This window comes from Somniosus microcephalus, unplaced genomic scaffold (assembly GCF_052327205.1).
Source record: "Somniosus microcephalus isolate GS21.2 unplaced genomic scaffold, FLI_Smic_1.0 unresolved_chr5, whole genome shotgun sequence".
Classification (NCBI taxonomy): Eukaryota; Metazoa; Chordata; class Chondrichthyes; order Squaliformes; family Somniosidae; genus Somniosus; species Somniosus microcephalus.
Genome location: NW_028225183.1, coordinates 11,553,422 through 11,625,510, shown reverse-complemented (window position 1 = coordinate 11,625,510; position 72,089 = coordinate 11,553,422). Strand labels below are relative to the sequence as shown.

The following is a 72,089-nucleotide window of genomic DNA, read 5'->3' as shown; positions in this document are numbered from 1 at the left end:
AAAAAAGATTTTTGCATTAACTATCCTTTCAGTTTCTATTTGTAAAAGATCGTTGTACTCCCTGTCATGTGACCGACTAATCTGTTTTCAGGAACTCTCGTTACCCTACTTATATACTTTGCAATTTGTGCCTGCAATCTGCGGATTCTTCCATGTGTTCTGCTGTGTTCTGCACTTGATATTTGTCATAAGTTTCCTGTTTCTGTTTAGTTTAACATCTATTCCCTTTGTCAGCCAGGCACTCTTGCTGCTGAAGCCCCATTTTTCATCCTTATCGGCACATGTTTTGTTTCTACCAAAGAAAACAAACCCAGCTTCTCCAGTCGCTCCACATAACTGAGGTTCACCATCTCTGGAATCAATATGGTAAATCTTACACTTCTCTGCCATAAGGGAACTATCGCAGCATCTCTAGTCTTTCTACATACCTGGATTCCCTCATCACTTGTACCATTCTGGTAAATTTCCTTGGCACTCTTTACAAGGCCCTGACATCCTTCCTAAAGTGTGGTGCCCAGAATGGGACACAATGTTCCAGCTGAGTGTGGAAAGATATAGCAAAGCTCTTTCCTTTTGTACTTTCTGCTTCTACTTTAAATGCCACAGATCTTAAAGTGTGTTTAAACCTAACGACCAAGGTCTCTTTCTTATGTGCACTCTGTTCCTGAATGACCTGTAATATTTTATAATTTTTTAAATATTTTCTCTTCTCATTCGTCTTCCCAAAGATCATCACTTTACAGTTTTCTGCTTTAAATGTCACCAGACATGTGTCTGCCCATTTCACCAGCCTGGCTCAGACCTCCTGAAGTCGACTACTATCCTCGTCACTGATTACTACAATTTCAAGTTAACTACATTTCCAACCGTGCTCTAAGCAGACTTGCTGTTCAGATAAAAGAAATTTAAAACACATGGGTTTCATTTTCCAGCAAAGGGGCATTAAAGTTGTAGTTTCAATGACGTTTACACAATTTATTTTTATATCTCTGAAACAAACGGCATTGATTTCAAGGCACAGTTACATTTGCAGCACAATCCTAGGCTAAGTGGTTGTTTGTATGCTCCTTTTCTCACATTGTGTGTGTGAGCACGCCCCTAATTTATAGTTTAGGAGATGCTAGGTGGAATCTAGTATATTAGTATCTCATGTATTTTAAGAGATTGAATCCAATTATATATTAATAAATGAATGTCTGAGAATCAATCTGATATTGCAGCTCTAATTCTAACTGTCTAAAGGAAATTGGGTAAATGCTTGAACAGAAAGAACTTACTGGTCTATGTGGAAAAAACCGATGAAAGGTCTTAATTGGATTAGTCTTTGAAAGAGCCGCCACAGGCAGGTTGGACCCAGGGGCCTCCTTCTCTGCTCTAAGGTTCCATAATTTTATGATTCTAACTGTTGTGATATTCAAATAATGAATTAATTGTACGGCTTAACACTTATCAGAGAGATTTCCACAATGCAGTTTAATTCAATATTTTTAGCCTCAGTCTTTCTTGGTTCTGATGCCCTGCTCTTACTGTCAGGTGTAAATTCCTCATTGTAAGAGGGGAAGCGATTCTGAGCTGAAACCACAGGTTTCCATTGTAAGCATTTTCTGTCTATGGTAACTTCAGCCTGAACTTTTTTCACATTCTTTGCTTATCGCTATATGAATTATCTTCGTTGTTCCATGCAGATTGCACCTGAACAACCACAGCTTTCCTCATCTCTCCTCATAGCTGAAGTCCCTTCCCCGGTATATTACTGGCGAATCTCCGCTTAACCGTCTCTGCTCCAAGGAGAGCAATTGCATCTTCTCTAGTCTCTCCACGTAACTGGTGTCACTCATTCCCAGTATATTAAAGGAACTCAGCCCTTAACCTTCTCTGCTCTAAGGAGAAAAAAATCATTGTTTCTCCAGATTCTCCACATATCTGAAGTTGTTCAGCCCTGGAACCAATCTGGCGACTCTCTGCTTAAACCTCAATGCTCTAAAGACAACAATGCCAGCATCTCTATTCTCTCAGCATAACCGAATTCACTAAGAGTAGAACTATCCGTAAAGATGCCTCTGCTACATTCCAGAATTCTCCAGGTCACAATGTTCAAACTCCTCTGAGGCTCCTCCCTCTCCGAGATCTGATACTGTGTCTTTCCCCAATATCTCTCCTATCCCCACATATGCTTTTCCGCTTTTAATGTCCTGTGAAACGCACCACTTTGGCCTTGAACTTATTCTGAGTAAACAGCTGACCATCTAATAAATGAAAATACGGAGTTTCAGTCTGCTACAGCACCACACATGATGCTGGTTTATCCACGAAATAATTAATTGTTTGGTTGAAAGTGTATAGGAAAAATTGCCACAATGTATTTCCTTCAATGTGGCTAAACACATTCTTGGTTCTGATGCACTATTCTTACTAACAGGGTTAAATTACCCTCTGTCCGAGGTGAAGTGATTCTGAGCTGAAACCATACGCTCCAGTTTAAAGTATTTGCTGTCACTGTGAACTTCAGCCTGAACTTCAATAGAATGAAATGGAATTTACAAAACAGAAGCAGGCCATTAACCCCAACAGGTCTATGCCGTTGTTTACACTCTGGATCAGCCTTCTCCCACGCAAATGCATCTGACACTATCAGAATATCCTCCAACTCCTTTCTCCTTCATGTTACCAGCTAGTTTCAACTTAAATGCTTCTACGTTATCAGCCTCAACTGCTCCACGTGAAAGCGTGTTCCATTTTCTGACCACTCTCTTGGTAAAGAAGTGCCTCCTCAATTTCTGATTGGATAAGTTGAACTAAATGATCGTCTCTCCGATTAGAAACGCTCTGTTAATTATGTTACTGTACTGGATTTCGAGAATAGTGCATTTAATCAGGAGAATAGTGGAGTATATTGGTCTCCTGATCGCTCAGTTAGTGCCTGCAGTGCACAGCTAAACAGTACATCAAAGGAAGACCGAATGATCAACATCCGCTCCTTGCTGAGGTACTGGCACTACCGTTCAGCTCAGTGCTCCGAGGCCACTGAAGGAACCCTCGGTCAATGATCATGAAATAGCTCTTTGATGTCTGTTGCATGCTAGTAAGTGAGGATGCGCAATATGAGGGCGCCGTTCAGTCGGACTCAGAACCAAGCCATTTCGGCTGTACTGTTTGGATTGAATGCAATTGAAACCGGCACAATACCCAAAAGGAAAAGAGGGGAAATAAATCGGGGTTAAACACTGGTATTATCTCTCATAGCCTGCAGCAGGGCAACAGCCCTCATGTCAAGCAAACCACTCAGTATCTGCACTCAAACATGAACAGATAATGCGTTGGGCTATTGGAGAGCGGCATTCGAAAATCAGCATCTTCAGGAGATTTGGAGAGAGAAACTGGATGAGAACATTTGTAACACAGTCAGTGTACATTTTAGTAAATATATTTATAGCTAGTCCGTTGGTTCTGAGAAACTGTTCTTTCTGTTAGCAGCTAAGTTCCTCTTTGTTTAAGTGAAGCTCCTTCGAATTTAAACCGCTCGCATCCTTTATGAAACTGCTGTTACTGTTCTCTTCAATACTGGCCATTTTCAGTGTTTTGCCTACTTTTCTGTCAGTTTCCAAGTTTGAATTGCAATTTCAGTCGCTTTGTGATATTTCTGAGCCTGTGTGCACTGTCTGTACCACTAAACCACTCTGGTAAGGAATTCAGGCAGCGTTCAGATCTAGGACATTACTTTAACTCCACTTCCTCATTCAGTAAACTAGGTTTGGCAATGTCAGAGAAACCCGCCATTTAAATAGGCGGGGACTAATGACCATCAAAGAACACGTCATGTTCAATCTCAAATCCCACCATTAATGCCTCCAGCCATTCCAAAATGGAGCACCGCCGCTTGCATTGCCTTTCTGTTTCATGGTATGACAGCAGGTGGTTACCAGCAAAGATTTTCAGTGTTTGCACACACACTCCACTCTGCTGCTTTACTTTTGTTACAGTAATGGATTTATTTAGTCAAAAATTGATCTTTTCTGAATTTGACCATATTTTCACGAGTTCTTTTGTCACTCCGCGCAAGGGCACATCTTAAACTTGCCGTGGATTATTGCATTTATTTGCAAACGGACATGCCGAAAGAACTCATTTAACTAATTAATAGATGCTTAGACCACTGAAGGACGCCATTTGGCCCATCATGCCTGTACAGGCAATTCTAAAGAGCTGCTCAACGTAGTCCCACACCCGAGCATTTTAGTCACAAACCTGTTAATGATTAGTTTTCAATACATGTACAGTTACCTTTTGAACCTCCTGTGGAATCTGAATCCAGCTCACAGTCAATTGTGCATTCCAAATCTTAACAACCCTTTGTGTAAAATAAGTCTCCTCGTTTCGCTTCTCGTGTTTTTGCCAATTCTTTTAAATTGTTCACATCCGGTTACCACTGACTTGAGCTGAGATGCCTTCAAAAGGAAATTGGACGGTTACATTAGAGAAAAAGCAATAGAAAATAGGCTGACAAGCTGATATGAAATAGACGGAATGGGACCAGACTCATGTGGCGTGTAATCACCAGACCAAATCGATGGACCGAATGTCATATTTCAGTGCTGTATATTCTATGTAATTCTCTGTAGCGTATTACTCTATCAAAACTCCTCATGATTTATAATACCACTATTACAGATCCCCTTAACATTCTCTTCTCTCCCCAGAATCGAAGTCCGTGACCCATAGTATCATCCTGGTATCTTTACCATTCCAAAGGCCTTGGCATCCTTCCTAAAGTGTAATGTCTGAATTGGGACACAAGACTCCAGCTGAGGCCCACCCAGAGATTTGCAAATGGTTACCATGACTTTCTGAGATGAAACCACAGGCATGCATTATAGCATTTGCTTTCAATGTTAACTGCAGCCTGAGATATTTTTAGATACTTTTTAATCAGTTTTGATTTCTCTTCCTTCTTCCATCCAGATGACAGCTGCATCATGATATATGAGACTCTGCTAAAAAAAATTGAAACAGCCCCGGTGCCTAGTGAATTCAAACACCATTCGGTATTAATAAGTTAGATTGCATTTGCTCCTTCAGTGTGTTCGAGTTTTCCATATCACTGATATATAGATCTCCACAGTGGTTGGAGACTAATGTCCTTCAATAATGATAGTGCTGCAGATGCTCGTTGTTCTCAGCATTTAAACCTTAATCTTCAACTAAGACCTTTCGACAATTGTGTATGTGAACCGCCAGGGCTCTGCTCATGCATCCTCTGTGCAATTTGATATTGAAGCTCATATTGCCTATCCTCCTTATTCCTTTCAAAATGCACCACTTCATACTTTTCTGCATTAAATATCAAACATCTAACAATCCCCCTTTCCACAAATATCTACCCACCTTTATTTAATGGTTCGTTTCTATTTCCCTTTAATCATGGATTCCATGAAGGAAAGCCAGGTCCTATTTTATTGCTGCATTACACACTCTCACAACTTCTGCCTTTGTTATTTTGGTTAATATTTCAGTCCTCCATTTACCGCCTCACCAACCAGTAGAACAATATACCTGAATAAAACCCAGCATAATGTTGATCTCCTCCATCAGATCTTCTCTTAACATTCTTCACTGAATGTAAATTCCTTTTCCTCTCCCTATATTTGTAGTGAATTGTATTCAATTTTATTAATAACTAAACGCCTCAGAATCAGTCTGTTGCTGCATCTCTAATTGAAACTTTCTAAAGGGAACCGGACAAATACTTGAAAATGAAAAAATACAGGGCTATGAAGAAAAAGCAGATGGGAGAGACTAATTTTATAGCACCTTCTATAAGCCAGCAAATGCACGATGGCTGAATAACCTCCTCCTGTACTGACCAAATCAGTAGCTTTATGAATGTAATTGTGGTGGAATTTGAGATTTGAATTAATTTTTCCATTTCAATGTATCAGAAAGACTGCCGCAATGTATTTTCATTCAATATGTTTGAAGAGATTCTTGGTTCTGATGCACTTTTGTTACTGTCAAGGGTTAACTTCCTGTTTACCCACGGTGAAGTGTTGTTGCGCTAAAACCACGTGTTTCCTTTATAAACATATTCTGTCACTATCTACAAGAACAACAACAGCAACTTATATTTATATAGCGCCTATAACATTATAAAATGTCCCAAGGCACGTCACAGCAGTGTTATAAAAAATCAACATTTTCACGGAGCCATACAAGGTGGTATTAGGGCAGGTGAGCAAAAGCTTGTCTGGGAGAGGTAGGTTTTAAGGAGAGTCTTAAAGGAGAATTTATTCAGTTATGGAGGGTGAATTCATAACAATGGAGCAGGATATTAAAATTGGTGCCAGTTAATTTTGAAAGAAATTATGAAGTACTTAAACACAAAATGTAGAGCAATTCTCTAACTTTCTGTATTTAGTGTCTGCCTACATTATTTGTTCATCTTCTGGATTAGGAGATGAATAAAACGGGCCAGAATTTCACAAACTCAATCACACTGTGAAAGGTCAATGGAACAATGCACGGCAGTGAGTCTGTATATTCAACATTAAAATGTGTTGGCGTTTGAATAACTAACACATATCTTCTCTTATTAGTGATTACTGGGGTTCGGCGGATCGTTTCTCAAGGTGAGTGTCTACCTTTTTCTCTAAAATAACGAAATTGAGCAACTAATGTTCAAACTGCTGAATAAATGTGTATGTAAATTGAATTGACAGCTCTACCCAATCGTGTTGTGAAAGAGATAGCGGTAATACAGGTCTGCATCACAGCAGCTGTCAATTCGAAGCTATGGTAACAGATACTGCTGTTTTCTGAAATTTCTGTCAGAGATACAAGGAAAACTAAAATAAATTTAGGAGAAAGATCTAGATTCAATGTAAGTAAAGTAAATTGTGATGGAGAAGCTAATGATATAAAAATAGACAAATTTCCAGGAATCGATGGATGCCACACGAGGTGTTTGAAATAAGTAGGAGAGGACATTGCTGATGTTATTCCGGATCTTCCAAAACACTTTCTATTGCGGAATTGGCCCATTCGATTGAAAACTTGCCAGGGTCACTACATTATTTAAAGGGGAAGGAACGTTAAACTAGGAAATATTAAACTCCTTGGTCTGCCGTCAGTTGTGGCAATGCACTACAATCTATTATTAGGGACAGAGTGACTGGACATTTGAAAAGACATGAACTGAGCAGAGAGATCCAGCATGGATTTGCAAATGGTAAGTCACGTCTAACGAAATTAGTTGCTCTTCTTGAGGAGGAACCTGACGTGGTCGATAAATGATTGTCTATGCATGTTAATTTTCTGGACTTTCAGAAGGCATTGGAATGGCTTGTGCATGCAACAGAAGGAAACTTATTGACTTGCATGGGAAATGGTTATTTTGTTGGAGACATTTGTAGGGATAATGGCATTGCACTCAAATTGGCAGCATATGACTAATGGTGTCCCCCGGGGCTCTGTACTGAGGTCTTGGCTTTTCATTATAATTATAACTGACTTGGATGCAGGAATGCGGAGCCGTACATCTAAGTATGCTGGCGAAACGAAGTTACTTGGCACAGTAAATAATGCACACGTGAGCACAAAGTTGTAAAGGAACATTAATAGATTGTGGGGAGAGTGAAAACTCCAGCAGATTGAATTTAAAGTGAACAAGTGTGAGCTCCTCCACTTTGGACGCAAAAAAGTAGATCCGTTTATTTTCTCATTGGTGACAAGTTAGGAAAAGTGAATGAGTGGAGTGATTTACAGGTCAAAGTAGAGAAATGTCTAAAATCTCGTGTGCATTTCGGAATATGATTAAAAGTTTTAATTGATTGTTCGCCTTGATTAAAAAAGAGCTGGAATACAAAGCGATGGAAGTTAAGTTGCAGCCGTACAGGGCTCTGGTTAGACCTTGTCTGGAGAAACTGTATTCCGTTCTGTGCATCGCACCTCAGGAAGGTTATATTGGCCTTGGAGGGGGAGCAGCACAGATTCAGCAGAATGATACAGAAGCTAAAAGGGTTAAATTATGATGACAGGCTCCATAGACGAGGCAGAAATTCCATTGAGCATAGAAGATTCAGAGGTGACATAATTGAGTTGTTTAAGCTGATTCAAGTATTTTATCTGGCAGGCAGAAAGGATGTTTGCTCTGACAGGAGAATCCAGGGCAATAAAGCATAACCTTAAAATTAGAGCAAGCCCCTTCAAGGTTTATATCCAGAAGCACTTCCTTACACAAAGGCTAGTGGAAAGCTTGAACTCCTCCCCAAAAATCAGTTGGGACTCGGTCAATTAAAAATTGCAAAACTGAGATTGATCTATTTTTGTTAAGCATGGGTGTTAAGATTTCAGGAACCAAGATGGCTAGATGGAGTTAGGACACTGGTCATGCAGGATCGAATTGAATGCAGGAACATGCTCGTGGGGCTGAATGGCCTATTGCTATTCGTTTCATTCTATGTCTTTATGCTGCTTTCTGATACAAAAGTGCGCACATCATTCCAGGTGGAAAAGATATCCTGTTAAGGTGCTTATTGGATGACACTGAACTCAAACAACCAGAGATTTCCCTCAACTCGCTTAACATCGCAGTTAACATTCGCAACATTCTGCTGCTATCTCCAGAATTTATAGTGCCTCTGAACTCAGTGGCGTCACTAAACTTGGAATCCTGGGTCTTTATCCATTCCTGTAACGTACAGATCAATGCAGTTTAAACATGAGGCCGCACGGCAGAATTCTGGGGACACCACTTGTCATATCCTGCCATTTGGATTTCATGCCCATTATCCCTCCTCTCTATGTCCTGAATTGTAATCAATTCCCTAGCAAAGTCAATAGCTTGCCTTTAATTTCAACTGCTTTACTGGACAAATGCTCTACTTAATATCACGATAACTTATTTGGACCTAACCAATGGGTCCTTCTGTTGACAACCCAAATCCCAACATCTGGCATGAGTCAGATATAGGCTGGATTTAATCAATAATCAATATTCCACCAGGCCCATATCTCTTTTACTGATTCTCTCTTTTCTGTCTTTCCCTCTTTGGTACTTAACCCTGCACCTTCAACTGCCATTAACCCAACACTTCACTAATTCTCTGGCCTCCCACTCTCCTGCATTTCCAAGCTTGAATTATTCGTGAATAGGTCCATAGTGACCCTCTGTGCCTCTCCTAGCAGTCTCCTAAAAGCCCATCGCGAGTTCTGTCAATCGTTTCATACAAGCAGCAACAACAACTCCCGCTTGTACTCTGTTACTGATCCCCACGCATCGTTCCTGCTGAGGCCTAATCTAACAATCGATATATCCATTCCAGTCAAATAATCCCCCAATATACCCTTGGATTCTGCAATGAATCAACCAGCAGCTCTACCAATTTCCATCCCGAATGAAGGCTCACATTACAGATATGTATATGTATAAAGTGTGAATTCTCTGTCAATGTCAATCGATCAACGCAGCCCACAATCAACCACGTGGATGTCCAGTTCTTTGTTAGTGCCTGAGACTTGGCTCACAATGGCAACATCTTGAACCACGCTGAGTCCTCCCGACATGCCTACACATTGCACCAGCTGTCCCACCAAAACCACTGTGGTAGCTCTGTGACACTCATTATATCACATCCTAGAATCTTCTTTGCACTTCCGAAACGACCAAGGAATCTTTACATTGTTCGGTGAGGGCAGAAAGGACCCCGGTTGAACATCTCATCCAAGGATGGTATCTCACACAGTGCTGAACTCCCTCAGCATTGCACTGGGATGTCGGCCTAGATTATGAAATACACTGTTAAGAATGGGGCTCAATAGGGCAATCGCCTGACTCAGAGACGAGAGACTGAATCCCAGTGAGCAAAGGTTAACACATTTCTTTTCTTTACTGCACTGATGATCGCATGACACAAAGAGTAAAATAACAGAGCTGCCTTTCCAATCATTTTGACGAGATATCCCAGCATTTGGTTGCAACTTTAGATGCCTAACATGTGAATTAGCGTCATCTGTTGGCGGGAAAATGCAGAGCATCCATATCAATCCTTTTTTTATTTCGCTTGATGACAGAATCATACAAACAGAAAATCGTACAGCACAGAAGGGGCCATTCGGCCGGTTGTGCCTGGGCCAGCTCTTTGAGACAGCTGTCCAATGTAATCACAACGCCCATCTTTTCCCCTCAATCGTGCAAATTATTCATCTTCAAATTCGCGTTGTGAAAGTTTGGATGTAATCTACTCCCACCATCCTCTCAGGTTCTGTGTTACAGATGTTAAAGTTACTCTTAAAATATTGCTCCACCTTTCCTCTCTACTTCGTTGGCAAAGTAACTTAAATCAGTGACCTCTGTTTACTCACCCACTTGGCAGAGGTTCCCAAATTGCTCCATCAAAACCCTTCATAATGTTGAATGTCTCTCTTAAGTCAACGCTTAGCGTTTTCACTCCAGGAACATAAGAACAGCTGGAGGCCATTTAGCGCATGGAGCCTATTCCGCCGTTCATTGAGATCATTGCTGCTCTGTGACCTCACTCCATATATCTGCCTTTACCCCATATTCCTTAATATCTATGGTTAACAGGAAACGATCAATTCCAGATTTAAGATTAACTATTGACCTAGCATCAACTGCCGATTGTATATGAGAGTTCCACACTGCTACCAACCTTTATGTGTAGAAGTGTTTCTTAACTTCATTCCTGAAAGGTCTGGCTCTATTTTTAGTCTATGTACCCTCGTCCCAGACTCCCTAATCAGTTGAAATATTTTATCTATTGGAAATAAAGTAACCCTTGGAGTTCAGGTGTCATTCTAGTAAAGCTACACTGCACTCTGCCCAAAGCCTATATATCCTTCCTAAGTTGTGCTGCCCAGAACTGAGCACAGTATTTCATGTGTGTTCTAACCTGGGCTTTGTATAGCTGTATCATGACTTACAACCCCTTGTATTCGCGTCCACTTCAACTAAAGTCCAGCATTCCATTAGTACTTTTAAATAATTTTTGTACCTGTCCCTGACCTTTTAATGGCCTATGTATATGAACACTTAAGTCATAGAGTTACAGTGTTATACAGCACAGAAAGAAGCCCTGTGGCCCATCGCGTCTGTGCCGGCCATCAAGCCCTGTCTAATCTAATCCCATTTTCCAGCATTTGGTCCGTAGCCGTGTATGCTGTGTCATTTCAAGTGTTCATCAAAATGCTTCTTGAATGTTGTGAGGGTTCCTGCCTCTACCACCCTTTCAGGTAGTGAGTTCCAGATTCCAACCACCCTCTGGGTGAAAAAGTTCTTCCTCAAATCCCCTCTAAACCTCCTGCCCCCTTACCTTGAATCTATGCCCCCGTGTTATTGACCCCTTTACTAAGGGAAAAGTTCCTTTCTATCTACACTATCTATGCCCCTCATAATTTTGTACACCTCAATCAGGTCCCCCCTCAGCTTTCTCTGCTCCAAGGAAAACAACCCCAGCCTGTCCAGTCTTTCTTCATAGCTGAAGCGCTCCAGCCCAGGTAACATCCTGGTGAGTCTCCTCTGCACCCTATCCAACGCAATCACATCCCTCCTGTAGTGTGGCCACCAGAACTGCACACAGCATTCCAGCTGTGGCCTAACTACTGTTTTGTACAGCTCCATCATAACCTCCCTGCTCTTATATTCTATGCCTCGGCTAATGAAGGCAAGTATCCCATATGCCTTTTTAACCACCTTATCCACCTGTTCTGCTGCCTTCAGGGATCTATGTACATGCACACCAGGTCCATCTGATCCTCTGTCCTTCCTAGGGTCCTACCATTCATTGTGTATTCCTTTGCCTTGTTAGTCGTTCCAAAATGCATGACCTCACACTTTTCAGGGTTAAATTCCATTTGCCACTCTTATGCGAATCTGACCAACCCATCTATATCATCTTGCAGACTGAGGCTACCCTCCTCGCTATTTACCACCCCACCAATTTTCCAATTTTCGTTTCATCTGCGAACTTACTGATCATACCTTTTACATTCACATCCAAATCATTAATGTAGACCACAAACAGCAAGGGCCCCAGCACCGATCCCTGCATTACCCCACTGGGCAAATGCTTCCAGTCACAAAAACAACCTTCGACCATCACCCTCTGCCTTGTGCCACAAAGCCAGTTTTGGATCCAATGTGCCAAGGCACCCGGGATCCCATGGGCACTTGCCTTCTTGACCAGTCACCTATGCGGTACTTTATCGAAAGCCTTGCTGAAATCCATGCATACCACATCCACTGCACTACCCTCATCCACACACCTAGTCATCCCCTCGAAAAATTCAATCAAATTGGTCAGACATGATCTTCCATTGACAAAGCCATGCTGACTAACCCTGATTAATCCTTGCCTCTCCAAGTGGAGACTAATTCTGTCCCTCAGAACATTTTCCAATAATTTCAATACCACTGATGTTAGGCTCACTGGCCTGTAATTCCCTTGTTTATCCCTACTACCCTCCTTGAATAATGTTACTACGTTAGCTGTTCTCCAGTCCTCTGGCACATCCCCTGTGGCCAGAGAGCTTCTGAAAATTTGTGTCAGAGCCCCTGCAATCTCCTCCTTTGCCTCACACAGCAGCCTGGGATACATCTCGTCCGGGCCTGGGGATTTATCCACCTTTAAGCCTGCTAAAACCGCTAGTACCTCCTCCCTCTCGATGCTAATATGTTCACGTATATCACAGTCCCCCTGCCCGATTTCTATGTCTACATCGTCCTTCTCCATAGTGAACACAGATGCAAAAACTTCATTTAAACCCCACCTACATCTTCTGGCTCCACACGCAGATTGCCACTTTGGTCCCTAATGGGCCCTACATTTCCCTAGTCATCCTCTTGCCCTTAATATATATATAAAACACCTTAGGATTTTCCTTTATTTTGCTCACCAGTGTTATTTCATGGCCCCTCCTCACTCTCCTAATTTCTTTCTTAATTATCCCCTGCACTTTTTATACTCCTCTAGCGCTTCCTCTGTCTTTAGTCCTCTGTATCTGCCAAAAGCCCCCCTTTTTTCTGATACATTCTCGTATATCCCTTGACATCCAAGGTTCCCTGGGTTTGTTGGTCCCACCCTTGACCTTTACCGGAAAATGTTGCCATTGTACTCTCTCAATTTCCTTTCTGAAAGACTCCTATTGCTCCGATGTGGATTTTCCAACAAGTAGGTGATCCCAGTCCACTTTGGCCAGATCCTGTCTTATCATATTAAAATCGGCCTTCCCCCAATTTAGAACCTTTATTTCCGGTCCATCTCTGTCCTTTTCCATGACTACCTTCAATCTCACCGAGTTATGGTCTCTGTCACCAAAGTGCTCACCTATTAACACTTCTACCACTTGCCCGGCCACAATCCCTAGAATTAGGTCCAGTACCGCCCCCTCTCTTGTAGGACTTTCTACATGCTGGCTCAAAACGCTCTCCTGCATGCACTTTAAGAATTCTGCACCCTCTAAGCCTTTCACACTCTGACTATCCCAGTTAATATTGGGGAAGTTGAAATCCCCCACTATTATACGCTATTATTTGCACACTTCTCTGAGATTTGCCTATATATCTGTTCCTCTATCGCCCCCTGACTGTTTGGGGGCTTTTGGTACACTCCCAGCAAAGTGCTTGCCCCCTTTTCGTTTTTATGTTCTATCCATATGGCCTCATTAGAGGAACCTGTTAATATATCATCCCTCCTTACAGCAGTAATTGACTCCTTAATGAATATTGCGACACCCCCTCCTCTTTTAACCACCTCTGCCTCGCCTGAAGATTCTATACCCCGGAATATATAGCTGCCAGTCTTGCACCTCCCTCAGCCATGTCTCCGTGATTACAACTATATCATACTCCCATGTGTTCATCAACACCTTCAGTTCATCCACTTTATTCGCAAGACTCGTTGCCTTAAAATAAATGCCATCCAGCCTTGCCCTACTCCCTTGTGCCGTTACATATTTGGTCTGCCTTCCAAGCTGACTTGTTCTTTCCTCTATATTTGGCTGTACCTCACCCACTTTTATAGCTCCACTCTGTATCCCATTGCCCTGCCAAGTTAGTTTAAACCCCCCCCCCCCAACAGTGTTTGCAAACGTCCCCTCAAGGATATGTGTCCCTTTCTGGTTCAGGTGCAACCCGTCCGAATTGTCCAAGTCCCACATTCCCCAAGTCCCACCTTCCCCAGAAGCAGGCCCAGTGATCCAGGAAACTAAAGCCCTCCCTCCTGCACCAACTCTTTAGCCACGCATTCATCTCCTATTATCCTCCTATTCCTATACTCACTAGCACGTGGCACCGTGAGATTACAACCTTTGAGGTCCTGCTCTTTAATCTGCTACCAAGCTCCGTAAATACTTGCTGCAGGACCTCATCACTCTTCCTACCGATGTCGTTGATCCCAATGTGCACCACGACCTCTGACTGTTCACTCTCCCTCTTTAGAATGCCCTGCAGCCGTTCAGTGACCTCCATGACCCTGGCACCAGGGAGGCAACAAACCATCCTGGAGTCACGTCTACGGCCACAGAAACGCCTATCTGTCCCCCTTACGATAGAATTCCCTTCCACTATTGCTCTCCCACTCTTTTACCTCCCTTCCTGAGCAGCAGAAGCACCCCTGGTGCCAGGAAGTTGGCTGCTGCTGCCTTCCCCTGGTAAGTCACCCCCTCAACAGTATCCAAAGCGCTTTACCTGTTTGGGAGCAGGATGTCCACAGGGGTCCCCTGCACTACCTGCCTGCTTCTACTGCTCCGCCTGATGGTCACCCATTTACCTTCTGCCTGTGCAGCCCTTACCTGCGGTGTGACCAATGCACTAAACGTGTTATCCACGACCTTCTCAGCATCGCGAATGCTCCAAAACTCATCCATCCGCAGCTCCAGTTCCTCAATGTGGTCTGCTAGTAGCTGCAGCTGGATACAATTCCACCATACCTGGTCGCCAGGGACACCGGCAGCGTCCCTGAATTCCCACATAGCGCACTTGGAGCATAACACAGGGCTGGGCTGCCCTGACATGACTTACCCTTTAATTAATTTAAATTAATTCAATACCACCAATTAAAGATATACGCTAGGGCGCTTGTATGGCTGAAGTCCCCGCTACACCACAGAGAATCTAGAAAATGTAAACCGCAGAATTGAAGTTACCTTAAAGCTAAATGATATATTTAAGGGCTCTGGTTTACAAACAAACTATAAACCACAGAGTTTAATTTTAAAAAGAGAGAACTACTTGCCACCGATTCACTTACCTGCTTTCTGGTGACGTCACACTGTAAGAAAGCCCACGAAAGTGAGGTTTTATGCTCACCCACCTCGGCTCACTGGTCACTCCGCTCCCGACTCCAAGCACTGAAAGAAAGCCCGCGAAAGTGAGGTTTTGTACTCACCCCGGACCTCGGCTCACTGATCCCTCCGCTCCCGACTCCAAGCACTGAAACAAAGCCAGCGAAAGTGAGGTTTTAAAATCACCCGAGGCCTCGGCTCACTGGTCCCTCCGCTCCCGACTCCAAGCACTGAAAGTAAGCCCGAGAAAGTGACGTTTTATACTCACACCGGGCCTTGGCTCACTGGTCCCTCCGCTCCCGGCTCCAAGCACTGAAAGAAAGCCCGCGAAAGTGAGGTTTTATACTCACCCGGGGCCTCGGCTCACTGGTCCCTCCGCTCACGACTCCAAGCACTGAAAGAATGCCCGCGAAATTGACGTTATATACTCACCCGGGCCTCGGCTCTTTGGCCCTCCACTGTTTTTAGCTTTTCTCAATTTAGAAATTAATCTGATCAATCCTTTTAAAGCCCAAAATGAACGAGGGCACACTTGCCTGTATTGAAATCCATTTTTCAGTTTTGTCAATTCATTAATGCTATTATGATAGCTTTGTAATTTTATGCTGCCACCTACAGTACATACAATGCCGCCTTTTCTTGTTCTAAGTAGAACAATCCTAGAGTCTCCAAACCCTCCCCATAACTAACGTCCCTCATCTATGGTATCATCTCTTTAACCCTCATTTGTACCCACTCCAGGGCCTGTAAATCCTTCTTAAAGTGTGGTACACAGAATTGTATACAACACTCAAGAGGAGGCCTAACCAGAGATTGATAAATGTTTTGCTTTTTTGTATTCAATGCTCCTATTTACGAAGCCAATATCCCAATGCTTTCTTAACCGCCTCAGCCACTTGCCCTGCAACACTCAACGATTTATGACTAAGCACTTCCAGATCACTCTGCTCTTGCACCCCCTCTAAATAGATCTTTTTCTATTTTACGGCCTATGTACGTTGTTGCTCACAAATTGCATCGCTTCACATTGATCCACATTAAAAAGCATCTGCTATGTATCTGTCAATTTCACAAGTCTGTCTATGTGCTCCGGAGTACCACTGCTATCCTCCTCACTATATAAGAAGTTGCCAAGTTTTGTGTCATCCGCAAACTTCGAAATTTTACTCTTTATAACCAAGTCCATATCTTGAATATCGAACAACAGAAACAATGATAATTATACCAACCCGTAGGAGGCCCTACTGCATACGTTGATGCAGTCTGAAAAAAATCCATTCACATTACTCTCCGCCTCCTATCGTGGAGTCAATTCCGTATCTAAGTTACCACCGACCTTTTAATTTCCTAGGCATCTAGTGACCTAATAAGGCTATCATGCGGTAATTTATCATATCTTTCTCGTGAAAGTCGCTACACACAACATCTACTTCAGAATTTTTAACAATACTCTCTGTTACTTCATCAAATAACTCAATCTGGTTAGTCAGACACGGTTTGTCTTTAACAAATCCGTGCTGGCTGTCCCATATTAACCCATGTTTCTTCAGTTGAGATTTATTTGTTCCTTGATAATGGTCTCCAGTAGTTTTCCCACTACTAACGTAAAACTGATTGCTCTGTAGTTACCAATTTTATCCCTCTCCCCTAGCGGTGTAATATTTGCAATGCTCCAGTTCACTGCACCTCTCCCATCTCCAAGGAGCAATGAAAGAATGTGTTCACTGCTTCTGCAATCTCGAAACTTGCACCCATCAGCAACCTAGGATGTGCCCCTTTTGTGTTGTGGACCAAAACACGTTAAATCGACAAAGATTAGAAATAATGCACCACAAACTAAATAGTTCGTACTTCAAAATATTGCATCAATGGTTTTGCTGCTTTATATCAGTGCGAAGGGAATATTATGGTAAAATCCTGTCATTACCTATTGTTCAGAAAAACTTAAAAAGCAGACAGACCCAAAATATCTGAGATGATGTTCAGGGGAAATTAGCTGGTGTGTTAGTAATCTTAGAAATATGCATTGTAACATATCACATTAATTTCAGCCAATAGGCGTTGGCCCAACATTTTCAACAGACAATGGGAGAAGAGGAGAATTTTGATACCGAGCGAATTGTTATGATGTGGACTGCACTGCCTGAAAGGGCGGTGGAAGCAGATTCAATTGTAATTTTGAAAGGAATTGGATACATATTTGAAAAAGAAAGATTTGCAGGTTTATAAGGAAAGATCAGGGTTGTGGGGATTGGAATCATTTGGATAGCTCTGTGCAGAAGCTGGCACAGGCAAGATGGGTGGAATGGACTCCTTCTGTGCTGTGAGAGCCTATGATATTATAAACATATACTTACAGATTTAATATTGCACCGGGATTCACTGAGCACCGCTCAGTAGTGGGTTGATTAATGGGAATTACACTAAAAGTGTGTCACAGAAACTGTCCATTCTACCCCAGCCTCTGATATTTTCACACTCCACATTTTAATCACCTCTTCCCGCCCTGCCCCCACATCTCCCTTGGGTCTGCGTCTAGCCTCCACTTAGAGGCAGCAATCACTCCACTGGGCAGCGAGTTTACATTCTCAACGCTCGCTGTGTGAAGAAATTCCTCGCAAACTCTCAGCTAAACCGACAACCTGCTGACAGTAGATCCTGAACCAACTGATGAGATGCTTCTCGCACTGGGTAGGTTGGTAGCTCGGTGAGCCAATCATCGTCACAGAGTGATGAGTGAGGGGCCATAGTTATATATTCTATCTCTCTCTTTCTCTCTCTCAGACCTCCTTTACACTTACTTTTAATTTTGGTCGCCCCTCCCATTTCTCTACACTTTCTCTCTCTCATTGCCCATTACGTCTCAGTTTTATACACATTGTTTGAACCATTTGAGAGGAAACCCGACACCGCAGAAGACGGACCTGCATGGGACCGGCACAGGGATCTGAGATAGTTAATTTATCTAATAACTAGAGGCATGGCAGGGCAGCTCGCTCCCGTGGGCTGCACAGCCTGTGACATGTGGGATGTCCTGTACACATCGTGTATCCTGGACAACCACATGAGTAGGAGGTGTCACCAGCTGCAGAATCTCGATCTTGAGCAGTGGCTGGAGTCCATGTGGTGCATTCGCGAGGCTGAGATTTGCATGGATAGCACATTTTGGGAGGTGGTCACCCCACAGCTTAAGAGTGTGCAGGCAGAGAGGAAATGGGTGATGGCTGGTCAGAAGAGCAGGAACAGGCAGAGAGTGCAGGAGTCCCCAGTGTGCTTCTCGCTCTCCAACCAGTAGTCCGTTCTGAGCACTGGTGAGGACGGTGGTTCCACCATGGAGAGCAGCCAGAGACAAGTCCACGGCACCACGGTTCGTGCAGCTGCACAGTTGGGGAGGAAGAAGAGTTGAAGAGCAATAGTGGTGGGGGATTCGATAGCTAGGGGAGCAGATAGACGTTTCTGCGGCAGCAGCTTTGTCTCCAGGATGGCATGTTGACTCACTGGTTCCAGGATCAAGGATGACACTGAGGGCGGCAGCGCAATCTGTGGGGGGCAGGTGAACAGCCAGAGGTCCATCTCCATTTTGGTACCAATGACATTGGCAGGAAGAATAATGATGTCCTGCAGGCAGAGTTTAGAGAGCTCGGAGAGAGATTGGAAAGCAGCATCTCAAAGGTGGCATTCCCCAGATTACTCCTCGTGCCCCGTGCTAGTGAGTGCAGGAATAAGAGGATGGAACAGATGAATGCATGGCTGGAGAGATAGTGCAGGGGGAAGAGCTTTAGCTTCCGAAAGCATTGGGAACGTTTATGGGGAATGTGGAACCTGCACAAGCCGAGTGGGCTAAACATCAACAGTGCCGGGAACAATATTTCCCCGGGGAGGTTTGCTAGTTCTTATTGGGGATGCTTTAAACTAGCTTGGCTGGGGAATGGGCAGCAGCATATATGAGCAGAAAAGAGGAAGAAGGTGCTTAAAAGTGTAAGTGTTTTGGATAGTACGAGAGACGATAGTACTAGAGGAGGTATTCGAACCACATTAGATAGGAGCAGAATAAGAAAGGCTATTAAAATTCAAAAATGGGTTTAGAATGCATGTGCTTAAATACACAAACTTTGCTGAATAATGTTGGTAAGCTATAAGCAACATTAGCCTTGTGGAAATATGATGTTGTGGTAAGAACGGAAAAGTGGCTTAAAACGGTGAGGACTCTGCAATTAGTATTCAAGGGTACAAGGTGTTTAGAAAAGATAGGGAAGGAAAAAATGCTGCGGGTGGTAGAGCTATTTAAGGAAGACATTGTAGTTTTGGAAAGTGAGGGAACAAGGACAGAATCCATTTGGTTAGAGGTGAGGAGCAGAAATGGTATTCACAAGCTTTTGCGGATATTGTATAGGCCTCTAAATAGTGAGACCAAGGTAGAGAGCAAATCTACAGGGAAATCGCAAAGTTGTGCAAGAGCTATAGTGTGGTGGTATTGGGGGAATTTAATTACCCAAATATCGTTTGGGATAATGCTACAAGAAGCACTGCAGCAACTGGCCAAGGCTTCTTCAGCAGCACCTTCCAGACCACCGACCTCTTCCTCCTAGCACGACAGGGGCAGCAGGCGCATGGGTACATCACACCTCCAAATTCCCCTCCAAGTCACACACTATACTGAATTAGAAATATATAGCCGATTCTTCACCGTCGCTGGGTCAAAATCCTGGAACTCCCACCCTAAAAGCACTGTGGGAACACCTTCACCACACGGACTGCAGCGGTTATAGAAGGTGGCTCACCACCACTTTCTCAAGGGCAATAAATGCTGGCTTTGCCACCGACAACCGGATCCCATAAGTGAACAAGAAAACAGCATTACTGAGATATCGTGAGTGTAATTTTTCTCGGGCGGTAGAGCAGAACAGGAGAAAGAAAGAGAATCGGATGCCCTTTTATCCGATTGTCCTTTCCATTTGTTTATATCCGATCCCACTGGGGGTGATTTTAACCCTACTCCTTCAGCAGAAACCTGCCCGCTGGGCAGTTAAATTGTCTTGGCTCTTTCCAGCTCACAGCACATGGTGAGACTTGATGGGCAATTGTGACCTAATCAACCAAACAGGAAAGAGCTGGTTTGAAGCCGGCCTCCCGTTTTACACTCCGCCCGATTACACCCTCCATTGAATTTTGTGCAGCATAAATTCGGATCGGATGATCGTTTCACAACCTTTTCGAATTTACTTTCGTTTGACTTCGAGGAGAGTAAAATAGTACGTGGAGAAAAGCAAACAGCGGACCCCCTCCCGCCTGGCGGGATATTGGTTTATCATTAATGTGTTTCCTTGTTCTCCTCACAAACCATCAATATCTCTTAGCCGTCTGGATAAAGTTTTTGTGATAGGGGAGATGGTCAGAGTTACCTGTGAAGCAGGGTCTTCATATTCAGGGAGCAGTTTCTTCTTGTGCAAAGGAGGCCAAAATATTCCAATCAAAATGGTCACAGCCAAAACATGGGAATCCGCGGTCACCATTGACATCACGAACAGTGTGGGGACCGGATCAGAAGATTACTCCTGTGACCTAATCCACCAGCTCTTTCCTGTTTGGTGGATTAGGTCACAATTACCCATTAAGTCTCACCATGAGCTATGAGCTGGAAAGAGCCAAGACAATGTAACTGCCCAGCGGCCAGGTTTCTGCTGAATGAGTAGGGTTAAAATCTCCACAGGTGGGTTCAGATATAAACAACTGATAAGGAAAATCAGAAAAAAGGGCGTCCGAATCTCTTTCTTTCACGTGTTCTGCTCTACCGCCCGGGAAAATTAAACCCGCAATGTCTAAGTAATGCTGTTTTTTTGTTCACTTATGTGATCTGGGTGTCGGTGGCAAAGCCAGCATTTATGCCAGTGTCAGCGCGGCAGATAACCGCAGGGGGAAGTGATGCAGTGGAGGTAACGGTAGTGGGTAAGATTTATTTTCTTTCACTCTAAGAAAATCGGATAGCATTGCTTGTCCCTCAGCTAATGACAATATACGAGAATGAACTGTGTCTCCTGCAGTATAACAAAACGGGCGATAGCGATTACGCTGACCGTTTTGTGCCCCACCTGATTTTGTTATCCATTTAATTATGTGTGGAAAATTGAATCGTGACCACCTGTTTCAAGGATTCACCGAAGAATATATTTAACTGCCACATGTTCGAACTATCAAAGTGTATCACCACAATGACAGCACGGCGCCAGGGATCTAACTCCACTGAATGCAGTGTCACCTCAACAAGCTCCCCAGACTGACTGGCCTTGAAACATTGCAGGACTTTCTGTCAGACAACAGAATCTGCGTGCCGAAATGTTAAAATGATCCTGCTATGAGTGATATTTTAATCTAATTACATTGTGTGTTTGCATATCTCACTCTGCATTGCATTTAGGCAGCACTTCACAAACTCGAGACCTGAGCGATATTACGAGAACCTGGGATTTGAAAGCAACCAGTTCCTTGTTCCCCTCGTATCCCAGAATAAAATCTCCGGCCTAAAACCGGACATTGGACAGAGAACTCGAGCTGATTTAGGTTCTTTGGCTCCGCCATTTGATTCCCTACATTACAACAGCGACTACACTTCTAAAGCACTAATTTGGCAGCAAAGTGCTTTCGGACGTCCCGAGGTCATGAAAGGCACTATAGAAATGAAAGTCATTCTTTGTTTCTTGGTAATGAAATCCCGAACTACCCTCTTGTGGAATATGTGTATCCGGTGTGAAACTATGCTTCAACAACACACAATCATCATTGAGTTCCCAAACTTGCACTGCACATGAAAATCCACGGGACCATTTCTCATTGTACTTTCCATTTATTTTACCACAGATTCACTAACAACACCAGTGATATCGCTTGATCAACCGACTGGGGTGTATGTAGCAGGAGAGACCGTCACCATTACCTGCACCATGACAGGAGATTATCGCAGTAAAATGTTCTACTTTTACAAAGTTAATCAATCGCTGTATACAGCTCAAGCCGTCATAAAGGACAACTTTGGAACACTCACGGTGACCAATGAAGACCAAGGAGGGCGGTACCAGTGCCAATATGCAACCTTCGTCAATGGAAGGTGGTTAGAATCTCATCGCAGCGAGCCTGTGACGGTGAATATAGCAGGTGAGTGACAGGGAGCAGAGATTTTTTCATGTATTTTTCATCACTCTTGGTATTTTTATAAAATCATGCTTTAATCACTGCAACAAAATGAATGGTTTAATATTAGTGGAGAGGAAGATAACTGAATGGGTTTTGATCTTATTGCTCAACTCTAGATAGGATGCCTGTAACACTGAGCCCTGCATTTACCCGCTGTGAATCTATTACCGGCAAAGCTCGTTACTGGAGATAAGGGGGTGAAAACCATCACAGGCAATAGCGATTGGGCCGCCCGTTTTATGCCCCGCCTGAGTTTGTTTTCAATGTGTGTAAATTAAATCGTGACCACCTGCTTCAAGGAGCCACCAAAGAAAAAATGCTTCCCTTGATTGGCACCTCATGCACCACATTAAACATTCACTTCCTCCACCACCGGTGTACCGTGGCTGCAGTGTGTACCATCTACAAGATGCATTGCAGCAACTCGCCAAATCTTCTTCAGCAGCAGCCTCTAAACACGCGACCTCTTCCATGTGTAAGGGCAGCAGGCGAATGGGAAGACCACCAGCACCATGTTCCCCTCCAAGTCACAAACCACCCTGACTTGGACATATATCGCTGTTCCTTCATCGTTAAATCTTAGAACTCACTGCATTGCTGTGCACTTTGACTGCACCGGCCTCACTTTGGTTCAATTAGAAGGCCACCCACCACCTGCTGAAAGGGAAACTAGTGATGACAGCAGCTGCCGGCCATGCCAGCGACTACCACAACAGTAATGATAACAATAATTGTGGTCCCACCAAAACAGCTCGATTATGTGAAATGTGTGACAGTTACAGCCTCGCTGGGATTGTGCTCTAACTGCCTTCGCTTGTTGGAGGTTTCATACTTGCACTGGCGCCGGTGCCTTTCACTCTTTCTGATCGAATCTTCACCTGGGCTAAATTATCTGCACTGGGTTTATCAAAGCAACCATTGCCTTGTTCCCGTCGTGTCCCAGAGTAAAATCTCCGATCTAAACCAGACTTTGGGCAGCGAACTCGAGCTACTTTAGGTTCTTTGGCTCTGCCATCTGATTTCGTACATTACAACAGCGACTACACGTCAAAAGTTGGAAGTTGGTGGTAAAGCGCATTGGGACGGCCCGTGGTCATGAAAGGCGTTATAGAAATACAAGTCTTTCTTTGTTTCTTTGTAATGAAATCCAAACTCCCCTTTTGTGGAATCCGATGTGAAACTGCGTTTCAACACAGCGTAATCATCATTGCGTTCCCAACCATGCATTGTTTAAATCCGCAGATCCATTTCTCATTGTAATTTCTATTAATTTAACCATAGATCCGCTAACAACACCAGTGACAGCTCTTGATCAACCGAGTGGGGTGTATGTTGTATGAGAAATGGTCACCATTACCTGCAGTACGACCAGAGATTTTCAAGATAAATCCTTCTATTTTAACAAAGATAATCAACGGCTGTACTCCGAGCAAATCGTCACAAAGGACAACATTGGATCATTTCCGCTCACCAGGAAAGACCAAGGAGGGGGGTACCAGTGCCGATATAGAACCTGCGTCAATGGAAGGCGGTTAGAATCTCATTGCAGCGAGCCTGTGACGGTCATTGTAGCAGGTGAGCGACAGGAAGCAGAGGATTTTCATATTTTTTCAAGCTTTTGGTCAGTTACAAAATCATGTTTTAATCATTGTATCAACATTAATGGTTTAATATTAAGAGAGAGGAAGATAACCGGATGTGTTTTGACATTATTGCTCAACTCTAGACAAGATTCATGCAAAGCAAGGCCCTGCATTTACCCGCTGTGCATCTGTTACCGGCGAAGGGCATTATTGGAGATAAGGCAGTGAAATTGGTCACGGGCGGTAGCGCAAAACGGACGATAGCGTTTCGACCGTCCATTGTATGCCCCGCCTGATAAAGTTCTCCATTTATTTATTTGAGTAAAATCGAATATTGACGACTTGTTTCAAGGATCCGCCTAAGAAAAAATGATCCCCTATATGTTTGAACTATCAAAGTTTAGTGCCACAAGTACAGCACGGCGCCAGGGATTTAACTCCACTGAGTGTAGCATCACCTCAAGAAGCTCCCCAGACTGACTGGCCTTGACACATTACAGGTTTCTCTGTCAGAGAAAAGAATCTGCGTGCCGAGACTTTCAAAATGATCCTGTTATGCGTGGTATTTTAATCTAATTTCCGTGTGGGGGTCCATATTTCTATTTGCATTACTTTTCGGCAGCACTTCGCAAACTCGGGACCTTCAGCACCCAGAAGGACAAGGGCAGCAGGTGCATGGGAACAACATCAACTCCAAGTTCCCCTCTTACATGTATATTGGCTTTGTGCTGAAACGAGTCCACCTGAAGATATTTCTTGCATTTATGCTTCCAGGCAGTCCATATCTTGCAAATTTTGTACATATACTAGCCTTGTCTGCCCTACTACAGTGCGTTGACATTTGGCGACCACTACCTGATCTTACAGAATAAATCTTCATTTAGAATGACACGGATTAATCAGTGCCAGTCAGCATGGGTTTGTTAAGGGAAGGTCCTGTCTGACTAACTTGATTACATTTTTGAGGGGGTAACAAGGAGGGTCGATGAGGCTAATGCGTTTCATGCAGTCAATATGGATTTTAGCAATGCATTTGATAAGGTCCCGCATGGCAGTCTGGTCAAGAAAGTAAAATCCCATGGGATCCAAGGCAAAGTAGCAAGTTGGATCCAAAATTGATCAGAGGCAGGAAACAAAGGATAATGGCCCAAGGGTGTTTTTGGGATTGCAAGGCTGTTCCCACTGGGGTTCTACAGGGCTCAGTACTGGTTCCTTTGCTTTTTGTGGTATATATCAATGATTTGGCCTTGAATGTAGGAAGTATGTTTAAGAAGTTTGCAGCTGATACAAAAATTGGCCGTGTGGATGATACTGAAGTAGGAAGCTGTAGACTGCAGGAAGGTATCAATGGACTGGTCAGGTGGGCAGAACAGTGGCAAATGGAAATCAATCTGCAGAAGTGTGACATAGTGCATTTGTGGAGGGCTGACAAAGCAAGGGAATTCACTATAAACGTTAGGACACAAAAGTGCAGACGATCAGAGGGACCATGGGGTGCATGTCCACAGATCGCTGAAGGTAGCAGGACAGGCTGATACGGTGGTTAAGAAGGCAAATGGCATACTTTCCTTTATTAGCCAAGGCATAGAATATAAGAGGAGGGAGGTTATGCTTGACCTGTATAAAACACTAGTTAGGCCGCAGCTAGAATATTGCATGCAGTTCTGTTCACCACATTACGTGAAGGATGTGATTGCACTAGAGGTGGTGCAGAGGAGAGTTACGAGGATGTTGCCCTAGCTGGGGAAAGAGTAAATAGTCTGGGGTGGTTTTCTTTGCAACAGAGGAGGCTGAAGGGAGACCCAATTGAGGTGTATAAAATTGTATGGGGCCTAGATAGAATGGATAGGAAAAATATATTATCCCTTAGAAGAAGGGTCGATAACCAGCGGACATTAAGGTAAAGTAATTGATCGGAGTTTTAGAGAGGATTTGAGAAGAATGTATTTCACCCAGAGGGTGCTGGGGATCTGGAACTCACTGCCTGAAAAGATGGTCGAGGCAGAGACCCTGATCACTTTTAAAAAGTACTTGGATATGCACTTGAAGTGCCATATCCTACAAGGCAACGGACCAAGTGATGGAAAGTGAGATTAGGGTGGATAGTTCTTTGTTGGCCGGCACGGGAAAGGTGGGCCTCTCTGTGCTATAAATTTCTATGCTTCTATGATCAACTCCAAGTTAGAGTCACAGAGTCATAGAGTTATACAGCACAGAAAGAGGCCCTTCGGCACATCGCTTCCGCACCGGCCATCACACTTCTGCAGATTGATTTCCATTTGCCACTGTTCTGCCCACCTGACCAGTCCATTGATATCTTCCTGCAGTCTACAGCTTCCTACATCAGTATCATCCACAGGGCCAATTTTTGTATCAGCTGCAAACTTCTTAAACATACTTCCTACATTCAATGCCAAATCATTGATATATACCACAAAAAGCAAAGGAACCAGTACTGAGCCCTGTAGAACCCCAGTGGGAACAGCCTTGCAATCCCTTGTTAGCCCTTCACAAATGCATTTGGTCCTAGCCTTGTATGTTATGGCATTTCAAGTGCTCATCCAAATGCTTCTTGAATGTAGTGAGGGTCCCTGCCTCTACCACTCTTTCAGGCAGTGAGTTCCAGATTCCAATCACCCTCTGGGTGAAATAGTTCTTCCTCAAATCCCCTCTAAACCTCCTGCCCCTTTCCTTGAATCTATGCCCTTTTGTTATTGACCCCTCTATCAAGGGAAAGAGTTCCTTTCTATCTACCCTATCTATGCCCCTCATAATTTTGTACACCTCAATCAGGTCCCCCCTTAGCCTTCTCTGCTCCAAGGAAAACCACTCCAGCCTGTCCAGTCTTTCCTCATAGCTGAAGCGTTCCAGCCCAGGTAACATCCTTGTGAATCTCCTCTGCTCCCTCTCCAATGCAGTCACATCCTTCCTAAAGTGTGGCGACCAGAACTGCGGACAGTATTCCAGCTGTGGCCTAACCAGCGTTTTGTACAGCTCCATCATAACCTCCCGGCTCTTATATTCTATGCCTCGGCTAATGAAGGCAAGTACCGATATGCCTTTTCAACTAACTTATCCACATGTTGTGCTGCCTTCAGGGATCTACGTACATGCACACCAAGGTCCCTCTGATCCTCTGTCTTTCCTAGGGACTTACCATTCATTGTTTATTCCCTTGCCTTGTTAGTCCCTCCAAAATGCATCACCTCACTGTTCCGCCCATCTAACAAACCCATCTATATCGTCCTGCAGACTGAGGCTACCCTCCTTGCTATTTACCACCCCACCAATTTTCTTTTCATCTGCGAACTTACTGATCATACCTTTTACATTCACATCCAAATCATTAATGTAGACCACAAACAACAAGGGACCCAGCACCGATCCCTGTGGTACCCCACTGGACAGAGGCTTCCAGTCACAAAATAACCTTCGACCATCACACTCTGCCTTCTGCCACTAAGCCAGTTTTGGATCCAATTTGCCAAGGCACCCTGGATCCCATGGGCTCTTACCTTCGTGACCAGTCTGCTATGCGGGACTTTATCGAAAGCCTTACAGAAATCCATGTATACCACATCCACTGCACTACCCTCATCCACACACCTAGTCACCCCCTCGAAAAATTCAATCAAATTGGTACGACATGATCTTCCCTTGACAAAGCCATGGTTAGTATCGCTGATTAATCCTTGCCTCTCCAAGTGGAGACTAATTCTGTCCCTCAGATATTTTTCCAATAATTTCCCTACCACTGATGTTAGGCTCACTGGCCTCTAATTCCCTGGTTTATCCCTACTGCCCTTCTTGAATAATGGTACTACGTTAGCTGTTCTCCAGTCTTCTGGCACATCCCCTGTGGCCAGAGAGGTTCTGAAGATTTCTGTCAGAGCCACTGCATTCTCCTCCTTTGCCTCACACACCAGCCTGGGATACATCTCGTCCGGGCCTGGGGATATATCTACTTTTAAGCCTACTAAAACCGCTAGTACATCCTCCCTCTCGATGCTAATATGTTGAAGTATATCATAGTCCCCCTGCCCGATTTCTACATTTTAATCGTCCTCCTCCATATTGAACACAGATGCAAAAAATTCATTTGAAACCCCATCCACATCTTCTGGCTCCACACACAGATTACCACTTTGGTCCCTAATGGGCCCTCCTCTTTCCCTAGTTATCCTCTTGCCCTTAATATACTTATTAAACACCTTAGGATTTTCCTTTATTTTGCTCACCAGTGTTATTTAATGATACCTCCTCGCTCTCCTAATCTCTTTTTAATATCCCCCTGCACTTTATATACTCCTCTAGGGCTTCCTCTGTCTTTAGTCCTTTGTATCTTCCAAAGACCCCCTTTTTATCCTAATCCATTCTCGTATTTCCCTTGACATCCAATGTTCCCTGGGCTTGTTGGTCCAACCCTTGACCTTTACGGGAACATGTTGCCATTGTACTCTCTCAATTTCCTTTCTGAAAGGCTCCCATTGCTCCGATGTGGATTTTCCTACAAATAGCTGATCCTGCCTTATCTTATTAAAATCGGCCATCCCCAATTTAGAACATTTATTTCCGGTCCATCTCTGTCCTTTTCCATGACTACCTTTTATCTCACCGAATTATCGTCACTGTCACCAAAGTGCTCACCCACTAACACTTCTACCACTTCCCCGGGCACATTCCCTAGAATTAGGTCCAGTACCGCCCCCTCTCTTGTAGGACTTTCTACATACTGGCTCAAAAAGCTCTCCTGGATGCACTTTAAGAATTCTGCACCCTCTAGGTCTTTCACACACTGACTATCCCAGTTAATATTGGGGAAGTTGAAATCCCCCACTATTATTACCCTATTATTTGCACATTTCTCTGAGATTTGCCTACATATCTGTTCCTCTATCTCCCCCTGACTGTTTGGGGGCCTATAGTACTCTCCCAGCAAAGTGCTTGCCCCCTTTTTTTTTTTAAGTTCTACCCATATGGCCTCATTAGAGGAACCTGTTAATATATCATCCCTCCTTACAGCCGTAATTGACAGCATAATAAATATTGCAGCACCCCCTCCTCTTTTACCCCCCCCCTGTTTCGCCTGAAGATTCTGTACCTCGGAATATTGAGCTGCCAGTCTTGCCCCTCCCGCAACCATGTCTCTGTGAGCAACAATATCCTACTCCCATGTGTTCATCAACAACTTCAGTTCATCCACCTTATTCGCAAGACTCCTTGCATTAAAATAAATGCCATCCAGTCTTGCACTACTCCCTTGTGCCATTACATATTTGCTCTTTCCTCCTATTCCTTTCATCACTAGCACGTGGCACCGGGAGTAATCTAGAGATTACAACCTTTAAGGTCCTGCTCTTTAATCTGCTACCTAGCTCCCTAAATTCTTGCTGCAGGACCTCATCCCTCTTCCTACCCATGTCGTTGGTCCCAATGTGAACCACGACCACTGACTGTTCACCCTCCCCCTTCAGAATGCCCTGCAGCCGTTCAGTGACACCCTTGACCCTGGCACCAGGGAGGCAACAAACCATCCTGGAGTCATGTCTATGGCCACAGAAACGCCTACCTGTTCCCCTTACGATAGAATCCACTACCACTATTGCGCTCCCACACTTTTTCCTCCCTTCCTGTGCAGCAGATGCACCCCAGTGCCAGGAAGTTGGCTGCTGCTGCCTTCCCCTGGTAAGTCATCCCCCTTAACAGTATCCAAATCGGTATACCTGTTTGAGAGGGGAATGGCCACAGGGGTCCCCTGCACTACCTGCCTTCTTCTACTGCTCTGCCTGATGGTCACCCATTTCCCTTCTGCCTGTGCAGCCCTTACCTGCGGTGTGACCAACTCACCAAACGTGTTATCCACGACCCTCTCAGCATCGCGAATGCTCCAAAACTCATCCATCTGCAGCTCCAGCGCCTCAATGCGGTCTGCTAGAAGCTGCAGCTGGATACATTTCCGGCACACATGGTCGTCAGGGACACCGGCAGTGTCCCTGTATTCCCACATAGCACAGGTGGAGCATAACACGGGGCTGGGCTGTCCTGGCATGACTAACCCTTTAATTAAATTAAATTAATTCAATACAACCAATTAAATATATACTCTAGGGCGCTTGTATGGCAGAAGTCCATCCTACACTACAGAGACCCTAGAAAATATAAGCCGCAGAATTGAAGTTACCTTACAGCTAACTGATATATTTAAGGGCCCTTGTTTATAAACAGTCCCCGCTACACCACAGGGACTTTAGAGACTATAACCCACAGAATTACGGTTTAAAAAGAGAGAAATACTCACCAACCAATCACTTACCTGCTTTCTGGTGACGTCATACATCGATTTCTTTTTACTTCTTTCCTTACCCCTGAGTTCCGAGATTGGAGACTGGTACGCCTTACCTGCTCTCTGGAGGCTTTTATACTCACCACTCTCCACTCAGCCCACGATCCCGCCGACTTGCGCTCTGCACTGATGTCTTACCTGGTCTCTGGAGCCTTTTATAATCACCGCTCACCGCTCAGCCCACGATCCCGCCGACTCGCACTCTGCACTGAGGCCTTACCTGGTCTCTGGAGCCTTTTACAATCACCGCTCACCACTCAGCCCGCGATCCCGCCGACTCGCACTCTGCACTGGGGCCTTATCTGGCCTCTGGAGCCTTTTATAATCACCGCTCACCGCTCAGCCCGCGATCCCGCCGACTCTCGCTCCGCACTGAAGCCTTACCTTGCTCTGCAGTCTTTTTAACTCAACGCTCACCGCTCAGCCCGCGATTCCCGCCGACTTTCGCTCTGCACTGAGGCCTTACCTGGTCTCTGGAGCCTTTTATACTCACCGCTCACCGCTCAGCCTGCGATTGCCGCCGACTCTCGCTCCGCACTGAGGCCTTACCTGGTCTCTGGATCCTTTAATACTCACCCCTCACTGCCCATGCCCGCGATTCCCGCCGACTGTCGCTCCACATAAACACCATGGCTACTAGAACAGGTCGGAGGCTATGAATTCTACAACGAAAAAATCACCGGCTGACTCCGCAATGCCTTCCCACCATCTACATGCACAAGTCAGGAGGTTGATGGAATACTTTCCACATGCAGGGATGAGAGCAGCTGCAACTAAGTAAGGTTGACACCATCCTGGACAAAGCAGCCCTATTCATTGGCATCCATCTGCAACCTTAAAAATGTATTCACTCCACCACCGGCGCTCAGTGGCTGCAGTGTGCACCACTTACAAGATGCACTGCAGCAACTCACCAAGGATTGTTCAGCAGCACCTCCCACACCCGCGAGCTCTCCCACCGAGAAGGGGAAGGGCAGCAGGCGCATGGGAGCTCCATCACCTCCAAGTTGCCCTCCAAGTTACATACAACCCTGAAGGGGAAAGTGCGGATGGACAGTCGTTGCCGACCATGCCAGTGACTACTACAACGGTAATGATAACAATAATTGCAGGCCCACCAAAACAGCTCGATTATGTGAAATGTGTGACCGTCACAGCCTCGCTGAGGCTGGTTTCTAACAGCCTTCCCTTGGCGGAGATTTCATACTTGCACAGGTACTGGCCGCAGTGCAGGTATAATGGAGAATTTCACTCTTTCTGATCGCATCTTCACCTGGAATAACTAGCAGCACTGGGCATTTCAAAGCAACCATTTCATTGTTCCGCTCGTATCCCAGATTAAAATCTCCGGCTTAAAACTGGACTTTGGAAAGAGAACTCGAGCTGATTTAGGTACCTTGGCACTGCCATTTAATTTCCTACATCACAACAGCGACTTCACTTCAAAAGTGAAGAATTGGCGGTAAAGCGCTTTGGGATGCTACGAGGTCAAAAAGGAGCTAGAGAAATGCAAGTTTTTCCTTCTTTGTAATCAAATCCCGATCTCCCCTTTTGTGGAATCTCTGTATCCAACGTGAAACTACATTTCAACACCGCACAATCATCATTGAGTTCCCAACCTTGCACTGTACATGAAAATCCGCAGAAACATTTCTCATTGTACTTTCCATTTATTTTAACACAGATTCGCTAACAACACCAGAGATAGCTCTTGATCAACCGACTGGGGTGTATGTAGAAGGAGAGACGGTCACCATTACCTGCAGCGTGACAAGAGATAATCAGGATAAAACCTTCTACTTTAACAAAGATAATCACAGGCTGTTCTCCAATCAAATCGTTACAAAGGACAACATTAGTACATTCCCGGTTACCAGTAAAGGACAAGGAGGGCGGTACCAGTGCCAATATGGAACCTCCATCAATGGAAGGTGGTCAGAATCTCTTCGCAGTGAGTCTGTGATGGTCACTGTAGCAGGTAGGTGACAGGGATCAGATGATTCTTCATATGTTTTTTTCATAGCTCTCGGTATTTTGAATAAAATCATGCTCTAATCACTGTAACAAAATGAGTGTTTTAATGTTAGGAGAGAGGGAGGAAATCGAATGCGCTTTCTCAACTCTAGATAATATTCATGTAATATTGGACCCTGCATTCACCCGCTGTGAATCCATTAATGGCAAAGGGCGTTACTGGAGATAAGGGGCAGAAAAGCGACACTGACGGTACTGCAGATTGGGCGAAATCGAATCGGTGGCCCGTTTCACACCTGCCTTAATTCTGATTCCATTGAAGGCAATGGAAACTAAAATCTGGCGATGTGTAAAGCGGGTTGGCGTCTGTTTTAGGCTACTGTACAAGACGAATTTATTCTCAACTGCATCTGAATTTTGTGAAATCAACACCGATAAAACATGAGCTCGCAGCCTGCGGCGACACTTGGAGGGTAATTTTAACCACATCCTCCAGGAGGGAAAGAAATGGATAGGGAGCTGCCTCCCGTTTTACTCTCCGCCAATGATACCCTCCATTGTCTTGAATGGAGTGTAATGTGGTGCCAGATTACAATTGCCAGTGTAACTCAGTACTGAGGGAATGCTGTGTTATGGAGCTGAGAGAGCTGAAACTTTGCAAAGTGAATTCCTGACCTTCTGACAGGGGGACAGAAGGCTGTGTCTTGTCATCAGACAATCTATGACCCTGATTTCCAGCTTTACTCCCTAAATCTCTGCATCTACCACAGGGAAATGTTTAATGTCAAATGGCATCATTCTTACATAATTTTAACTCCACTGTGTGTATATTCACCTCAAAAGGCACCACCAGACTGGTTGGCCTTGTCAGATTAAAGATTCTCAGTCAGATAACCGAAACTGCGGAACGAGATTTTCAATATCATCCTGATATGTGAAATATTTTCATTATCTACATTTCCATATCTGTCATTGGATTGCATTTCGACTACACCTCTCAAACCCGTGACCTCCACCATCATAAAAGATTTTGACAGTAGTTGCATGGGAACAGCATCAACTCCCAGTTCCACTCAAAGCCACACACCTTCCTGACTTGGAAATATATTTCGTGTTCCTTCATCATCGCTCGGTCAAATCCCTGGAAGTCTGTAGCGAACAGCATTGTGGGAGCAAAAGTGGGTTCAAAAAGACGGCCGACCGCCATCCTCTTAATGGCAACTGGGGTTGGGCACTAAATTCCGGCCTTGCCAGCGACGCCCACATCCTAGAGCCCAAGTTATGGCTGGACTAAATTAGCAGAAATGTTAATTTCAAACCAACGCCATCCCCTTCTCCAGATATCACGGAAGGAAATTTCAGTGATAAGCCAAGGTTTTGGGACTAGACCCCCAGCTGGTTTATTTTCTGTCCAATTCTGTTTGAAACCATCAATTCCACTTTTGTAGAATCTCAGTCGCCGATGCAAACATTCCCCATTAATATGTTACAATCGTTACTGAGTTACCACTCTTTCATGGCACAAGATAATGCAGAAATCCATTTCTGTTGTTCTTTCCATTTATTTTACCACAGAACCGTTAACACCGCCAGTGATATCACTTGATCAACCGGCTGGGGTGTACTCAGAGGGAGAGATGGTCAACATTACCTGCACGGTAGACAGAGAGAATCATGGTCAAATCTACTTTTACAAAGAAAACCAACGGCTGAACACTTCTCAAATCGTCACAAAGGACAATATTGGAACATTCTTGGTTAACGGGACAAACCAAGCAGGGCGGTACCGATGCCTATATAGAATCTCTGTCAATAGCAGGTGGTTATGGTCCCAGATCAGTGACGCAGTGACGGTCACTATAGCAGGTCAGTGAAGAGGAATAACGATTGTTAATACTTCTAATCAACGGTATTGGTATTTTACTAAAAATTCGAAGCAGTTTAAATGATAATTGTTTATATATTTCACATAGAGGCTCCCTGCGCTCCGTTATTAATAGTGTCTTTGAAAAATGGGGTAAACATTCGGCATTTACTGTTGTGGAAATGGAGCATTGTTGCATTACATATTATGACATAGGATTTACCATACAGGAACAGACCATTTGGCCCAGCTGGTGTAAGCCGGTACTTAAGCTCCACACGAGCCTGCTACCACACTAATTCATCTCATCCTATCTATATATTATTCCAGTCCCTTCACCCTCATGTGTGTATCGAGTGACTCCTAGATGTATCCAAATTATTCACCTCAACCACTCCAAGTGGAAGCGATATACATACTCTCGCCACCATCTGGGATTTACTAGTGACTATCTGATATTCAAGGCCCCCAGATTGGGACTCCCACACAAGTGGAAACATTTTCACTAAGTCTAGCCTACCAAATCCTTTCATAATCTTAAAGATCTCCATCAGGTCACCTCTCAGCCTTCTGTTTTCCAGTGAAAAGTTCCACAGTCTGTTCAGCATTTACTGATAGTTTTAAACTCTGAATTTTTGGTCATCCTTGAAAATCATTTTTTGCACTTTCTCCTTTGCCTCTCTAACATTTTAATAATATGGAGACCAGAACTGTGCAGAATACTCCACATGCCTAACCATTTTCTGCAGGCTGTGGGGTATTATTGCACTATCTATGTTCCAGATTTCCAATTTCACCCCAACATGTCTGACCTGTCTGAGCGATTTGGTTAACACCACAAACCACGGAGAGCGGTAGCAATGCCAATATAGATCCTCCGTCAATAGCAAGTGGATAGAATTGACGGTCACAATAGCTGCTGAGTGAAAGGAGCAGAGATTTTGAATATGTATATTCAACTCTCTTAGTATATACAGAAACCATCCGTTTTTAAACATACCATTGCTTAATATTCACAGAGAGGGTGTCTGTGCTCAGCTCAGGTCTTTTACCATTGAACCTGAACACACAGGCTGAAGCTTTACTGTCAGCGACACCATTAATCACAGAATCGCAGGGCACAGAAGGAGGCCATTCGGTCCATCGTGCCTGTGTCTGCTCTGAAAGAGCTGTCCAATCAGTCCCTTTGCCTTAGCTTTGGAATCCTTCCCAATATGTGATGCCCCGAATTAGACACAATACTCCGGCTGGGATTTAACCATTGAGGTAGAAAGGTTTATCACAACGTCCTTACTTTTGTATTCTGTTCCTCTATTGATAGAGCATTTCAACAGACTTCTCAATCATTATCGCTACCTTCAAAGATTGTTTACATAGACAATAGGTTTCTCGCTTCCTCCATCCCAATTAATATTATACCTTGTAGGTTATATTGTCTCTCCTCATGCTTCCTACCAAAAATCTTCACTTCATATTTCTCTGTGTTAAATTTAGTCTGCAATGATTCTCCCCATTTCAAAACCCTGACTATGCCCAGCTCATGTGTTTTTTTTTATCATTCTCACATCTATCTATCTTTACGAGTTTGTGTGACATGCAAACATTGAAATTATACACTGTATACACAAGTCCAGACCATTAATACTTTGGATCCATAAAGTAAGTCTGTATTACATTGTGAATCGATTGTTAATACTTGTTCCTTTTGAAATACAGGTCTACCCAAACCAAATATATCAGTGGACTCCAGTGTTGCTGTGAATGGTGGAAATGTTATCTTTATCTGTACAATCTCCTGGGACATTCCTGGCTTTACATTTTACTTATACAGGCACGGAAAAAATAATTACTCAGGTGTCCAGCCTGCGGCTATAGGGAGCAATTCTGTCACTTTCACTATCAATAATATAGATCATGCCGAAGGAGGAAATTTCAGCTGCCTGTATGAGGGGAGTGTGGAGGGGAGACAGCTAACATCGGCTCTGAGTGACCCGGTACTTATAACTGTAAGAGGTCAGTGAGATTCACATATTCACTCTGTTCATTTCTTTTCCATTTAGGCTGAATCAGTTGTTTTATTTGTTGATTGCAGAAGAAATAAATGAATTTATCACTGAATGAATGACTAATGTATGATTAAAATAGTTAGGAATGCAATGGATCAATGAAGCAATTAGTGAATCAATCAGTCATACTTGACTATGTTGCCATTGACTTTAGAAGTATCCAATGATATGATGAGTTGCAGGATTGAAAGAATTTTTCTCATCCTGTCATTGCGATTTTCCCAGTAACACACCAGGCTGATGCTTGTCCTATAGATTTGAAGCTTCTTCCTAATGTGCTTGAGAGGGGCATATATTTAATTGCCGTTAAATGTATTTGGAAGTGAACCACCCTTGCCCAGAACCACTGTGCAAAAATCAGACATACGAGACTTTAAGGAAATTGTTTCTGCATTTAATTTGGTAGTTGTTGTTACAATTTCTCTTGGAATATTTCGCTGAAAAACAGCATAACAGTTATCCAGTTAACACAGGAAACATTGATGGAGATGTTACAGCTATTTTACAAGTTTAATATTACCGCCAGGTAAACGCTCAATTTGAGATGATCCTCACTCTCGCTATTTGCACAAAATTATCCCAAACTCAGAACCCTCTAACGAAAATGCAATTAATTTAGCAGTTACCATTAGATTCCTCCTATGCATGTTTCAATCCTATCCACAAACTACCCCATAGTATCCACAATGTAATGGTAAATAATGCACGGCTCTGCCTTCCCTTGTAATGATCAGTTTATTCCCATTACAGACAGAGAGGGACGGGCAAACTCACACGTAACTCACTCTCACACACACATCCCCACTCAAAGACACTCACACACAACATACACACACCCTCACTCATACACACACACTTACACACACACTCAAACCCACACGCAACCATACACTCACACACACACTCACACACACACACACACACACACACACACAAAATACACACACATTCACTCACACACATTCAGATTCACACAAACCCACACACATTCTAAAACAGACACTCAGAAACACTCAGATACTCACACACACTCAGGCAAACTCTCACTCACATACTCACACACACAAGCACACACAATACAATCATAAACAGACATCATGCATACACACAAATTTTCACGCACACATACACACACACACAAACATACACAAAAACACACACACACACACACTCATACACACATACACACACTCACACACAATAACACTCACTCACAAACACACACTCACAAAAAGACACACACGCAAAAATATATACACACACACACACACACACAAACTCACTCACACACACATAAACTCACATACAAACACTGAGACATAAACGCACACAACATTCCGCTCTTTCCATATTGTATTCCGCCTGAGATTCCTGTTCATTAGATGTAGGAATCAACTTAAATAAACTAGCATTTTTGGGAATATAACTTTCCTCATCCCATGATTACTCTTCTGCCTAATGCATGCCAGTGATGTTGTTCTGCTGGAAATATCCTCCAACCTGGTTCAAAAGTCTTTCACCCTGGACATGGTCATAAAGTTGATTTTAACAATTGATTAAATCAACCAAGTAATGAAGTAATCAATCTTAATCGGCAGCAGCTATTGCCGGTACAAATAGGCAGAATCCAGTAATTTAGATACCTACAGGGACTTCAACAACAACAACTTGTATTGATATGGTGCCTTTAACTAGTAACACGTACCAAGGCGCTTCAGAAGAACATTTAGCCACATAAGGAGAACGTCGGCAGATGGCCAACAGCCTGGTCAAATAGGTAGGTTTTAATCAGCGTCTGAAATTGAGGAAAGAGTGGTAGAGAGTCAGAGAGGATTACTGAGGGAATTCCAAAGCTTAGGGCACAGGCTGCTGAAGGCACGGCCCCCAATGGTGCAGCGAATAAAATCAAAGATGCAAATGACGTCAGAATTGGAGGCGGGCCCAGATTTCGGATGGTTGGAGGGAAGAAGGAGCAGGTTACAGAGATAGGGTGATGCGAGGTCCATGGAGGGATTTGAAGACGAGAATGAGAATTGTAGGTCTGGAGGAGTTTACATGGATAAGGAGGGGGCGAGGGCCTTGGAGCGATTTAAACTGGAGAGTGAGAATATTACGGCTGGAGGGGGTTACAGAGGTGGGAAGGGGGCAATGTCCATGCAGAGATTTCAAGATGAGAATGTGAATTTTAGGGCTGGAGGAGGTTACAGAGAGAGAGAGAGAGGGGCGAGGTCCATGGAGGGATTTCAAGACGAGAATGAGAATTGTAGGGCTGGAGGAGGAAACAGAGATATGGAGGGCGAGAGGTCCATGGAGTGATTTGAAGAGTACGATGAGAATTGTAGGGCTGGTGGAGGTTGCAGAGATAGGAAGGGGGTAAGAGCCATGGAATGATTTGAAACCAGGAATGTGCGTTTGCAAATTAGGGCTTTGTCGGAACGGGAGCAAATGGGAATCAGTGAGCACAGGGGTGAGTTAGGATATGGGTAGCGGAGTTTTGGTTGAGCTCAAGTTGAGGTAGGGTGAATAACACAGAGAAACGTAGGGCGATTACATTCATCCCAGTGTGATTCTGTCCCTGATCATTAATGCTGAATGAGAATATCATGATTGTTCCGTACTTGCCAATCAAAGGTTAGAAAGGATTACAGAGTGACCCTGTAGTTGTGTTTGCAGTGGAAACGGGAGAATTTCCCATTATCATTCTCTCTTTCTATAATCTTCTAGGATCTTCCTTAACATCTTATTCAATCCCAATTCGTTTGTGCCTCGCCGCATTTATCCTGTGTTGGACTCTGATTATACTGAGAATAGAGTGCAAACCGATAAATGCAAAGAAACATCGTGACGGAACGTGTAAAGGATTGCTGATTCCCCGCAATATTTCGTTCCAGATTAAAGTCAGAAAGGAAGAGATTTTGCTTTTCACACCGTGCTGTAAATAAGTATTAACTTTAACATTATTAAATGTCCACACTACTACTAAAGTTTGTTGCAATGTGGAAACTGAAGGGCCTTATAATAATCCTCTTCGACAAAAATGTGCAGTTTATTTACTCACTCTTTGACAGTGCAAGAAAAGTGGTGATAAAGACAACAAGGTGGTGACGGTTGGCGGGAACTTAACAAAAAGTGGTGGAGTTGTAAATAACTAGCAAAATAAATGCTTTCAGATTGGTCATTTGCATTTTCCTTTAAATTGTCTACACCGATTATATCTATATCAAAATATCCTTCAGTTTATTGATATTTACCAGTTTTAATAGCAAGCTATGAGAGAACTTTGAGAGCTTACACTTCAGCCCCATTGCCACCAATCAGAATGTTCTATGCTTCCTGTTACATCTATTTGCAAAATTATGCTAAACTCATTTCAACCCTGTTAAATGTTTGGAACACCAGTTATTCACAATGCACTGTTTAAAAGGTAATAACATCTTCGTCACGCAAACAGACTCAACACAGACACATTCATTGTTATGGTGATGATCATCCCTTTCTCCTAATACAGAGATTTGACAACATTTTGCAATAAACTATTATCGATGGAGTCAATCCATTATTATCCAATCAAATACTAACTGACTCTGGTAAGGGTAGCAAGGAGTAGAAAGTGTATCTGAGAGTGGAACCAGTAGATGTAGTGTAATTATATTCCAAGAAGGCATTCCATAAGGTGCCTCTTAAAAGGTTACTGTACAAGATAAGACCTCATGAGGTTGGGGTAATATATTAGCATGCATCAAGGATTGGCTAAACAGTAGGAAACAGCGAGTCGGGATAAATGGGTCATTATCAGTTTGTCAAACTCTACCATGTTGAGTGCCACAGGGATCAGTGCTGGGGCATCAGCTGTAAACAATCTATAATAATGACTTGGAAGAAGGGACGAGTGTAATTTAGCCAAATTTGCCGATGATCCAGTGATAGGTGGGAAAGCAAGCTGTGAAGAGGACACAAATAACCTGCAAAGGGCTATAGATAGGTTCAGTGATTGGGCCAATATTTGGCAGATGAAGTATAATGTGGGAAAATGTGAGGTTATACACTTTTTCAAGAAAAATTAAAAAAACATTATTCAAATGGAGAGAGTCTACAAAATGCTATGTTACAGAGGGATCTGGTGTTCTTGTACATGAAACACAAAAAGTTACCATGCAGGTACAGCAATAATTAGGAAGGCTAATGGAATGTTGGCCTTTATTGCAAGGGGGTGGAGTATAAAAGGAGGGATGTCTAGCTACAACTGTACAGGGCGTTGCTGAGAGCACACCTGGAGTACTGCGTACAATTTTGGTCTCCTTATTTAAGGAGGGAAAAAATTGCACTGGAGGCAGTTCAGAGAAGGATCACTAGGTTGTGCCTGTCCTCATTGGAGTTTAGAAGAATGAGAGGTGATCTTATTGAAAGGTAGATGATTCTGAGGGGGCTTGACAGGGTAGATGCAGAGAGGATGTTTTCCATCGTGGGGCAATCTAGAACTAGGGGCCATAGTTTCAGAATAAGATGTCACCTAATTAAAATGGAGATGAGGAGCAATTTCTTCTCTCAGAGGGTCGTGAATCTTTGGAATTCTCTACCCCAGAGAGCTGTGGAGGCTGGGTCATTGAATATGTTTAAGCTGGAGATAGACATATTTTTCAATGATAAGGGAGACAGGGGTTATGGGGAGCGGGCTAGGAATTGGAGTTGAAGTCAAGACCAGATCAGCTATGATCTTAATGAATTGTGGAGCAGGCTCAAGGGGACAAATGGCCGACTCGTGCTCCTATTTCTTATGTTATTATGTTCTAAGCGGATGCCCAGAAATCATTATTGCCGTAAGTTGTACAGGAAATGCACGCACAGACAAAAGTGTTTTAATAATGGTAGTAAATGTTTATTGGCGTTGCCCTTAATCACTTGTTGAACATAAGTTGTTTAGCAAATTTATGAAAAACGTCGGGAGAGGCAATTTAGAATTTATGACAGAGCGCCAACTCATGGCTAGCAACTCTAATTTTCTCATGACAGCTGATATCGCAAAGTTGAATTGGAAATGTTGGCATGTTAATTTGCCGCAGCAAATGTTTACACAAATGACCAAGCGAAAATCATGTGAACTGCAAATACGTTCTGTGAACCGGAGGTTTGCGCCTGAATAACATGTAATTATATGGTCGATTCGTCTCATGACGATATCAATGACAGTCCATCACTTGGTTGAGCAGCCTTGATGATACCCATTTCCTTTATCTTCTGGTAGATGATGTTACTGAAGTAATACATTCTGTCGAAAGAGGCGGCGAAGAGACTGCTGTGTAAACAGATGATATGTAAGATGCCATATACAAGTGACATTATTTCCGGAGCAGAGTTTGACAGTACACCGAATCGGAAACACTTGATTTTGAATTCAATCGTGTGTACAAGAAATGTCCATATCTCTTTCTATCAATGGTTTTTGTGGTGTGTGTGTGTGATAGATAGACAAAGCGAATCATTCTCTCTTATGATGCACATCCATAATGATAACATAAGCTTTTAAACCATTAACTTTTGGAATTAATCAAATGCAGTTTAATTGTTGTCGTCTACCTGTCTTATGGATGTGATATTGCTTCTCGAGTTTGGAGACGTTTGCCCTGTCCCTAGAGTTCGTGGAACCGAGCCTGTATTTAAGATTTATTTGAGTATCACTTCTTTCAAATTGTAACTCATCTTCACTTGTAAATTTTACAAGAGAAATTTGAGTTGGCCAAAGCTAATCGGTGAATTATATGATAGTTGTTCTTGCATACACAGAGTGACTGTTACATAGAGAGATAAATAAATAGAGAGAGACAGCTCGCTGTGTGCTTTAGCTATAAAAGTTTGTGAAATGAATCTGTGCTAAATTCACGAAGGATGTAATATGTATTATTTATTAGTGATATGAATATAAGCTCTCTTCATCTGCAGTGAACGCTTAACAGTTCTGACATTTGTTCAACTATTTCAGCAATAAAATAGCAACTGGAGATGTCGCTAAGTCAAACTACACAGACACGCTAAACCTTAAACTAACTGACCAATGGCAATGCAATAACCAGTTCAAACAATTGTCTGCACCAGTTTGTGCAGACCCATATTTAAAGAGATTACAGCAGATGTAGAGGTGTTGAGGTACGGATATTAGCAAAATATATTCATAACATAAGTTAAAAGCAATTGGAGCAGGAGTAGGCTACTCGGCCCTTCGAGCCTGCTCGACCATTTAATAAGATCATCGCTGATCAAAATACATTTGTTCCCCAACAGTAACTTCTGATCTCGAGAAGTTATATTGGTACCACAATCCAACAACTCTTATGGCAATCAACTAAAGCCCAGTTGTGAACGCTAGCACCCACACAATCAGAAGCAGATCCTGAATTAGGTGATTATCTCACGCCATTAGCAGCCAATGAAAGATGCTCTATCTGCAACGGTAAAGCGTCACCTTTAGTTCAGAAGCTCAGTGACCTCCTTCCTGGGAAGGAATTCTGCCAGGTAACGCATAAGGGATTCACTCGTTCTGTGAATTTTAACATTCCTTTACACTCCAGACATAGTCCTGGCAGATCTTTTACCGAAACAAATGGAGGAAGAAATATCAAACTCAGCCTCTTTGATAAAAGGCTTTCTTAAAAATCAGTTTCTCACGCAGTGAAATTGATGAACCCACAAAGGAATGCTCGGGTTTGGTGCAACGGCACTTGATTCTGCGTGAAGGTTATAACTGCATTTCTTTAACTATACGCTTCTAACCACACAACTTTCCTTTCGGGAAATGTGAGCCCCCAGACACAGTTTCACATTGATCCGCATGGCTGCGGAGAGGGAAAGAGGTTTAAGCAGCAGAGCTGTACAGCTTCTCTTCCACATCTTCATTCACATATTCCAAATGAACATCATTTCGGAAACATTTCTAACTGTGTGGAAGCATTTCATCAGAGGCTGGAAGGTTTCATTTAAGTTATATCGCATTGAGGAGAGTTGGAAGGCAGCAATTCGAATTTTTTAGTTTATTATTTTGCTGCTTCCCACGTTCAGTCCATATATTTTTGCAGTTTGTCCTGTCTTTGAGATGCTCCAATGTTATTGATGCAAACAGTGAGCAGACAATCTCCTCAATGGTCAGCATCAGCACTGCTCCCAGTAACTGCTTGGAGACTTTGATATTCCCAGCCTACATGAGGGCAATGGTGAGGGGGTGCAGCTCTGTCGGAGAGCACTTCTTTCAGATCAGCATTAAACCCAGGCCCGCTCTGCCATCCCACATTATACTCCATCAGCCAATTTTTTGCCCACCCAATTAACCTATCTGTATACTTTTGCTCATTCTGTGTCCTCCTCACAACTTGCTTTCCCAACTCTCTTTGTGGCGTCTGCAAATTTGGCTACAGTACAATCGGTCCCCTCAGCCAAGTCATTAATACTGATTGCAAATAGTTGACGCCCCTGCACTGATTCTTGTGGCACTCCACTCATTACAGTTTGCCAACCTGAAAAAGATCAGTTTATCCTGAATCTCCATTTTGTGTTAGTTAGCTAATCCTCTATTCTTGCTATTATTACCCACAACCACGTGAGATATAATCTTGTGCATTAACCTTTTATGTGGCACCTTATCGAATGCCTTCTAGGAATCCAATTACACTACATCTAATGGCACACTTGATCCACTTTGCTTGTTACAACCTCAAACAACTCTACTAATTTTGTCAAACACGAATTCCCCACCTTTAAACCATGTTGACTCTGCTTGATTGCATTATGATTTTCTAAATGTCATTCTACTGCTCCCTTAATAATGGATTCCTGAAAGTTCCCAATGACAGATGTCTGGCTAACTGGCTTATAATTTCCTGATTTTACTCTCCCTTCTTTGTTGAATAGGCGATTTACATTTGCAGTTTTCCAATCCTCTGGAACCTTTCCATAATCTAGGGAATGTTGGAACATTATACCCATGGCATCCACTATCTCTGCAGCCACATCTTTTACGACCTTAGGATGCAGGCCATCAGGTCCAGGGGACTTGTCAGCCTTTAGTCCCATTAGTTTGCCTAATACTTTTTCTCTAGTGATAGTGAATGTTTTAACTTCCTACCTCAGTTTTGCCCCTTGATGATCTACTATTATTAGGATGCTTTTAGGGTTGTCTACCGTGAAGACAGATACAAAATATGTGTTCAAAGTCTCTAGCATTACCCTGTTTCCCATTGTTAATTCTCAGTCTATTCCTCTAAGCGACCAACGTCCAATTACGCTACTCTCTTCATTTTTTATACTTGTGGAAGCTACTACTCTCTGTTTTTATATTTCTTGCTAGTTTACTCCCATAAACTATTTTCTCTCTCTTTATTTTTTATCACCCTTTGCTGGTTTCTAAAATTCCCAATCTTCTGGCCTACCACTGTTCTTCACAACATTGTGTGCCTTTTATTTAAATTCGATGCCATCTTTAACTGCCTTAGTTAGCCATGGATAGCTCATCGTTATCGTAGAGGATGTCTTTCTCACTGGAATATGTCTTTGTTGAGTGTTATGAAATATCTCCTTAAATGTCTACCACTGTTTATCTACCATCTTCCATGTTAATCTCTTTTCCCAGTCTACTTCATGCCTTTGTAATTGCCTTTAATTAAGTTTAAGACACTAGTTTCAGACGACAGTTCCTCACCCTCAAAATTTACATGAAATTCTTTCAGTTTATGATCACTATTCCCTAGAGGATCCATTACGATTAGATCATTAATTAAATAGTCTCATTACACATTACGAGGTCTGTGATAGCCTGTTCCCTGGTTAGGTCCACAACGTAATGTTTTAAGAAAGCGTCCCTAATACATTCTATGAACTTGCCCTCAAGGCTACCTTTGCCAGTTTGATTTGTCCAATCTATATGCAACTTAAAATCGCCCATGCTTATTGTAGTACATTTCTTACAGGCCACCAATATGTATTGATTTATAATCTGTCCTAGAATGTAGCCACTGTTAGGAGGCCTGCAGCCTACACCCACCGGTGAATTATTTCCCTTATTATTACTTATCTCCACCCAAACTGATTCTACATCTTGCTCTTCTGAGCCAACATCATTTCTGACAACTGTACTGTTCTCATCCTTTATCGACAGAGCTACCACACATTTTTTCCTTTCTTCCTATCCTTCCATATAGTGGCCCCGTTGTAAGGTGTTGATTAGTGGATGTCCACTAAGGAGGCAATCAGCGTCCATGTTTATACCCTCTGCAATTGGACACATATCGCCTGAGCTCAGACATGGGACGTGCCCATTCCACCGAAGGACAAAAGAAGTAGGTGTTGCCCTTAGACAAGTGTTCCGAGGTAGGTTGCCTCCTTATTAAAAGAAAGGGAAAATAATTGAAAAATTAAAACAAAAAAGTTAAGCATGTGTAGGATAATCCAGAATTTAAGCTGGTGAAGTTTGAGTATTCCAAGAGGCGTTGAATTCATCAAAATATTGATCTGTTGTTTCTATAACGTGCTGGTATATGTGCAGCACAGGACAGATGGTATCCTGTGTGGAAAGGACAATCGAACGCTGTTTGAAACCGGTTGGCATTCGCTATGAGCCTGATTCCTTAGACGGGATAATACAATGTACGTTTAGCATAACTTATTTAATTTTCTTCTCTCTTCCTCTATTGAGAAATCCAAGCATCCATATGCTTTCTTTAACAGCATTCTGATCGTGTCCTACCACCTTCAAAGATTTGTGCACATACACATCCAGGTCTCTCTGTTCAGGCACCCATTTAAAATTGTACTATTACGCAGACATTGCCTCTCCTCATTCGTCCTACTAAAATATATCACGCCATACTTCTCTGCATTAAACTTCATCTGCCATGTGTTTGCCCATCAGCTGATCAGGGAGTCAGCACCCACAACACCTGCTGGCAACGCATTTCAGAGGCCCACTGCTCTATGGGAAAAATACCACTGCCTAAAATCCAATCCATTCCTCCCTCTGTGTCAGGTTGAGAATATATTCTTGTTATATTAATCGGATTGGAGCACAGGAGCAGATGGGAGGTGCTGTTCCACTGGTAAGTTTGGAAGGGCGAACGGGGAAGCGGCTGAGAGATGCTGGTTGTGAACGTGGCCGCAAGGAGGGCGCAATCGATAGATTGTAACAAATGGAAGGAACAAATAAATAAAAATGGTGGTATCTCTTAGTAGGTGAGACACAACTGATGTGGAGATGTGTGAGTGAATGGCCTCAGGTCAGTTGGTTGACGGAGATCGTACTGACCAGGTGCTGTGTTCAGGACAGTTATTGACAAGACGCAATGGTACAACTCGTTTCTGCCTGTCAATATCAACTGAAAAGAAATGTTTGCATAGAATGTTTAAGAAGTGACATAGATATTCAGCAAAACTGACCAGCTTGCATACTTTAAATCTTGTTGTTTCGAGATGAAATTTATAAATGCCACAATATCTGTAAAGTTAACCCACTGCCTTAAACCGTTCGCTCCGCTAATTCATAGACACATCTTGGATCTGGAACTACTGACTGGTGATTGAAATTGGAAAAGAAGGGTAACCAAGGAAATTAAAGTAGGTGATGGCAAACTCTCTTCTGATAATGCAACACACTAGATCAGAAGAACATAAGTGTTCTCAGGGCAACACCAATAAATAAATGTATATTGCAACACACCAATTGTAAATTTCATTCAATATTTATCCCTAAAGCAAGTACAAGAAAAAACAGATTATCTGGTCATTATCACTTTGCTGCTTTAGGGAGCTTGCTGTGTGCAAAATGCTGCAGCGTTTCCTACAATACAACCACAACTACATTTCAACGTACTTCATTGTAAAGCATTTGGGCCGTGTTCAGGTCGTCGAAGGCGCTCAGGAAATACATGTTTGAGCAGAGCAGGCGAGCATGAGGGGAAACATTGCAAGCGGATAACAAATAAAAGCAGGAGAACCGGTGGCAGAGAGTCAGTGAGATTGGAGCGAACCAGCTTGAGGGAAGAAATAAACAACAGTAGAAAGAAAAAAATATAATCATTTCCATAGGGAAATATTTGAGAATTTTGCCAATTGTGGTAATAAACTTCTGTCGAATGACTTCATTATTTGATTTTCCATCAAACGCTCTCACTGAACTGAATTATTCCAGCCGCTTTGAGCATGAAATTTACCATAATATAAGAGGAGAGAATAATAGCGGATAATTGCCCTCCTCATAACACTTTCCTCAGATTAATGGAATTAAAACAACATCTGTTCCTCATCCTGAACAGAGAGAGCAGCTCACCACCTGTTTAGAGAGAATGAATCTTCTCTTAACCTTGTCTTAATGTAACGTTTAATCTCTGGATAGGTTAGCTTGAGAATATATTCTCGTTATATTGATCGGATTGGAGGACAGGTGCAGGTGGGATGCACTTTGCAACTGTGAATTTCGGGAGCGCTACCGGGGAAGCGGCTGGGAGATGGTGGGTGGGACAGAAGGACTGCCAGCTTTATCCTTCTAATCACCCTTTGTGTTCCAAGTCTTTGCTGAAGTTAGAGCACCTGATGCAACTGCGGGTGAAGAGAAGAATTCTGGCCTCGTCACTCCGAGAACAGAGAAATGGGGAATGGAGAAGGAAGACTTGGAGAACTATTTGGCATTTTCCCTCTAGGAAAAAGTAAACTGAGAGGAGAGCTCAGGAAGGCGTTTAACATAATGGAGCGGTTAAAATCATAGAATATTGCAGCTCAACATGGGTCATTTGGCCTATCGTGCCTATGCCGGCTCTTTGAAAGAGCTGTCCAATTCCATCCCCCACGCCAGCGTTTTTCAAAACACTGCAAATTAGTTCTCTTCTAAAACATGTCCCATTGCCTTTTGATGTTGCAGTCGAACCTGACTCCACTACCTTTTTTAGGACAAACGGCATATGAAGCAACACTTTGATTCAGACACTACACTTCATTTCAGACTGAGGGATGCTTAGAAAATGGTTTACAGAATGGATTATCTACTATGGGCGATTTTCCGTGTGGATTTTCATGGCAAGAACGATGAACTTGGAATATTGGTAAATGGGAAATGGTATATCTAGGTTGCCTAGCAGGAGACTGATCGCTGAAGCGATTGTTCTGATTGGAAGCAGGAAGGCAGCAGCAGTGGATGCTCACCACTGTTCATTTCACGGAATCATAGAATCAATTTTTATACAACAGATCAGTTGGCAAAAATAAAAATCGCTCATATCTCTGGGCAAGCTTGAAACACCAACCTTTCGAATGACAGTTAAAAGCGCTGGCCCATTGTGCCACATATATAGTCGAGCAAATATCTTGCCAGCTGAATTATTCCACAGGAACCCAAGTGATTATGTACCAGAGCGTTCAGACTGGAGGCACCAACTTTGCAGCAAATGAGAAGCTGCGTGGGGCCAGTTGACTGTTTCGGTCGTCGTGGCCGAGTGGTTAAGGCTGTAGACAAGTTAAATGCATTGGCGTGTTTGCCCCGCGGAAGTTCGAATCTTGCTAATTCCAGAAATGACAACGTCGTCCCAAGTGACCCGTTTTTACTTAATTTTAACTGCTGCCTTTCGGTTCCTGTGCCGTGACACACTCAAAACTACAATCAAGCAACGATTCAAGCAGAAAGTAAAAGAAGAACTTCACCCCGTTATTATATCACTGCATCACGAGAGGCCTAGGCTACAAGAGAAATACTACATTGTTTAATGCTCTTCAAACCGTGAAAGCAATTTTAACCGTCGAAAATATTTATTTTGCAACCCATTGAAGAGAGTGCATGTCGTCCGCACAGCCATTTTCCAGTTGATGCTGCTTCGTACTGCGATGCTTATTTCATGAATCAAGCCATACAAACCACAATTCTCAACCCCACTGGCAAAAATCCGTACAGTAGAACAAAAGAAATAGGAGTAGGATCTGGCCACACGGCCCTCGAGCCTTCTCCGCCTTTCAATAAGATCATGGCTGATCCTTTAACTCAACTGAAACTTACCGATCTAGCCACATATAACTTGATTCCAGTAATGTCCAAATACATCTCGGATAGGAAGGCTGAGCACCCATAGCCCTCTGCGGTAGAGAATTCCAAAGATTCACAGCCCTACTTTGAAGAAATGCCTCCTCATCTCAAATGGGCGACACCTGTTCCTGAAACTCTGCCATCAGCCCCTCGAGCCTGCCCCGCCATTCAATAAGGTCATGGCTGATCAGATATTCGACTCACCACCTCTTTCCTGCCTGCTTCCCAAACACCTTGACTCCCCTGCAGCTCAAATATATGACTCCCTCTGCCTTGAATATATTCAATGACTCCGCCTCCACAGCTCTCTGGGGTACAGGATTCCTAAGATTCACGACCCTCTGAGAGAAGAAATTCCTCCTGATCTCCGTTTTAAATGAGCGAACCCTGTACCTGAAACTTTGCCCGCTTGTTCTAGATTCCCCCAGGAGAGGAAACATCCTCCCTGCATCTACCCTGCCAAGGCCCCTCAGAATCATATACAGAAACAAAGACAGACATAGAGAGCGTGCCTCAGTTTCACGTCTTACAGAGTGGTCCGAGGGATAAGGGACTTCGGTTATGTTGAGAGTGTGCAGAACCTGGGATTGTTTTCCTCAGAAGGTTAAGAGGAAATTTAATAGAGGCTTTCAAAATTACAAGGGGTTTTGTTAGAGGAAATAAGGAGAAAAGTTTTCCAGTGGCAGGAGGGAAAGTAAGCAGAGGACAACGATTTAAGATAACCGGCTAAAGAACCAATGTGGGGAGAATTGTATTACGCAGCAAGGGCTCAGGCCTAATGAATATCTTACTGCTCAGGATAAGTTATCAAGGTCCAGGCACCCTCTCATTCCAGTCTTCCACACGTTGCTAATGTGGCATTTTTCACACTGGCAATGAGTTGATTGATAGCCATGCTGTGATAAGGTAAGTTTGTTAGGGAGATGCAGTCGGCAAGAAAATACATGGAAGACGGATAATAACCATGACTGTTCTGACACTGTGAACTACAGTTAACTGTGGGCATGTAAGCATTTAAAGTGTCTAGTTCCAAATGGCATTTTCTGCTGAGTTTGAAACAGCAGGCATTTTACAGAAAGCAATGAATTACATTTTATACCACTGTGCCAAGGCATCAGCAGCGGTGTGGAAAGTTTAAAGGTTGAATCAGAAGCAAGCATTGCTTCACGGGGGTGCTTTGATTGGTGGCATTTCAAACAGCCCCAAAACACACTATTTTCTGACCGGGAATCGAACCCAGACCACAATGGTAGAAAACGCCGAATCCTAACCACTAGACCATCAGGGAAGTTGCAAAAAGCATTCTGCCAGCAAACAGAGCAATGCAGACTTTCCTCCTTGCTGCTTTGAAATTCAGATCACTTTCACGCCAGGCAAACTTTGCGTACAAGATGGCATTTTTTAGGTGAGATCACATAGTACATGTTCGCGAAAGCACAGCACCAAGGGCAGGTAGGCATCCACTTGAAATCTAATTCCATCTGTGCTTTTCTCATTGACAGAGACACTCAGTCAGAGAGAAGCCGTCAGGGTATTGAATACTCACCACTACAATATCAAGGACAATGTAGAGGAAGTGGTTATGCAGTGCTTGAGACAAAGACTCAAACACACACACAAACAAAGGTGTGTGCCCTCTTTATGTGGATATGTACGAGATATCCATCTGAGTGTCATGGATTCATGGAGGCTTGCAGCACAGTGGGAGGCCATTCGGCCAATCGTGTCAGTGCTGTCTCTTTGAAAGAGCAGTCGTGCTTACTCCCACTGTTATCTCATTTCCTCTGTGCTCTCAACCATATTCAGTGCCCCACACCAAAGGCAAACAGACGGAGAACACTATATTAACGAGGAATTGGTGCATGAAGTTGTTATGGAGTTCTTCATGTGCCAGTACATCTATTAAAATTATGTTAGTTCATTTTTTTCTGTTTAACTTTTCTGAGGAGCATTTTAAGGAGCTACCCATAGGTTTAAAAAGGAGGATGTTAAAAATGCTCCCCGTCGGAGATTTGAACACTGGTCTCCCACGAGACAGGTGGGGATACTCAGCAATAAACTAACGAGAAACTGAATAATACCGTGCCTGTCAGAGAGCAAGAATCGACGTGTGATCAGAGGGACAAAGAGGCAGAAGGGACAGAAATATGAATAAGAACAGAAGAAATAGGAGCAGGCCATCAGCCCCTCGAGCCTGCCCCGCCATTCAATAAGGTCATGGCTGATCAGATCTTCGACACAAAGCCTCTTTCCCGCCCGCTCCCCATACCCCTTGACTCCCCTGCAGCTGAAATATATGACAACTTCCACCTTGAATATACTCAATGACTCTGCCTCCAGAGCTCTCTGGGGTACAGGATTACTAAGATTCAATATCCTCTGAGGGAAGAAACATCCTCATCTCCATTTTAAATAGGCGGACCGTGTTCCTGAATCTTTGCCCCGTAATTCTAGATTCCCTCAGGAGGGGAAACATCCTCCCTGCATCTACCCTGTCAAGCCCCCTCAGAATCATATGCAGGGACAAAGATAGACATAAAGAGCGAGCCTCAGTATCAAGACTTACAGAGTGGTCCGAGGGATAAGGGACTTCGGTTACGTTGAGAGTGTGCAGAACCTGGGATGGTTTTCCTCAGAAGGTTAAGAGGAAATTTAATAGAGCCTTTCAAAATTAAAAGGGGTTTTGTTAGAGGAAATAAGGAGAAACGTTTTCCAGTGACAGGAAGGAAAGTTACCAGAGGACAACGATTTAAGATAACCGGCAAAAGAACCAATATGGGGAGAGTTGTCTTACGCAGCAAGGGCTCAGGCCTAATGAATATCTTACTGCTCAGGATAAGTTATCACGGCCCAGGCGCTCTCTCATTCCAGTCTTGCTCATTTTGCTAATGTGGCATTTTTCACACTGGCAATGAGTTGGTGGATAGCCGTGCTGTGATAAGCTAAGTTTGTTAGGGAGATGCAGTCGGCAGGAAAATACATGGAAACAGATAATAACCATGACTGTTCTGTCACTGTGAGCTACAGTTAAATGTGGGCATGTAAACATTTAAAGTATCTAGTTCCAAATGGCATTTTCTGCTGACTTTGAAACAGCAGGCATTTTACAGAAAGCAATGAAATTAATTTTGTACATCGGCAGCAGCAGCGGTGTGGAAAGTTCAAAGGTTGATCAGGAGTAAGCATTGCTTCGCACGGGTGTTTTGATTGGTGGCATTTCAAAACAGCCGCAAAACGCAGTAGTTCTAGATTCCCCCAGGATGGTAAACATCCTACCTGCATCTACTCTGTCAAGGCCCCTCAGAAAGATATACAGAGACAAAGATAGACATAGAGAGCGAGCCTCAGTTTCACGTCTTACAGGGTGGTCCGAGGAGCTATCCATAGGTTTAAAACTGGGGATGTTAAAAATCCTCCCATCGGGGATTGGACCCCGGTCTCCCACGTGACAGGCGGGGAAACTCACCACTGTACTAACGAGGAACTGAGTTATGCCGCGCCTGTCAGAGCAAGAATCGACCTGTGAACAGAGGGACAAAGAGGCAGAAGGGACAGAAATAATAATGAGAACAGAAGAAATAGGAGCAGGAGTGGGCCGTCAGCCCCTCGAGCCTTTGATATTATCATTGATATTAGTTACAGTCACTTGAACAAACACATTACATCAGGACCTTTGATTCCGAAGTGAATAATGTGGTGGATAAAATATTAACATCTCAATGACCGCATCTTAATCAGCCGTCTCTCGGGAATAAGGCTGAAAGATCTCATCATACAGGACAGACACAATAATAATGATCGGCTTCCTTTACAGCTTTCATGTAATTACATTGAACAACTTCCCTGCTATCAAATGATTAATACATTTTAACTAAATCTCCGCAGTGTTCGCTGAATCCAGGGACTAAAGCAGACACGTTTCACTTTGTCTCTGCAGTTTCCCAATGCAATTATGATGTTTCAGTTCCTGACACAGGGAAAGTTAAAGGCCATGTTCAAGATTGGAGCCTGGAAATTACTGTGGGTGATTTTAGGGGACGGACACTGAACGTGCCCCATTGACAGTCTTCTCTCCAATATTCTACTGCAGATATTTACCTGTTTATTCTACATAGTTTATAAAGTACAGCAAAATTAGGACTGTTCCTCCTGCTGACCCTTTTCCTCCTGTTCTTTCCTGGCCAGTCCACCAACCTCCACCTGCAATCAATGTCAACCGCTACAAATGTATGCTCTCCATTTCCGCCTACCAAAGTCCCACTCGCCAACCACTCTCGCCCTCAATGGCCCGAATTTGCTCTCAATACGCCCAAAGCATTAAATTTAATATACTGATTCTTGGGTATAATTCCATCCATGGCATCATCTTCTTGCCATCTCCACTCTCTCCTCCAAACCCGCAGCAAATCTACCCGTGATATCCCCGCACATCTGACACTAGCTTCTTTCGTTGGGACTGTCCTCTCTTGGCCGCAATGTTACCGATCTGTAGGTAACCAGATCATCTCCAGCAATGGCTTCTCTTCCCATACCAGCACCGTTCACTCTCGAGTCTCTGAACTTTCCAATCTTGCCCCTTTCCTCGCCCTCATTTACGTACTGCCCTTCATGAAATCATATATACACATGGGGCCAGCTTCCACATATCTGCTGACAACACCCAGCACCAGCTCTCCACCATCTCCCCACCCTCCACTATCTCTGTGTTATCAGACTGCCACAGTTCTGCATGAGCTGCGATTTGCCCCAATTAAACATGAGGAAGACGGAAGCCATCATATCTGCCCCACCACAACCTCCAAGCCCATGTCGCCGATTCCATCCCCCTCGCTGGCTGTTGTCACAGGCTCAGTAAGCTCCTTTGTAACCTCTGACGACTACTTGTCCCTGATCTGGCACTGAACACCTCAATCATGCATTGATCAGCTCCAGTCTCTCAGTTCTCTCCTCCACTCCGTCTCCTCTTCAATCCTCTGTCACTGGCCTCTCTTTTGGTGGGACTTCCCTTGCTTGTTTTAACGTTTAACTATTTGATTGGAGCAGGAGGATCTCCAGCAATTGCTTCTCGCCCTCCCCGCCGCCCCATTACCTTTGATGCCTCCCAAGGATCTATCCAGGCTCTCTCCACTTCCTCATTAACATGCTTCCCATTGGTGTCTAAATCAGATATGTGAGCAGCTTTTACACGTACGCTGATGACACCAGTTTTAACTCGCCATCTCCATCAATCATGGAATTATAGAATAGTACATTGCAGATGGAGGCCATTCACCCAAATGAATCTGTGCCCGCTCTTTTGAAGAGCAATCCACTTAGTCCCACACTCCCACTCTTTCCCCATAGCAAATCATTTTATCCACTTCAACTATTGTCCAATGACGATTCAAAGGCTAGTATTGAATCTCTAACCAACACCCTATCAGGCAGTGAATTTCAAATTAGACACTCGTTCCATTTTTCCTCAACTCGCATCTGTTTCTTTTGCCAAACAAATTAAATCTGTTCTTTCTCGTTATAGGCACGTCAGCCATTGGAAACTGTTCAGCTTTATTTAATATATCTTAAAGCCTTCACGATTTAAAACACCTCTACCATATCTGCACTTAGCCTTCTCTGCTGTCAGAAGAGTAGCCCCAGTTTCTCCATACGTCCACCTATATCCAATCCCTCATCCCTGGGACCATTCTGGTAAATCTCATCTGCACTAAAATAGATGAACTAAGAGCGCAGATAGAACGTAAGAGGTGTGATTTAATAGCCATTAGGGAGACATGGTTGCAATGTGGCCGCGGTTGTGAAATAAATATTCCAGGACACTTAAAGTTAGAAGAGATGGGCAAAATGGCAAAGGAGGAGTGGTAGACCTAATAATAAAGGATGTGATAAAGACAGTAGAGAGAAAGGATCTTATCTCAGAAAATCAAGAAGTTGCTTCAGTTTGGGTGGAGCTAAGAAAGAGCAAGGGCAGAAAATATTTTTGGGAATTGTTTATCGGCCTCCAAACATTAGTTGTAATGTAGGGCAGAGTATAAATCAGGAAATTAGAGCCGCATGTAACAAGGGTAATAGAGTAATCATGAGGGAATTTATTTTATGTAGAGACTGTACAAACCAAATATGCTGCAATAGTGTGGAGGGCGAATTCGTGGATTGTATACACGATACTGTTTGACTCATCTACTTGGACGTTTTGATGAATGAACAAGGATGATTGATGAAGGGATTGCAATGGACGTTGTGTACATGGATTTTCGGAAGGCGATTGACAATGTGCCACATAGAAGGCTGCTTAACAAAATTGAGGCTCGCGGAATAGGTGGGTCAGTGACAGCTTGGATAATGAATTGGCTTCAGAACAGAAAACAGCGAGTTGTAGAAAATGGCTGGTATTCAGACGAGAGGATGGTAGACAGTGCTGCTCCCCAAGGGTATGTGTTGGGGCCACTGCTTCTGTCATATATATATAAAAGTCCTAGATATTGGAGTTCAGAGTAGAATTTCGAAATTTGCCGATGACTCCAAAAGTTGTGGGCGTGGCAAACAGTGAAGATGATACCGATCGACTGCAACAGGACATAGATAGGCTAGCAGACTGGACAGAAAAGTGACAGATGGAATTTAATATGGAAAAGTGTGAGGTGTTGCCTTTTGCCAGTAGGAACAGTGTAGTGGCAATATACACTTAATGGAACAGTTTTAAAGAGTGTGCAGGGACAGAGAGGCCCGGGAGTCAATGTGGATAGGTTCCTGAAGGTGGCAGGCCATATTGAGAGAGTGGTTAGCAAAGCATATGGTATCTTGGTCGTCCTAAATAGAGCTATTGAGTACAACATTAGAGAAATTATGCTAAACATTTATATAGCGCTGGTTAGGGCACAACTGGAGTATTGCGCCAGTTCTAGTCAACAAATGTTTGGAAGGATGTGAAGGTGCTTGAGATGTTGCAGAGGAGATTCACCAAGATGTTTCTGGGGTTCGGGGCATCGTATCTGCAAGGACCGGTTGGAGAAGCTCCATTTATTAAATGTTATTCATATTCAGGATTTGTTTTCATTAGAGCAAAGGAGCTTGAGGGGTGATTTGATAAAGGTGTAAAACATAATAACGGGGTTGGATAGGCTAGAAAGAAAAAGGCTGTCCCCACTAGTTGATGGTACGAGGAAAAGGGGCCACAGATTTAATGTTTTGGGCAAGAGTTATAGGGGGGATGTGAGGAAAAAATTTTAAGCAGCGAGTGGTGAGAACCTGGAACTGGCTGCGAGCGGAAGTGGTGGAAGAGATGACACTTAATGTTTTCAAGGGGGGACTGGATAGGCACTTGAGGGAAATAAACTTGCAGCGCTACGGGGATAGAGCAGAGGAGTGGAGCTGACTGGATTGCTCTGCAGTTATCCGGCACGGATTCGATGAGCCAAATGGCCTTCTTATGCGCCGTTATGACTCTATGGTATTCTAGATCACGATGTTGAGAAACCAACTAGGAAACAGGATATTTTACTTCTAGTATTGTTCATTGAGAAAGGGTTAATTAATAACTTTGTTGTAAAGGGGCCTTTATCATGTTATGGTCATTTTTAGGGAAGAATGACCATAACATGATAAAATTTTATATTGAGATTTAATGTGATTTTGCTAAATCCGAAACTAGGTTCTTATATCTAAACACCGCCAACTATATATATATGAGAGGCTAGTTGGCTACGGTAGTTTGGGAAACTACATTAAAAGGTGTGAAGGCAGATAAGCAATGGCTCGCATTTAAAGACTTAATACCAGTTTACAGCAAATATGCATTCTATTACGGCACAAAAACCACGCAGGAAATGTGGTCCCACCGTGGCTAACAAGAGAAGATAAAGATAGTATTAGATCAAAGGAAGAGGCTTATAATGTTAGCAAGAAGAGTAGTATACCTACGGATTGGGTGGATTTTAGAAATCAGCAAAGGATGACCAAGACATTGTTAAAAAAAGGGAAAACAGAGTATGAGTGTAAATTAGCAAGATACATAAAAAACGGCTCTAAATGCTTATATTGGTATGTAAAAAGGAACAGATTGGTGAAAGAAAACGTGGGTCCCGTACAGGCTGAAATAGGAGAAATGATCATGAGGAACAAGGAAATGGCAGAGAAATTAAAGAAATGCTTTGTATTGAAGGAAGAAGACGCAAAGAACTTCCCGGAAATAGTGGAGAACCAAGGCTCTGGCGAGATGAGAAACTAAAAGAAAGTCGTATTTAAAAAAAAATAGTACTGGAGAAATTAATGGGACTGAATACCGCTAAATTACCTGCACCTGATGGCCTACATCCTAGGGTTGTGAAAAAGGTGATGATAGAGAGGCTGGATGCAGTGGTTGCCTTTGTCAAGAATTCCATAGATTTTGGAAGGGTTCCTTCAGGTTGGAAGTTAATAAATATGACCCCACTATTTAAGAAAGGAGGGAGAGAGAAAACGGGAAATTAAAGAACAGTTAGATTGACATCACTAGTAGGGAAAATACGAGAATCTATTATTAAGGACGTGGTAAAATATCACTTACAAAATAATGATAGGATTGGGAAGAGTCAACAGTGGTTTATGAAAGGGAAATCGCGTTTTATCAATCTGTTACAGATTTTTCAGGTTGTAACTACCAGTGGATGTGATATTTGGATTTTCAGAAGGCATTTGATAAGGTGCCACACGAGAGGTTATGGAACAAAATTAGGGCTTATTGGATTGGGGATAATATACGAGCATGGATTGTGGATTGAGGATTGGATAATGGGGAGAAAACAGAAAGTAGGAATAAACGGGTCATGTTTGCGTTGGCAGGTTATAAATGGTGGGGTACCACAAGAATCAGTGCTTGGGCCTCAGCTATTCACAATCTATATCAATGATTTGGAGACGGAGAACAAATGTAATATATGTAAGATTACTGAGGACACAAAGCTGGGTGGCAATGTAAGGTGTGAAGAGGATGTAAGGAGGCTTCAGGGCATATAGACAGGCTATGTGAGTGAGAATCAACATGGCATGTGGAATATAACGTGGAGAAATGTGAAGTTATCAACATTGGTAGAAAAAATAGAAAAGCAGAGTATTTTTTAAATTGTGAGAGATTGGAAAATGTTGGTGTTCCGAGGAGCCTTGGTGTCCTTGTACGCGAATCACTGAAAGTTATCATGCAGGTAGAGCAAGGAATTAGGAGAGCAAATGGTATGTTGGCCTTTATTACAAGGGAATTTGAGTGCAACTGTAAAGACGTCTTTCTGCAATTATATAGGACTCTGTTGAGCCCACACCTGGAGTATTTGGGTACAGTTTTGGTCGGCTTACCTAAGGAAGGATATACTTGCCATAGGGATAGTGCAACGAAGGTTCACCAGACTGGTTCCTTTGATTAGGGGATTGCCCTATGAGGAGGGATTGAGCAGACTAGGCTTACATTATCAAGAGTTCAGAAGAATGAGAGGTGATCTCATTGAATCATGCCAAATTCTTATAGGGCTTGACAGGGTAGAATAAGGAAGGCTGTTTCCCTGACTGGTAAGGCTAGAACCAGGGTTCACATTCATAGAATACGGGGTTGACAATTTAGGACTGAGATGAGGAGAAAACTCTTCACTCGGAGGGAGGGGAATCATTGAAATTCTCTACCCCAGAAGGCTGTGGAGGCTCAGTCGTTGAAGTTATTCAAGACAGAAATCGATAGATTTTTGAATATTAAGGGAATCAAGGGATATGGGGACAATGGATTAAAGTGGAGATGAGGTAGAATTTAGCCATGAACATATTGAATGGCGGAGCAGGTACAAAGGGATAAATTGTCTACTCCTGCTCCTATTTCTTGTGTTATTATGGGTCTGAGCCGGATCGTCAAACTCGTGCTGGAGGCTCCGGTAAACTCTTTCACCTCCACCCACCAGCACACCACCCCCAACACAACCACGACACTATCCCACCGCAACTGGTGCTCCAATGTTGGCTGGGTCGCTGAGGTGGGAGGGGGGGACGGGTGGTACAATACTTGGGGTGGGGGAAGAAACATAGAAACATAGAAGATAGGAGCAGGAGTAGGCCATTCGGCCCCTCGAGCCTGCTCCACCATTTAATGAGATCATGGCGAATCATGAAAATTCAGTCGCCTGTCCCTGCATTCTCCTCATCTCCCTTGGTCCCTTTAGGCTTAAGAAATATATTTAACTCCTTCTTGAATATGTTTAATGAATTGGCCTCAACTGCCTTCTGTGGTAGAGAATTCCACAGGTTCACCACTATCTGGGTGAAGAAATTCCTCCTCATCTCTGTCCAAAATGGCTTACCCCTTATCTTTAGACTCTGAGCCCTGTTTCTGGACTCCCCCGCCATCGGGACCATCCTTCCTGTATCTATTCTGTATGATCATGTTAGAATTTTAGAAGTTTCAATGAGATCCCCTCTCATTCTTCTAAACTCCAGCGAATATATGCCTAATCGACCCAATCTCTCTTCATACGTCATTACTGCCATCCCAGGTATCAGTCTGGTGAATCTTCGCTGCACTCCCTCCATGGCAAGAACATCCTTCCTCAGATAAGGCGACCAAAACTGCACACAATACTAAAGGTGTGCTCTCACCAAGGCCCTGTAGAACTGCAGCAAGACATCGTTGCTCCTGTACTCAAACTCTGTCGCTACGAAGGCCAACAAACCATTTGCCTTCTCAAACGAATGCTGCACCTGCATGCATACCTTCAGCGACTGGTGCACAAGGACACCCATGTCTCGTTGCACTTCCCCTTCTACCAATCTATTGCCGTTCAGATAATAAACTGCCTTCCTGTTTTTGCCACGAAATTGGATAACCTCGCATTTATTAACATTAATCTGCATCTGCCATGCATCTGCCAATCACCCAACCTGTCCAAATCATACTGGAGTTTATCTGCATCCACCTAACAGCACACGCGCCCGCCCTGCTTTGTGTCGTCTGCACACGTGTACATATTACATCAAGTTCCCTCGTCTAGATCATTAATATATATCGTGAATAGCTGGGGTCCTAGCACCGATCCCTGCGGTACCCCACTAGTCACTTGCTGCCACTTGGAAAAAGACCCATTTATTCCAACTCTTTGCTTCCTGTCTGCCAACCAGTTCTCTATCCAAGTCAGTACCTTACCCCCAATCCCATGTTCTTTAACTTACATGCTAATCTCTTAGGCGGGACCTTATCGATATCCTTCTGAAAGTCCAAATACACCACATCCACTGGTTCTCCCTTATCTATTCCACCAGTTACATCCTCCATAAATTTCAGTAGACTATTCAAGCACGATTTACCTTTTGTAAATCCATGTTGACTTTGTCCGATCCTGTCACTGTTTCCCAAGTGCTCTTTGATTACATCCTTTATAATGGACTGTAGCATTTTCCTCATTACCGATGTCAGGCTTACCGGACTATAATTCCACGTTTTCTCTCTACCACCTTTTATGAATAGGGAAGTGACATTAGCTACCCTCCAATCCATGGGAGCTGTTCCAGAGTCTATAGAATTTTGTAAGATGACCAGCAATGCATTTACTATCTCTAGGGCCAATTTTGTAAGTACTCTAGGATGTAGATTATCAGGCCCTGGGGATTTATCGGCCTTCAGTCCCGTCAGTTTCCCTACAACATTTTCCTACAAATACTATTTCATAAGTTTCGCCCTCTCATTAGACCCTATGTTCCCCGAAATCTCTGGGAAGTTATTTGTGTCCTCCTTATTGAAGACATATCCAAAGTATGTATTTAATTGATCTGCAATTTCTTTGTTCCCCATTAGTAATTCCCCTGATTCTGGCGGCAATGGACCTACGCTTTTCTTCACCAATGCTTTTCTCTTCACATATCTATAGAAGCTTTGACATTCACGTTGTATGTTCCCTGTAAGCTTACTTTCATACTCTAATATCCCCCTCTTAATTAATCCCTTTGTCCTCCTTTGCTGAATGCTAAACTGCTCCCTATCCTCAGGGTTGCTGCTTTTTCTGGCCAATTTATATGTGCTCTCCTTGGATCTTATGCTATCCCTAATTTCCCTTCTTAGCCACGGTTGAGGCACTTTTTTGTTTTGTTTGCATGCCAAACAGGGATGAACAAATTCGGCAAATCATCCATGCGATCTTTAAAGGTTTGCCATTGCCTATCCACCGTCAACCCTTTAAGCAAAGTTCCCCAATCCATCCTACCCAACTCATGCCTCATACAACCGTAGTTACCTTTATTTAAATTCAGAACCCTAGTCTCTGAGTTAAATACTTGACTCTCCATCTTAATTAAGAATTCTATCAAATTATGATCTCTCCGCCCCAAGGGGCCTCGCACAACATGATTGCTAATTAATCCTTTCTCATTACATAATACCCAGTCTAAGATGGCCTGATCTCCAGTTGGTTCCTCGACATATTGGTCCAGAATACCATCCCGTAAGCACTCCAGGATTTCCTCCTCCACAATATTGTTACTAATTTGGATAGCCCAAATTAATTGTAGATTAAAGTCACCCATGATAACTGCTGTGTCCTTACTGCACGCATCTCTAGTTTCCCATTTAATGCCATCACCAACCTTAGCATTAATGTTTGAGTGTCTGTATACAACTCTCACTAACGATTTCTGCCCCATGGTATTTCTCAGCTCTACCAATACAGATTCCACATCATCAGAGCTAATATCCTCCCTTACTATTTTGTTAATCTCCTCTTTAACCAGCAATGCTACCCCACCTCCTTTTCCTTTTTGCCTGTCTTTCCTGAATATTGAATACCTCTGGATGTTTAGTTCCAAGCCTTGGTCACCCTGGAGCCATGTTTCCGTACTCCCAAACATATAATAACCATTTACATCTATTTGCACAGCTAATTCATCCACCTTATTATGAATTCTCCTTGCATTACGACACAAAGCCTTCAGGCTTGTTTTTTTAACACTCTTAGACCTTTTAGAGTTATTATTTACCGTGGCCATGTTTGAGTTAAACCCTTGAATTCTCTGACTGCCCCCTTTGCTTTTCTCCTTCCTGTCTTTTGCTTCTATCCTTGTTTCCCTTTCCTCTGTCTCCCTGCACATGTTCCCAAACCCTTGCCATTTTAGTTTAAACCCTCCCCAACAGCAGTAGCAAACACTCCCCCTATGACATCGGTCACGGTCCTGTTCAGGTGCAAACCGTCCAGTTTGTAATGTTCACACCTCCCCCAGAACCGATTCCAATGCCTGAGGAATTTGAAAACCTCTAGCCAAGTATTCATCTGAAATATCTTTCTTTTTCTCCTCTCACTAGCACGTGCCACTGGTAGCAATCCTGCGGTTACAACCTTTGAGTTACTATTTTTAAATTTACCTCCTAACACCCTATATTCAGCTTTTAGGACCTCATCCCGGTTTTTTTCCGAAATCGTTGGTACCAATATGCCCCACGACAACTCGCTGTTCACCCTCCACCTCCAGCATGCTATGCAGCTGCTCAGAGACATCCTTGACCCTTGCACCAGGGAGGCAACACACCATCCTGGAGTCTCGTTTGCAGCCGCAGAAAAGCCTATCTATTCCCCTTACAATAGAATCCCCTATCACTATAGCTCTCCCGCTCTTCTTCCTCCCGTCCACTGCTGCCTTCCCCCGATAGGCCATCTCCCTCAATAATATCCAAAGCGGTATATCTGTTTGAGAGATGGATGTCCACAGGGGACCCCTGCACTACGTGCCTGCGCCTATAGCTCTGCCTGGCGGTCACCCATTCCCTTGCTGCCTGTGCAGCCTTTACCTGTTTTGTAACCAACTGATTAAACGTGATTTCCATGACGTCCTCAGCGTTACTCCAGTATGTATCCATTCGCAGCTCCAGCGCCGCACTGCAGTCTGCCAGTAGCTGCAGCTGATTGCACTTCCCGCACACATGGTCGTCAGGGACACAGGAAGTGTCTCTGATTACCCACATAAGGTAGGAGGAGCATGCCACGGTGCCCAGCTGTGCTGTCATGACTTATCCTATAATTAATTTAAATTAACGTAAATCAAATCAATACCACCAATTACACTGCAATTAAATGATATACTCAAGGGACCTTGGTTACCAGCACTCACCGATAAACAAGAGAGAACTTAGAAACCATAACCACAAAAATAATGACCTAAACGTTATAAACGATTAACGTTCACTGTCAAACTATACAGTATTATAAATGCTCACTTGGCCTTACTCGCCCAACCAGCTGCTTCCTCTTGCCCACGTCACTTTTGGAATCGTGGCGTGGCTCTGGAACGCCACCGCCGGTCTGTGAGATAAACCGGACTTTGAGAAAAGCCCATGAAAGTTAGTTTAAAAACTCACTACTCTCCTGCTGCTCCCGAAACCGGCGTCAGCCTACAGGGTGAAATGTTAGGAAAAACAAAGGTGCAGCAAGGGAGCCCCTCCTTCCACTCCTCACCTAACCCTGACTCACCCAAATCATAGCCCTCTGTTGAAACCGCACTCAGTGCAAAATCGCGCTTCAAAGCCTGTTTTATAAGCCTTAATCAAGGGAGACTTGCTGAGAGTTGTTGAGCCCAGCTACAAGAGAAGCAGCTTAATCAAGTTTCCCTAATTAGCTGCCTTCAGCTGCTCTGAATTGTAAACCTTGTATATCCCTTTATTACCCTGCTTAAAGCTGAGAAATTTAGACCTGCCTGACTCACCCAAATCACAACCCTCTGTTGGTGGTGAGAAGGAGCGGACTATTCCTGGGCGGGGTGGGAGAAAGGTCCACCATTCCTGCGTCGAGGCGGGGAAGACAGGTCGGATCATTCCTGCAGTAGGTGGGGAGAAGGGTATGGTGATACATGGGAGATGGGGGAGAAGGGTTGGTCTGCAAGTTGGGGCTCAGCGGGCAGTTGGAATCAGGGAGCTACTGATTGGGGGCTGGGGCTGGTGATGTTTAAACCAAAGCGCTTGATATTGGAACTTCATCCTTTAAACGGACCCCTGACAGTGAGACTTCCCTTTGAAAAATGACACTGACAGTGAGGCTGTCCCATTAAAAAGGGCACCTGAGGTACGAAATGCAACGTTTGCCCATTTGCAGAGTGTGCTGTGCGAGACCAGTTGCATCCTGAACCTGGCACTGGAAATACAGATCCCCTGGGAATCCGTTCTGGGGGCCCGCTTCCAGTACCAGAGGCGGGTTGCACAGTTAATATGGAAGTTACTAAAGTAGCGATGCTCAACCCTTTATAAATCACTGCTTTTGCCTCAGCTGGAGTTTTGTTCCAATTCTGTTGCCGCACACTTTAGGAATGATATCAAAGCTTTGGAGAGGGTGCAGAGGAGATTTACTAGATTGGTGCAAGGAATGAGGGACTTTAGTAAGTGGAGAGACTGGAAAAGCGGCGATTGGTCTCCTTAGAGCAGCGAAGGTTAAGGGGAGGTTGACCAGAATGGTGCCAGGGATGAGGGACTTCAGTGATGTGGAAAGACTGGAGAAGATGGGTTTGCTCTCATTAGAGCAGAGAAGGTTAAGGGGGAGCTTGACCAGAATGGTCCAAGGGATGAGGGACTTCAGTGATGTGGAGAGTCTGGAGAAGCTGGTATTGTTCTCCTTAGAGCAGAAAAGGTTATGGAGAGATTTAACAGAATGGTACCAGGGGTGAGGGACTTCTGTGACGTGGAGAGACTGGAAAAGCTGGGGTTGATCTCATTAGAGCAGAGAAGGTTATGGGGAGATTGACCAAAATGGTACAAGGGATGATGGACTTCAGTGATGTGGAGAGACTGGAGAAGCTGGGGTTGTTCTCCTTAGAGCGGAGAAGTTTAATTGGAGATTCACCAGAATGGTACTGGAGATGAGGGACTTCAGACATATGGAGAGACTGGAGAAGCTGGGGCTGTTCTCCTTAGAGCAGGGAAGGTTAAGGGGAGATTGGATTTAATTGTTTACAATTTTGAAGTGTTTTGATAGCGTAAATAAGGAGAGAATGCTTCCACTGGCAGCGTAGTCGGTAGCCAGAGGACACAGATTTGAGATAATTGGCAAATGAACCGGGTGGAGATGAGAATATTTTTATACAGCGAGTTGTTGTGATCTGGAATGCGCTGCCTGAAAGGGCGGTGGAAGCAGATTCAAGAATAACTTTCAAAAGGGAATTGGATAAATACCTGATGGGGAAAAATTGTAGGTCTATGGGGAAAGAGAAGGGGTTAATGGGAGAGGTTGTCCAAGGAGCCAGCTCAGAAACGATGGGCTGAATGGCCTCCTTCTGTGCTGTATGATTTTATGATTCATGGGGCAGTCTGGAAATACAAGCTTCCCCTTTCCGTTCTTGCAACCGCTATAAAGCCACAGGTTGCTGCCCCTGAACTTGTGAGTGGTGGGGTGCTGCTTCCGGCGGGGGAAAGGTGGGTGTGGGGAATGAACTGGGAGCAGGCTGAAGGGATAATTACTAGTCCTAGCACTTTTCGGGCTACCCAAATTCAGGCGTATACCCGAGACGTTTAACTTCAACTAAAGTTAGAGATAGCCGAATTCTATAAGACGATTAATTGTGTCTAAAGACCCAGGCTATCTCTCTCTAAAGGAAGGGACCGACTTGAAGATGTTACCGTCTTCCAGATAGCAGTTTTAATAAGTTTAACTAGACTGTAACCTTCCAGATATTATGAGGGTCCGGAACAATCCCCCGCCCCACCCAGAACTCTGCAGCTCCTCACAATGGACTGTACAGAGATTGAGTTCACGAGTTTGATACAAAAATACTCTGTGAAACAATTCTAAAATATATAGATTTATTAAAGGACCAACATGTAGTTAACAGCTGGTGAGTCAATCGAAATTTTAACAGTTCAAAATACAAATAGCTTACATTTCTTATTCTCAGAGATCCTTATTCTCAAATCTCAACTTCGTTACATTTTTACATTTCTTATTAATCTCAATCCAGGTTATCCAGCAAAATCAAATAAGAGTATATTTTGAACCCCGAGACTCAAAGAGTTAAAAACTTACAGAGCCTGCCTCTGAAGTTCAGAATCACTTGCCCCCTCCAGCGACTTATGACTCTCTATCTGAAAGTTCCACATTTCATATCCTTTGTGCGGTGATATATTCTTTGAAGTTTTCTGCTGCTGTAAGCTAATTATCTCCAGTCATTCTTTCTGTTGACTTCTTTATAATCTTACTGTCAGTTCAGAAACTTTCAGAATGCTGTCTGCTGTCTAGGTGTTCAAAAACATTTCATAAAAAATGGTTATTACGGAAATATGTTTTGATGCTACTCTTATGAAGGACTTCCATTCAATTCCTAATATCACCTTAACTGATTATAAGCAGACGTTGTGTCTCCTAACTGTTCCTTTTTCAATACAAACACAATGTGATTATTTACTACATCTATTGACGTAATATTTCCAAAGTCTTCTGTAGGTATGTTTTACAATATTTAAATTAAAAACACTTCAACTTGGGTGTTCTTATGCATTTCTTATCTACTTCAGTTGGTTGTAGCACAGACGTCGTGTCTACTTGTTCTAAGTTTAACATAAATCTATTTTACGGCAGGTATTTATTTTGCTTGATGTCATTTTTTCAAAGGCAAATGTTTTTTTTAGTTTATTTAATGCTTTCTGAAGTGTTGGTTTATAACACTTAACTTGGGCATTGCTAATGTGTTGCTTCCAATGTTCAGATATATAGGAACTTCCAACCTGCTGTTTAAACAGGGCCATTGTCTCAGTATTAACAATCCATTACTATTTCAAAAGCTTGTGTGGTGTTTACGACTTCTGTGTTAACAAACCATCTTATCTCAGAAGCCTGCATTCTGTTTACAGCCTATGTTTTTGAGGCTTTTTGATTGTTAAACCCAGTTTTCATGTATTAATAAAGCCAAACATTCCGTGTATTTGTCTGAAATATGGCTTTTCGTATACAAGGCCAGGTGACATTCAATTACTGACATTGAATTCCATCTTCCACAATCCCCCACTAATCAATATCCCTTTGTGGCTCCCATTGGTCTTCTATAGAATTCACTGTACCTCCTATTTTGGAATCATCTGCAAATTTCCACAGCAGGCACTCAATCCCTAGATCCTGATCACAGATTGACTCAGTGAACAGAACTCGGCCAAGCACTGAATGCTGAAGGCAGACCTAATGTTTCTAACAAGTAATCACGGGCAGCTTTACAAAAAAACGTTGTACCTGGCTGCGAGTGTTTGATATGACATAGATATCTGGATGCCAAATGCCCTTCTCCCGTCCCGATTTAATTCCCTAGAGCCCTTCCAAGGGTGACAGACATGGAGCTTTGACCATCAGATTCCCATGTGAGTGTGTCTCTGTTGTGCAGTCCGTTAGGCGATTGCAGTTAGATTTAATGAGTAAGATATGACAGGCTGTTAAGTCTCGGTGAAAGATTCATGCCGGTAAGAGCTTGTTATGTTGAGAGACACGGTGAGTATAAATCTGCTGTTCCACTTAAATCATTGCTGCGACTAAATATCAAGAATTAATTTAATCGGGTTTCCAAACTGTGTTAAACATGGACAGGCTAGATTTAACACTGAGAATGCAGTGCAGAGAGGAAATACTCCCTGAAATGTGAACTTCTGTATAAAGCTAAAGGACTAGAGTTTGATACTTTGAAGTAATGCGCATGTAGAAGGCAGTTTGTGTTGAGTATGCAATTCTAGCTTTTATTTCAAAAGTTAGACATAAAACTGAATTGAGTCTGAGAGTTCTTCTGATCCAGTGGTTAGCTTTTATCTCTTTATTCAATTTTTTGAAATTAAGCTTAAAAAAATAGAATATCGAAACATAACAGAGAGCAGGACAGTGCTGTAGGACCCTATGCAGCTCAGTAACACAGGAGAAGGGTTAAGAATACATTGTGATATATTACAGAAAACAGCCGGTCACTGGGAAAGTTACACACTGTATGGAGCAGCTGGGAAAACTTGCTTGTAAACTTTAAAAATCCACAGGTGGCAGCCCCTGAACCTGTGAGTGTCGAGGGGCTGGGTCCGGCGTGTGCAAGGGGTGGGTGTGTGGAATCAACTGGGAGTAAGCCAGGTGACATTGAATTACTCACATTGAAATCCATCTGCCGCACTCCCCCTCTAATCAATATCCCTTTCTGTTTTCCTTTGGTCTTCTATAGAATTCGTTGTACATCCTATTTTGGTATCATCTGATAATTTCCACAACATTAATCCAGATAATAGATAGACTCAGTGAACAGAACTGCCCCAGTCAATGAATGCTGAAGGCACAGGTAAGTTACTTAGAAAATAATAAAATGATTTGGCAGAGTTAACTTGGTTTTATGAAAGGCAAATCGTGTTTGACAAATTTATTAGAGCTTTTTGAGGGATTAAGTAGCGGGGTAGATAAAGGGGAACCAGTGGATGTAGAATATTTGGATATCCAAAAGGCATTCGAAAACCTGCCAAATGCAAGGTTATACACAAGATTAGGGCTCATGGGGTTGGGGGTTATATAGTAGCATGGATAGAGGATTGGTTAACGGAGAGAAACCAGAGAGTTGGGAGAAATGGAACCTTTTCAGGTTTGCAGGCTGTAACTAGTGGGATGCCGAAAAGATCAGTGCTGGGGCCTCAGCTATTTACAATCTATATTAATGGCCTAGATGAACAGACCGAATGTAATGTATCCAAGTTTACTGATGATACAATGTTAGGTGGGAGAGTAAGTTGTAAGGAGATACATAGAGTCTGCAAAGGGATATAGAGAGACTAAGTGAGTGGGCGGTAAGGTGGCAGATGGAGTATAATGTAGGGAAATGTGAGGTTATTCATTTTGGTAGGAAGAATGTAAAAACAGAATATATTTTCAACGGTGAGAAAATTTAAATAATTATTGTTCAGAGAGGTTTACGTTACCGCATACAGGAAACACAAAGCTAGCATGCAGATACACCAAGCAATAAGGAAGGCAAATGTCACGTTTGTCTTTATTGCAAGGGGGTTGGAGTTTAAGAGTAAGGAAGTCTTGCTACAATTTTATAGGGCCTTGGTGAGACCACACCTGGAGTACTGTACACAGTTTTGGTCTCCTTATCTAGGGAAGGATATACTTCCCTTGGAGGCGGAACAACAAAAGTTCACTAGATTGATTCCTGGGATGAGAGGACTGTCCTATGATGAGATATAGCGCAGAATGGGCCTATACCCTTTGGAGTTTAGAAGAATGAGAGGTGATCTCATTGTAACATCTTTGATTCTGAAGGGGATTGACAATGTAGATGCTGAAAGGCTGTTTCCCCTGGTTTGAGTAGCTAGAACTAGGGGGCATAGTCTCAGGATAAGGGCTAGACAATTTCATAGTGAGATGAGGAGGAATTTCTTCACTCAGACGGTTTAGACTCTATGGAATTCTCTGCCCGAGAGGGCCGTGAATCATGATCCTTTAAGGATATTCATGGCTGAGATCGATGGATGTTTGGACTCTAGGGGAATCCAGGGATATGGAGATCGGGCGGGAAAGTGGAGTTGAGGTCGATGATCAGCCATGAAGTTATTGAATGGTGGAGCAGGTCGAATCCTGCCCTTATTTCTTATGTTTCTATATTCTAATGTTTGTAACAAGCACTCACGGAGAAAAAAAAGTCTGTACCTGCCCTGCGAGTGTTTGATGTGGCAATAGATATCTGGATGCACAATGCGTTTCTCCCGTCCCAAATTATTTCGCTAGATTCCTTGCAAGGATGAGAGACATGGACCTTTGACCATCAGTTTCCCATGTGAGTGTGTCTCTGTGGTGCAGCCTCTAATTACCACATTTAGTTCGATGTAATGTGTATCACAGGGCGGGCTGTTCAGTCTCAGTGAAGAAGTTAATCGGTAAGAGATTGTTATGATGAGGGACACAGAGAGTCTAAATCTGCAGTTACAATTAAATCATTGCTGGGATTAAATAAAAAGGACTTTTTAAATCGGGGTTATAAACTGTTAAATCTGGACCAGCTACATTTAAAAACACAGAATGCAATGCATAGAGTGAATTAATCCCTGAAATATGAACTTCTGTATAAGGCAAAAGGACTGAAGTTTGTTATTTTGAAGTAATGCCCATGTAGAAGTCATTTTTTGTAGAGTATGCAATTATAAACTTTATTTCAAACGTTAGAAATAAAACTGGACTGCGTCTGAGAGTTCTTCTGATTCAGTGTTTAATTGTTATCTCTTTATTCAACAGTTTTTTTTGGTCTGAATAACATAGAATATCGAGACACAACAGAGAGCAGGACAGTGCTGCTTGACCCTATGCAGCTCAGTAACGCAGGAGAAGGGTTAACAATACATTCTGATTTATTGCAGAATAGAGCAAATCACTGGGGAAAGTTGCACATTGTACAGAGCAGCAGGGAAATCTCATGCAGTAAGTGATGGGCAGGGACAGTTACACAAGACCGAGTGACTGTATTGTGCAGCCTGGAGGCATTACACTTAGAATTAAACCCAAATGTGTATTAACCCAGAACAGGCATTAACTGTCTCACCCGCTTCATCAGCTGATTCTCTAATAGGCCAGGCTCATTATACGGTGTTTCTTTGTATAATAAAATCATTATAAAGGAGATCATTATATATACATACAATTGCACTCAAGGCATGCGGTGTGTTTAACTCACTCATGACATTGCCTCCATTTCTCTTTTTACCTCTGTTTGCCTCTCGGTTTCTCTGTCTCTCTATGCATATTTTTCTTCATCGGTCTCTTTTCTGTGTTTTTCTGTCATGTTATTTCCACTTCTGTTACTTTCTGCTTCTCGATTGCTGTCTCTATATTTTCCAATCTGTCACTCTGCATTTTTACTGCCATCCTCTCTCTCCCTCTCTCCTAATGTCTGCCTGCCTCTGATTGTCTCTCCCGCCTTTGGCTCCTCTCTCCCTCAGCCACAATGTACCTCCCACACATTTCCTGCAACACTGTTTACTCTTTCCACTTCTGTCAGCCTCTGTTTATATCTGAGTCTCTGTGTCTCTGTGTTTATCCTTTTCTCTTTCTCTCTTTCTGTTTATTTTTTTTTCCTTTTTATCTCTGTCTTTCTCTATCATAGTGTTTCACTATCATTCCATTCCTGTTTTTCCTTTTCTCTGTCACTATATTACTGATATTGACACCATTCCTTTATCACTTATTTACATCTGACTGTCTCTGTTTTTCATTCCGTAACTTTTTCTCTTTCTTCAGTCTTTCATTTTTTAATTTCTCTCTTTGTCTTTGCCGCCTCTTCCTTTCGATTTTACACTTGAATAGCAATTTTTATTCCAGTGTTGACAGACTGCATAGATGTATTACTACTTTTCACATTATATATTATATAAATGAAAACAAACTTAAAATTATAATTATGAAATATTAATGAAAAATGCTGGAAACACTCAGCATGTCAGGCAAATCTGTGCAGAGAGAAACAGAGTTAAGGTTTCCGGGTGCTGACGTTTCATCAGAATTGGAAAAAGTTAGAGATGTAACATGTTTTAAGCGAGGATAGGGTCGGGAAAAGGGGGAAGGGGAGAATTGAACAAAAGGGAAGATCTTTGATAGGGAGGATGGCAGGAAAGATTGAATTTCAAAAGGGCTGATGGTGCGAGGCAAATGGAGATGGTAATGGGACGATTAAGAAACAAAAGATGGATCTAGGAGAGGTGTAAATGGGAATGGCAGATTCATCAACAACTGCCATCTGAAAAAATAGGGGCAGAGGCTATGATCTGAAATTG

At 43.1% G+C, this 72,089-nt stretch overlaps 1 pseudogene; it reads left to right on the top strand.

Moving 5' to 3' along the window:
- The first annotated feature begins 22,232 nt into the window (after nucleotides 1-22,232).
- On the top strand, nucleotides 22,233-57,578 carry LOC147087517 (Fc receptor-like protein 5; annotated as a pseudogene).
- Nucleotides 57,579-72,089: the final 14,511 nt, after the last annotated feature.